This window comes from Tursiops truncatus, chromosome 6 (assembly GCF_011762595.2).
Source record: "Tursiops truncatus isolate mTurTru1 chromosome 6, mTurTru1.mat.Y, whole genome shotgun sequence".
Taxonomy (NCBI): Eukaryota; Metazoa; Chordata; class Mammalia; order Artiodactyla; family Delphinidae; genus Tursiops; species Tursiops truncatus.
The window spans coordinates 108,836,022-108,896,969 of record NC_047039.1 but is presented as its reverse complement, the minus strand read 5'-3'; the positions used below and the strand labels follow the sequence as shown (position 1 = coordinate 108,896,969).

At 53.6% G+C, this 60,948-nt stretch overlaps 4 long non-coding RNA genes across 18 annotated transcripts; 3 read left to right on the top strand and 1 right to left on the bottom strand.

Annotated features, from left to right (window-relative positions):
* The first annotated feature begins 7,493 nt into the window (after nucleotides 1-7,493).
* Nucleotides 7,494-30,910, top strand: LOC109552439 (uncharacterized). 14 transcript variants are annotated; one of them, XR_012332708.1, is made up of 12 exons: nucleotides 7,592-8,569; nucleotides 10,152-10,299; nucleotides 11,772-11,936; nucleotides 12,201-12,479; nucleotides 15,647-15,783; nucleotides 20,109-20,168; nucleotides 20,459-23,399; nucleotides 25,035-25,140; nucleotides 26,229-26,379; nucleotides 27,138-27,532; nucleotides 28,449-28,841; nucleotides 29,582-30,910. It is a non-coding gene; the product is annotated as an uncharacterized lncRNA (long non-coding RNA). The 14 variants fall into 14 exon arrangements; XR_012332716.1 differs by lacking the exon at nucleotides 7,592-8,569 and adding an exon at nucleotides 7,494-7,560 and having other exon boundaries at nucleotides 28,449-30,910; XR_012332713.1 differs by having other exon boundaries at nucleotides 7,591-8,569; nucleotides 12,140-12,479; nucleotides 28,449-30,910.
* Nucleotides 30,911-31,243: 333 nt separating this feature from the next.
* LOC109552443 (uncharacterized) lies at nucleotides 31,244-36,965 on the top strand. Its single transcript, XR_004527126.2, has 4 exons — nucleotides 31,244-32,163; nucleotides 32,749-32,918; nucleotides 34,888-35,060; nucleotides 36,195-36,965. It is a non-coding gene; the product is annotated as an uncharacterized lncRNA (long non-coding RNA).
* A 5,885-nt stretch (nucleotides 36,966-42,850) lies between these two features.
* LOC117312687 (uncharacterized) lies at nucleotides 42,851-46,781 on the top strand. 2 transcript variants are annotated; one of them, XR_012332704.1, is made up of 4 exons: nucleotides 42,851-43,254; nucleotides 45,563-45,707; nucleotides 45,797-45,953; nucleotides 46,558-46,781. It is a non-coding gene; the product is annotated as an uncharacterized lncRNA (long non-coding RNA). The 2 variants fall into 2 exon arrangements; XR_004527125.2 differs by having other exon boundaries at nucleotides 45,563-45,953.
* An 8-nt stretch (nucleotides 46,782-46,789) lies between these two features.
* Nucleotides 46,790-54,092, bottom strand: LOC141279013 (uncharacterized). Its single transcript, XR_012332705.1, has 2 exons — nucleotides 49,120-54,092; nucleotides 46,790-48,165 (listed from the first exon to the last, which is right to left on the bottom strand). It is a non-coding gene; the product is annotated as an uncharacterized lncRNA (long non-coding RNA).
* Nucleotides 54,093-60,948: the final 6,856 nt, after the last annotated feature.

The following is a 60,948-nucleotide window of genomic DNA, read 5'->3' as shown; positions in this document are numbered from 1 at the left end:
CTGCGTGATGTTTTCAAAGACCATAAACTAGATGCTGGAGGGTAATGTGGAGAAGGGCGGGGGTCAGACCTGAGCCAAGCTGAGCCCCCTGGAGCTTATTCTGCAGATGAGGCGATAAAGAGCTGAGAGCCAAACAGGACTACGCCTCAAATTTGTGGGACCCAAGGCCAAATGGAGGTCCATGTATCAGCTGTCTAGACATTTACAAGTTAGTAACCTGGCTAGAAAACTGCTCTGTGCAAACCTGTTCTAACCGCCTTCCTTGAAGACACACCTTCACAGTACTCCAGAAGGCCAGGTTCACATTTGTATCCTTGTGGCCTCAGGGTTTTGAGCCAGAACGTGAGAGTTTGAGTAGAGCCACACCCTGGGCTCCTGTCTCCAGCCCTAAAGGGGGGCTTGTGAAATGCAGGTTCCTGGGCCCTGCTCCAGACCCAGGAAGTCATACTCTTGGGGGATGGGTCCCAATACCTCTACATTTTAACAGGATCACCAGGTGATAATTGTGAATAAAAAGATGGAGAGGCCCCCGTTGAAGGGAGTGGGAGTCTGGGGGTGGGGAGAGGGGGGAGGGGGAACACCATCTGATTTGCTTTCTAGAAAGACATCCCCAGCATTGATCAAGAGTGGGCGAGACAGGAGAGGTGGCAGGAGCAGGTGGGAGAGGTCGGAGGCCAGGGACAGTGGCAGGTTGCCAGCAGGAGCTGTGTTTGAGATGCAGGGCCTGGACTGGACAAGGCCGGGCGCTGATGAGGTTTGGAGGTGAGCAAGGATCCAGGGTGCCTCCTTCAGGATCATGAAATCTAATTAGGCTGCAGGAGGTCTGGGCTCTGGGCAGACTTCATTAGGCAAGAGGCTGCTCCCCTCTGCCTGACCCCAGCCTCCCTGGGGCCCCTTCAGTGTCACTCCGAGGGTCAACTCCAGGCTATGAAGGGGGAAAAGAATTAAAAGCTGGTCCCTCTCCCCGCCCCCACCCTGCCCCTAGGAGCCTGCAGCCCTGGCTGGAGGGAGCTGCGTGGCGCCCGCAGGGTGTCGTGGGCTTGTTCCAGGCCGGGGTTCGGGGGTGGGGGTGAGAGGAGGGAAGCTTTCCTGCTGCAGTAGGACTTTGCTTCCCTCCGAGAGCAGCGGACCCTCTCACCGTCCATACCTGGCTACACCGCTCTAGGAGGCATCCTGGAATAAAAATAACAGCCCCCAAAGCAACAGCAGCAACTCTTCCCATCGATGGAGCGTTTATGGCATGCCAGACACTGAGTCACACAGCAAGGAGGTGGCAGAGATGGGTCTGATGGACCCTGAGTCATGCGCTGGGAGCCAGTCTCCTCTGCGCCCAGCAGAGGGGATTAAGACTCAGGCCCCAGGGAGTTCCCCGGTGGCCTAGTGGTTAGGATTCCGGGCTTTCACTGCCGTGTGACCTGGGTTCAATCCCTGGTTGGGGAACTGAGATCCCACAAGCTGCGTGGCACAGCCAAAAAAAAAAAAAAACTCAGTCCCTGCCCTCACAATCTATTTGGGGCTGAGGCTGCTCCCCCCAGATGCACCTCTAGGTGCATCTAGAAGGCTCTAGAGAGGCCCATGCATCTCTAGAAAGCTATGTTGCCAAATGCCAGCTTTTCAGACCATATGGGACTAGACTGTATTTATCAGCAGCATGAAGAGGGAGAGCTCGGAGGAGCTGCTGGGAAGGCACCGCTTGAGCTGAATGCTGAAACAGCAGTCATGTTTAAACAAGTGAGAAGACGTGGAGAGGGCCCCCTAAGTAGGGGGTTACAGGCTGGCCAAGGGGTGGGGGTGGGGATGCACTAGGAACGAGGGAAAGGCCGAGGGGCTGGAATGACCAGTCACAGGAGGCAGGGAGCCCCAGCGCAGGCGAGAAGATCCTATCAGCCCAGGACTGGCATATGCCGTCATGCGCATGCGCTGCCTGGAGGCATCCGCCATCGTCAGGCCTGCAACGGGTTCCGTCTGTTGGGAATGGGTTTGGTGAGTGCCTCGAACAAGAGCCATCCAGGAGGAGGCATCAGCACGAAGGGGACTCAGCTAAGGCTCTCTGGAGAATGGGGGCCTCTAATCTCCCCAGAATCCTGGGAGAAAAGCATACCTGCCCCACCCCCCCGCACCCACCCCAACCAAGGCCCCATAACCACGTGATAGATCAACAGTGCAGCTCTACATCAGCTTGTCCCAACTGTGCCCTGCCTGCCTCCAGCAGAGGTGAACACCCTGGGGTAAAACCTCGCTCTCCCATTTACTTTGTGACTTTAGGCAAGTTTCTTAACCTCTCTGAGCTCAATTTCCTTATTCATAGAGTGGGCACAAAAACACCAACCTCTAAAAGTTTATTGATTTGTTTTAGGATTCAATGAGAGGATGCAAAGAAAGCATTCAGTGGAACACTTGGTGCAGGGTTCACGTTTGATAAATGTTGGTTCTCTCAAACCCTGGACAGGTCAGGGGTGGCCATAGAAGGTTCTCACTTGACTTACCCTATATGCTCGTATAATTCTCACCAGTCTTATGTCATCTGACAGCGGAGCTGGGCTGGGAATCTCCTACGACATAGATGGGTTTGCTGGAGTCCTTTACCTTTTACATTTAAATCTATGATCCACTGAGAGTCATTTTTTTGTATAAGATACGAGGTTTAGGTTGAGGTTCATTTTTTTTTAAAAAAATGAATGTCCAATGGTTTTAACATCATTTGCTGAAAAAAACAATCCTTTATCCATTGACTAGTACACAATCTTGATCTCCCCCATTTTGCTAGCCTTGCTACCTGATCCTTTGTGCCTTTCATTCATTAATTTAATAAATACTGTGGGACACATGCAAAAAAAAAAAAGGAATCTTGACCCTTACCTCACCCCATATTAAAAAAGAAAGAAAAAATCAACTCACAATGGATCATAGACCTAAATCTCTAACATAAAACTTTCAGAAAACATAGGAGAAAAATCTCTGAGACTTGGGATTAGGCAGAGCTCTCAGACATAACAATAAAGTACAACCCACAAAAGAAAAAAAATGGATAAATCATCAAAATTTAACACTTGTTCTGTAAAAGAAACTGTTAAGGGAATGAAAAGACAAGCCACAGATTGTGAGAAAATATTTGCAAATCACATATTTGACAAAGGACTTGTATCCAGAATATATAAAGAACCATCAAAACTCAATAGTTTCATAACAGTCCAATTGAAAAATAGGCAAAAGACTTGTATAGACACTTCATCAGAGATCTATCAGATGACAAATAAATGCATGAAAAAATACTCAATACTGTTAACCATCAGGGACACGTGAAAATTAAAAGTGTGATGTGGTACTGCTTCACACCCACTGGGATGGCTAAAATTTAAAAACTGACAATATCAAGTGCTGACGAGTCCAGAGCAACTGGAACTCTCATACATTATAGATACGGATGCACAACGGTATGGTCACTCTGGAAAACAGTCTGGCAGTTTCTTAAAAAGTTAATCATATTCTTGTCCTATGATGCAGCTGTACTACTCCTGGACATTTATCCCAGAGAAATGAAAACTTAGGTCCACGCAGAGACAGGCATGTTCATAGTCACAGAGGCATGGATGTTCAGAGCAGCTTTATTTGTAAAAGCCCCAAAGTGGAAACAACCCAAATTCCTTCGGTGGGTGAATGGATAAAATGGTACGTCCCGAACATGGACTATGATTCAGCAATGAAAAGGAACAAACTATTGACACACGCATCACCTTGCATGGATCTCAAGGCCACTATGCTGAGCGCAAAAGGCCAGTCTCAAAATATCACATACTGCACGATTCCATTTTCTAAGAGACCAATGACGGAGAACGGATCTGGGGCTGCCAGGGATTAGGAGCAAGGGGAGGACGTGACTACGAAAGGATAGCACAAGGGACTTTTTTGGGCTGAGAGACCTGTTTTGTATCCTACTTGTGGTGGTGGTTATACAAAGTTATACACATGATAAAATTCATAGAACTGTACTCTAAAAAGATGTCCCTAAAAATGCAATTTAAAAAAAAGGCTACATAAGGCTTCGAGTTCTCAGATAGCTTCTTTCTGCAGCCCACGCAGGCCACAGCTCTCCCCTAAGGCTCCTTTGAACGGATTAGAAAAGGGCACCACCTCCTGTGTGGAATGCAGCCTGAGCCAGGTCCCACAGCCTGGGAAGCGGAGGGCTGGCTGAACTGCAGCTCCACTTGCCCCCTGAGCAGCACCTTTGTGCAGTGAACAACCTACACAAATGTCCACGTGGGCCCTAGAAGCCCCATGTTTTCTTCTCAGCCTCTGTTCTCCCCTCCAAGGATGGAGCTTTAACAGGCAGCCCCCAGGGAGCGGGGGCAAGGGGTGGGCTGAGGATTCGCCCTGACTGGCCAGGCTGGGGCCTCCTGCTAATGGCTGCGAATACACTTAATGCTGAGGCTGCAGGCCAGTGCTTTTGGGGCCTGGTGCTTCATAGCTCACCTGCCAGGGAGAGACACGTAGCCGGTCAGCCAGACACACAGCGAGGCTCCGATGGATGGAGGGAGTGGGGCAACCCCTCCCAGCCCAGAAACCTCCCTAAGACTGGCGTGGGCGGGTGTGAGCAGGTGCAGCAAGGGCCTTGCTGGAGAGACCGGCTCCCCACGAGCTTGGGCCCAGGCTGGGCCTGTCCCACCACTCACCTTCTTTGCTCATTGAGGGTGGCGGTGTCACTCTGCTGGGCAAGTGGGCTTCGGGTGGGCCCAGCCACATCTGCTGTGCCCCAGGGAGCTGGCGATAATGATCAGGGTCCCAGCTATTATTTCCCGGGCACCTGCTGGGTACCTGGCACTGTGCTAAGGAGTTTCTATCAAAGTGGCCGTAATAACAAAGGCACCAATAACAACAATATGAATAGCAAGTCATGTTTCCCGAGTGCACATGAGGGATGGGCCCTAACCCTCCTAATAACCCCGAAGGCTGGTCTGTTGCTGCCTTCATTTCACAGGGAGTGAGCAAGCTGAGGTTCAGGGAGATGAGGCCGGCTTGCCTGAGGCCACACAACCCGAGGCTCCGGCCCAGATCTGTCTGCAAAATGGGAGCTTGACCTGTTGACTCGCTTCATGCGGTCCCGCTGGACCACTTCAGCCTCTTCAGTCCCACGACTTAACTTTTCTGGGCCTCGAGTTTCAACAGAGGTGAAAGGGCACTTTGCTTTCTCATACATGAAAGGGGCCCCAACTCTCCTGACAGGTGGCTCTTCAACATGAGTTCAGGCCCCACCTCCTCCAGGAAGTCTTCTTTGACCCCCTCCAGGCTGGGTCAGAACACCTCTGAGAAACAGGATTCCTCATTCTTACTTGGGAACCAAGAATGAGCTGGTCTTGCCTCCTCTGATGGTGCAGTGTGAGTATAACATCTGGGACCCCAGCAGCTACTGCTACCACCCTAACTGGACCCGCTGACGCCATGAGGAGGGCAGAGGGAAAAGAACTGCAGAGAAGTCAAGCCGGAGCGTCAATAACATCATGAACCTCTGGATCAAACCATGCCTGAAACCCACAGCCGCCTCTGCATTATTCTATTACATGAGCCCATAATTCCTATTTTGATTGGATTTTCTGCCTGTTATAACTCAGAGAGTCTAAACAGATACCAGAATTCACCAAATGTGGCCAGTAGCTATTTTGGGAGGGCAAATAACGAGGGAACTTCCATTCTTCAATGTACGTGTTTTATATCATTTGCAGTTTTACAATGAATATGCAGCAAAGTCAATGCTGGTGTTTCTGTCTGGAGCAAACAAGCTGGCCATGGGCGTGTGGCTTGAAGAATCGGTGGCAACTCCCAGCATGTGATGATCTCAGTAATAAAGGAGGAGGGAACTGGGGGGGAAAGATGGCAGCTTTAACCCGGGGCACGGGAGGCTTCTAGGGAGCCCACATGGGGACTTTCAGGGGCTGGCACTTAGGAGGAAGAAACTGAGGCAAAGGAGAGTCAAGGTGGGGGCCAAGTGGCAGGGCTGAGGAAGGCCACGGACCATAGCCCATGGCCAAGGCCTTACTCATCAGCGAAGCACATGATGCTTCTCCCCGCAGTATACTCCCTTCAGGGGCTGTTACAGTGCCTCGGGCACCCCCATTGTTGGAACTGATGACTAAGGCCAGCTGTGAGTGGCAGAACCCATCAATCTGTACATTTCTTGGAAGTGGCCTTCCAGCCACCTTCCATTAGCACAGGTGGCAGGGACCCCTCAGATCCAGCTGACAAGTTGATTCCTCAAGCCCGAGCTGATGCTCTGAGGATGGGTGTAAATTACAGCAGCAACATGCTTCTATCTGAGGCTTTTCACTTCTTGGAATGACATCCCACCCACAGGCTGCTTTGTCTGCCAAGGGTCCTGAGATGTAGGCCAGACAGCCTTCTGCCTCAGTTTCACACAGAAAGAAATTTAGGCACAGAGACGCCAAGCAACTCGCTAAGAATCACACAGTGAGGCAGAATTTGCTAGAATTTGAACCCAGTTCTCCTGCCTTCTGACCTGGTCCCCTTTCTATTGCCTCCTGCTGGTCCTCACAGCAGGGGTTGGGGCAGGGAATTGTTTTGGGTGAAGATCAGCTGATGAGGCCTTGAGAAGGCCTGGCAGGGACTGGGGAGATGGGTGGTAACGAGGTTCCCTGAAAGAGTGAGGGGAGGTAACCCAGCCAAGGGGTTGGGCTTCTGCCCGATCCCCACATCTGCCCTGGGCCAACCAAATATCCTTCCCTGTGCCCTAACTGCTCAGTCCCTGGGCATCACTTTGAACCTTCAAACATCCTATTATGAGCCCATTTTACAGGCAAGGAAATGAAGCTTCATAGAGGTTAGGTCATTTGCCTAAAGTCACACAGCTAGTGAGGAATGGAGGTCTCTGGCCCGTTGGAGCCCAGAGCCTGTGCAAAGGCCCTGAGGTGGGACCCCTGCACAAGATGCACTAAAAGAACAGTAAGGAGACCAGCAGGCTGGGCCCGGAAAGGAAGCCGAAGAGGCCCTTTTCAGCCCCATCCAAATCCTACTTTCTCAAGCAAAAGGCTCTGGCCTCCACGGGATGTGGCTTCCTGCTCAGCGAAGCAAGGTTCCATCCATCCTGGCCTTGATTTCCTGTTTGGAGTGGAGAGGCCCAGAGAGATGCTTCTGGAGTCAGGAGAAGTAGCAGCGGCTTCAGGGGCGAATTGTTACTTTTTTTTAAAGACCCAGAAAGTGAGAGAAGTCGGTGAGGGCGGAGGGGGGACGCAGCGATGAGGCCAGGCCTTTTCTCCGGCCTGCTCCACCTGGGACCCCCATCTTCCAGGGCAACGCAGGGTGGTCAGGGCTTTGGGGGCTGTTGGAACCGGTTCTCACGCTCCCGTAGGGGGCTAGGCGGCTGGGCCACGTCGCGCCTGACGCCAGGCGGCGGGCACCCGGCGATCCCCGAGCGCCCTGCCCGCGGGCGGGGTAAGCGTCCGCCGGGAGCGCGCGGACAGGCGCGCGCACCCCCCCCCCCCCCCCACACACACACAACGCACACGCGCTCACGGAGCTGGCGGAGGAGCGGAAAGGAAGCAAGAAGTGAAAGTGAGCAACCTCTAGTGAAAGAAAAAGACATGCACAGACGTCTCGGGAATTGATGCCGGTGGCGGCGAGCTGGGCGCACGCACGCGGCGCGTTCCCGGCAGCTGGGCGCGTGCTTGGCGGCCCCGCGGAGGAATCGCCACTCTGGGCCAGGCGGTCGCTGGGGTCGCTCGCGTCCCCGAGGCCCAGCGGCGGCCAGGCTCCCTCCCCTTTCCCTGGTTCGGGCCGCCTCCGCCTCTTCTCGCCCCGGCCGGCACTGTGCTGGGCAGGCACCCAGCGGTGCTCGGATGTGTGCCCGCCGAGCCCCGCGGCCCCGGGCGCTGGCCAAGTCCTGCTGCTAGGCCCGGGGTTTAGCCCAGAGCCCGAAGGACCCTTACTTAGCGTTTGAGCCCTTTCGCCCTCTCCCCTTCCCCACCGTCTGCACTGACTGCCCTTCCCCGTGGCTCCCTGGAACGCCAAAGACCCTGCAGTGGTCGTTGCTCAGGTGGCCTTGGATGAGAGCCAGTCCCCCGTCTCCCAGAGAGAGAACCTCCAAGTGACGGCGTCCTGGGAGGCCAAGGGCCACTTGACTGGTGAGAACAGCTCCCAGACAGCGGCCCTGGGGCCTCGGAAGCCCCCCTCCCCCAGCCTTCCCTTCCAGAACCAGCTTTTCCAGCTCGGCAGCCGAGTCAGGTTTCTGGCGAGTGTGGATTTGTTTTCCACCCCTGGGGCTTGGGTGGGAAGAGCGAAAACAGGGAAGCTGGTTGCCCACGTAGTGTTCTGCCCTTGCCGCACCCCTCCTGCAGAGGCGCCCCAGGGACCCTCACAGCTGAAACAAACTCAGAAACCAGGCCCCGTCTCAACAAAAAAGGCACAGATGCTGGGGTGCTCGTCGAGTCGGGCCTTTTGGACAGACATCAGGTAGAAGCTGTGAATAGCATTGCAAGGGCTGCAAAGTCTGGAGCTCTTGGTGGGCAGTAAATAGCACCAGTGTTTCTGAAGACACAGAGAAGGGCGTGGCTTCTTTCCAGGGGTGAGCAAATTGGTGGCAGAGTTGGATGACCCATCCCAGACCTTGTCTCCGCTGGGTAAGGTTCCGGGGTCCTGCAGGGTGTCCCCTTCTGAGCTAGGATGCTGAAAGAAAACACTTGTCCCAGGCCTCCCAGAGCTCATAGCCTAATGGATGCCAGAGAAGTAAACGATCAAAATACGGTGTGCTGGGCTTCCCTGGTGGCGCAGTGGTTGAGAGTCCGCCTGCCGATGCAGGGGACGCGGGTTAGTGCCCCGGTCCGGGAGGATCCCACATGCCGCGGAGCGGCTGGGCCCGTGAGCCATGGCCGCTGAACCTGTGCGTCCGGACCCTGTGCTCTGCAACGGGAGAGGCCACAGCAGTGAGAGGCCCACGTACCGCAAAAAAAAAAAAAAAAATATGGTGTGCTGAGGGCTCCGAAGAGGCCTGAGGCAGGGAGGCATCCCAGAGGAGGTGAAGTCGGACTGAAAAGTTGCGGGAGAGCAGGGCAGGCTCAGGAGGCTGCGGACCCCAGAGGCCTCACATTCCCAGGCTCTGCAGACTGCCAGGTTGCAGAGAGCTGGAGACACCGTGAAAATGGAGATGAGGATCCCTCCAGAGACTTGGGGCTGCCTTTCACTCTAAAGATGGAGAAACTGAGGCCTGAGAGGTAGGGCAGGCTGCCCCGGGTCACCCAGCTGGCTAGACTTTGGGCTACACCCTGGCGCATAGTAAGTGCTAAATAAATGGAACTATGAGGTTTGGATCCCAGGAGCCAGGCCCCGCCCTCTCTCCCTTCCTACAAGTCCTTGTTGAGTACCTTCCAGGTGGTGATTAAGACACAATAGCCTGATAAATGCACGTTTTAAGATAATGTTAGCTGTTGATAAGTGGTGTGATGGTGCGTGACTGGGGGTACTGAGGAGGGGGCCTCTGAGCTGAAGGATGAGCGGGGGGTGGGGTGGGGGGGTGGGGGGGGGTGGGGGACCAGCCCTAAGACCATGCGGTACACCAGATAGCGGGAATGGCAAATGCAAAGGCCCTGAGGCAGGAACACGTGTAAGAAGAGCAGAAAGACAGTTGTGTGGCTGGAGCACAGGGAAGGAGGGGTATGCAGGCCACGAAGAGGAGCTGGGGTTTGATTTCAAGTACATACCTCACGTGTGATTGGCGTGGAGCCAGCCGGAAGAGCCGCTGTGGGAGAACCCATGCGCCCTGACCGCAGCGGGCCAGGGAAGCAGCTCTGGGATGAGGACTTGGGCTGCATGTCTGCTCTTCATTCCCCTGACTCCTTCCACCGCAGCATTTTCTGGGAGCCCGTGGCCAGGAGGGTGGGATGTAGTCATCCGCCCCAGGCAGGGCGCTGCTTTGCCTTACCTCCCCCGCGTCCTCTGGGTCACCCTGGTTTGCAGCCACCAGGGGAAGGTCGTCACCACCATCACCGTCAGAAGCATCGTGGTGGGAAACATTTGTCGAACGCTCACTATAGACCAGGTCCTGGGCCGCGCCTTTTATGCGTGTCTGTGAGCTTGGTGTCCACTTTACAGATGAGAAGGCGGAAGAGGCAAAAGCCTCCAGCCGAGATTACACGTTTGTTGTGTTCCAGGGACCGTCTGGGCCGTGAGTGGTGGAATGGGCTGGAATGTTAGCGCTGAAGCCCCGCTGGAGCTAGAGTCTTTGCTGGGACTGGGATTGGAGGCTGCAGAAAGCGAAAAGCGGCAAGGTCGGCTGCAGGTCATGGAGAGAGAACAAATGTGAGAGAAGGATGATGACGTTCCTCCAACCCTGAGCAAGAAGCAGCATAAACAGACACAGGTGTAAACACACACCTGCACACACTGGCACATAGAAACGCGTGGACCCCAGTACATGCACACACATGCGTGACACACACACGCAAGCACTGGGTGCCTGTGCACACGTGCACGCACCCGTGCCCGCGCACATACTTGTGCACGTGTCCGTGAACGCACCGTACCCACACGTGAGCACACCTCAGCGCACGTGCACGCGGACACAAACCCAGTCCATGCTCACAGAACTCCATCATAGACCATCTGCATACTTCTTTTCTTAGCAATTATCATGGTTCATTCATTCATGCAACAAGCATATGTTGAGCCATTTTAGGTGCCTGGTCAGGGGGTGGGCACAGCACAGCCAGCCAAGAGGACCCACAGTTTCAGCCTGACTTTCTCTGAGCTCACAGTCTAGGCTGGGAGAAGACAGACGGGAAACAGTGGACTGAAATCTTCAAGGATGTTTGTCACCGGGGCCCTGGAGAAGCACAGGGAGCTGTGGGGCTGGGGGTTGGTCCATGGGGACTTCCGAGAGGAGGTGTGTTTGCATGAGTGAGGGGACCAGGCTCTGGTCAAGTGACAAGTCAGGAGACGGTTTGACCGGAAGGAAGAGGCTAGCGTGGTGGGTAGGAGAAGCTCGGACAGGCCTGAGGAGCGTGGGGGAGGTGTCTGCTGACCCATGCTGGCCATCTCTGGCCCAAGAGTGCCCATAGACCGACTCCCTCCCCTCACTGGGAGCCCCGAAGGGCGGGGCCAAGGCGGGTGTCTCCTGTCTGTGCCCCCACTCCCAGCGCCCGGCACAGGTGAGTGCTGGTGCCTTACACAGGAGTCTGGTTCACAGTCTGGGAGCTGCCACAAGTGATACGCTCTCTCTCCCCTCCCCCTCCCCTCCCTGTCTCTCCTTTTCTCACCACACACAGCCCTCAGTTTCTCTACCTGGGCAGTGGGTGGCTACCAGCACCTTCCTCACTGAGCCGTGAGGGTGAGTTGATGGGAGCCTGCCAGAGGGGGCTTGGGCTGCTCCCCATTTCTCTAGGCAACGATCAGCGCTGGCAGCTGGCAGGGGGCAAAACCACCCCCCACCCTATCCCAGACCCTACTGTACCCCCATCTCATACACACACACACACACACACACACACACACACACACACACACACCTGCGCCGCATACAGCCCCACACCCCATTACACATCTCACACATCCCCCCGCCACCACGCCTACACTACACGCGCGCGCGCACACGGCGCGCTCACGGGGCCACTGGGGAAGCCCAGCCAGGCTCACTCTCCCCCCACCAGCCAACCTCCCCCTTGAGTCCCGGGCAGGGCAGTGACAGACAGCCCGCAGACCACCGCGACACACCACCTGACCGGGGCTGCAGGACTCTACTCATTGATCCAGAGATGCTCTTTCCTTTTCCTCAGGCGCTTCTCTGAAGGATGGAAAAATCGATGCCCACGGAAGAGCGGGTGCAGGGAAGGTGTGGACAGCAGCGGAGGGGAGAAGACCAAGGGCGGGGGGGAGTCAGGCGCCTGGGGTCCCTCCGCTGCGGCACTGGCTGTTCCCCATCTCCCAGAGCAAAGTCAGAGGTCAGTGTGGTCAGCACAGGCCCGGTGGTGTGGTTTTGGTTTTCATTATTTTGTTCTGATTACCAAAGCTGTGCGTGTTCGTGTAGAAAATCAAAATCACCAAATCCATCCCCCGAGGTAACCTCCCCGTTAACGTGCATAGTAAATCCTTCCAGCCTTTTTTCTCTGCAAGTTGAATGCACTTTTTATTTTTGCAAAAGTAGGACGTGCTCAACTGCTGTTTTCCATCCGACACTCTGCTGTTTTCCATTCGACACTCTGCAGGATCCCTCTGTGCCGTTACCTGGTGATCTGCTGGCTGCACCATGAGTCATCTTGTTGCGTGGTGGACATGTGCACAGTACAGGGCTTGGGGTCAGGAATTGGCCCCTTGCTTACGTCACGTCGGGCAGGTGGCCTCCACCCTCTGACCTTGCCATCCTCCTCTGTGTGGTGGGGCTACTGCTGACTGCCTTACAGCCTTGTGGTGAGAATTACATGAGGCAAGAGACAGAAAGTACTCATTCCTTGCGGAGCACATCAAAAATATTCCATCCACTTCAGGTATTATTATTTTTTATCCTTATGGTTACATGGCAAAACCATCATTTACTTAGCCAACCCTCTGTCATCGAACATTTAGGCTGTTTATTCAAATTCCCTTAACGAAGAAGCCTTTAGTGAATATCCTTGCCGAGAATTCTTTAACAAATGCTCAATTATTAATTTTGAGTGATTTCTAGGAGAAAAGTTTTCCATGTTAGGAAAGGTATGCACGTTTTAGGACCAGTCTGTCTGCATACTCCCACATTGCCCTCCTGAAAATGTTCTGATGACACGGTGTGAGTGTCCTAGGACCGCCGTGACAAATTATCACAAATTTGGTGGCTTAAAATAAAGGAATTTATTCCCTCACAGTTCGGGAGGCTAGAAGTCCAAAATCAGGGTGTCAGGTTTGGTTTGGTTTTGTCTTTTTTGGTTTTTTTTGGGGGGGGTGCCCACACCGCGTGGCTTGTGGGATCTTAGTTCCCCAACTAGGGATCGAAGCCACACCCTTGGCAGTGAAAGTGTGGAGTCCTAACCACTGGACCGCCAGGGGATTTCCTCTCTTAGCTTCTTTCAGTTGACTCGTAGCCCCCTCACCCCAGTCTCTGCCTCTGTGGTCATATCACCTCTTCCTCTGTCTATTTTTTCCCCATATGCCTCTTACAAGGACATTGTCCTATAATCCAGGATGATCTCTTCATCTCAAGATCCTTAATTATATCAGCGAAGACCCTTTTTTTCAAATGAGGTAACATTCATGGGTTGTGGGGTTAGGACATGCTCATGGCTTCAGGGGGCTACCACTGAACCCACACACACTCCTACCAAGGAAAGAGCGTTGTGTAAAATTCCTTTTTCCCCTCACCACACAGGATATTCTAATCTTTTTGAAATGTTTGGCCAAGTTGATAAGGTAAAAAGGATCTCTTGCTTCAAAGTGCGTTCTGTTCTGTTCTTTTCTTTTACTATCAGTGAAGAGAAACATATTTTCATCTGCTCGCTGGTCATTTGTTTTTCTTATTTTGCAATTCTTATTTCACATGCTTGTTGGCCATTTTTCTTATTGTTTTACTGATTCATGTCCTTTGCTCAATTCCTTATTAGGTATTAATTGTCTTCTTCTGCTTGTGTGAGAGCTCTTTGTAGATTAAGGATATTGAACCTTTATTATATCTTGTAAATATCTTCCTAATTGGTCACTTGCTTTGGGGGTTTTCTCATAGTTCTTCAATGTACATAACTTTTAAATTTTTTTGTAGTCAAAGCTTCGAGAGCATTTTACCATCAGGCTTTTCCCACTGACATTATTTTCATCTAGCCCTTTTACAGTTTCACTTTTATATTTAATTTTTTGTTATCTCTGCAATTTATTTTAGTGATGGTGTATGTTAAGGTGTATTGCTTTCCCCCCCATTATTGAACAGTTGTCTTAATACCACTTAATAAATTGTTCATATTTTCCCTATTGATTTTAAATGATACCTTTATAATATATTCAATTTGACTTCTGGTTCCAGTGACCTAGCAGACTGAGCTAATGGTGACACTCCCCTCACTCCTTATGCTAAGGAACATCAACAAAACTTAGCACAGCAACAGAAATAATTAATCTTGAAAAAAAGAATGGGAAACTCCTAGGTCCTGGAAGTTGGGAGGGGAAAACCAGAGCCAGGAACTATTCCGTAACATACAACCCCCAAAAGGGGCAAGATCCTCAGTGAAGAGGTGCTGACAGATAAAAAATAGAAACAACAGGAGGAAATGATCTACCACAAGGGAGAATTAGCACAGTGTGAAAGTGAGATCATAGCACAGTCTGAAAGAGACTATAAACCAAGTGTGCGTTAAATTATTAAAAGAAAAAAGGCACCGTAAGCAAATAAAAAGATACCTTAAAAAAGAGGCAGATTTGAAGGAAAACAAAGATCTAAGAATGAAAAACAGCCACTGAAACTAAATTTTCAATGGGTGTGTTAAATAGCAGATTAGACACAGCTGAACAAATGTTCATGAACTTAAAGATAGAACTGAGAAAATTACTCAGAATGCAGCCTACAAAGATAAAAAGATAGAAAGACCAAAAATAGAAGCAAACAGGATAGAGTGAGGAGGTCTGACATATGTCTTAGAGGAGACCTAGAAGAAGGGAGATTATGAGGAGAATGGAGGAGAGATGTATTCAACATGATAATGTCTGAGAATATTCCAATAGTGATGAAAGACACAACTCCTCAGATTTAAGAGGTGTATTAATTCCAAGAAGGATAAAAAACAGTTAATCTACACCTAGATATAGATACTAAATATGTAATACTAAAGACAAAGAAAATTACTTAAAGCAACCAGAAGGAAAAACTGTGCTCTCAGCACTTTGCACACTAGCTCTTTAAGTCTTCAAAATAACACTCTTAAACCTTTTAAGAATGGAAAATTGAGGCACAGAAAGTTTAGCTAATCTTTATTACTTCATGTTACTTTAGTAATTCTTGTTACAATAATGGCCCCTGAAGAATCACACTTCCCCTTGACAGTACCCTTTTGTGATGTGACTTTGCTGCTCCTGCCTTCAAGAGGACACACTTGTCACAAGGGAGAATCTTAGTCTATTTCCCCACCCTTGAGCCTGGTCTGGCCTTGAGACTTGCTTTGACTGATAGAATGCAGCCAAGATGATGTTGTGTGATTTCCAAAACCAGACCTTAAGGAGCCTTGTAGCTTCTAGTTTTGCTGTCTTAGATCACTTCTGCCCTCTTGTCAAGAAACCCAGTGTAGAATACTGGTGGAAGAGAATTGAGATGACCTACCTGACAGCCAGCACCAACTGTCAGGCTTTTGACTGAGGCCATCTGAACCCTTTACCCCATTCAAACCCCAGATGAGAACAGCCACATGAGTGACTCTAGGGGAGATTAGCAGAAGAACTTCCCAACTGATCCCAGCCCAAATAGCAGAATTGTGAGCAGTAGATACTTGGGCACAAAATTACACAATTATTAATGGCAGGGCCAGGATGCGGACCTAGGCAGCCAAGAACTCCAGGTCATACGCTTTGACCACAATCCCACACAGCCTGCAAAGAAACAACAAAAAACATCAACAACAATAAAATAAAACAAAAGAAAATATAGTAATAATATATCCAAGATGATGAAAGAAAATATTTGTCGACTGAAAATGTCTTTCAGCTAAACTACCTTTAAAGAGTGAAAGCAAAATAAAGACATTTTGGACAAAGACTGAGAAACTTTACCACTCACAGAGCTTTGCTGAAAGAACAAATAAAGGATTATCTACGGAGGAAGGAGATCAAACCCTGTATCAGGTATGTGATGAGCAATGAGCAAATATATTAAAATGTAGGTAAAATCTAAATAAGAGTTGGCTGTAAAAATTAATAATAATAACAACAAATGTAGGCTCAAAACAAGATGGAACCAAAATACTAGGAAATCATACATGGTGACTGGAAGCTATAATTGGAGTTAAATCACTATAAGACTTTGTCTATCTAGGAGGAGGGTGGAGAATTTTGATTTAGATTATACTAAGTCAATCATGCCTGATAAAAATGTAAAGATAACGTCTAAAATGCAGAAATGGAATGTATAACTTTTATACTGACAGAGTGAAAAGGGAAGTGAAGAAAATGCAGTCAGTCCAATAGAGAGCAAAAAAGAGGAGGCAGGGAAGAAAGCTACTGATTTTTTGTATGTTTATTTTATAACTGACTACTTGCATAGAACTCTTCTAATATCTAATACTTTTTCACTTGCTTCCTTTGTGCTTTCAAGTAGACAATTATCCACAAATAATAATTTTGTCTTCTTTTTAGTGGTTGTCCTTTTGTATATGTTTCTTGTCTTATTGCATTGTCTAGAACTTTCAGAGCCATGTAAAATTATAGAGGCATTATTAAGCATCCTTGCCTTATTCTGGACATGGCTCAGAATGCTTCCAGTATTTTACCATTAAATATGATATTGGCTTTTGGCTTGAGATAGATATTCTTTGTCATTGAATTAGTCAGGATAAGTAGATTACGCTGCAGTAACAAATAATGTCAAAATATCATGGCTTCCGAGAAGTTTATTTCTTGTTCATATTAAGTTAGCTGTGGGTTCAGACAGTTCTCTAGGACAGCTGTGACTGGTTCAGCTTTGCACCTCCACATCACCAAATGCTCCTGTGCTTACTGAAGCAAGGGATATGGAATAGGAGAGTCTTGTACCAGCAATTAAGTGCTTCTACCCAGAAGTGGCACACAGTAGCTCACATGGCCCTGCTTAACCCCAGTGGAAAGTGCAATCCCAGCCTAGAAGGAGGACTGGAAAGATTGGCAAACATTGCAGATGTCACCAGAACCATGTTAAGGAAGCATCCTTTCATTGCTAAGTTTAGACTTGGGACCCTGAAAGACCCTAATAGTCAACTTGAAAAGTCAATTGGCACTGGCCGTCTGATCAGTAGCAGAGGATGCTAGTGTAAAGAAAAAGGTGAAATCATACATTCATAGGCCCTGATGGCTACTGTCTCCAATGGAGCTCAGCTATACATGTCTCCCTCTTTAATTCCATGAGGGCTCTGAATCTTTATAAGGAATCTTCCCCTTTTCTGAGCTCATTTGAGCAGATTTCTGTTTCTTCTGCCACAAAGAGTCCCAACCAGGATAATTTGCTGGTGCTTTATTTAGGATTTTTGTCATATTCTTAAGCAGGACTGGTCTATAGTTTTGTGCTATCTGCCAACTCTTCGTTTTAAGGTTCTGCTACTTTTTTTTTTTTTTTTTTGTGGTACGCGGGCCTCTCGCTGTTGTGGCCTCTCCCGTTGCGGAGCACAGGCTCCGACGCGCAGGCCCAGTGGCCATGGCTCACGGGCCTAGCCGCTCCGTGGCATGTGGGATCTTCCCGGACTGGAGCACGAACCCGTGTCCCCTGCATAGGCAGGCAGACTCCCAACCACTGTGCCACCAGGGAAGCCCCTATGCTACATTTTTAAGATAGCTGGGGAAGTTCTCTATCTTTCCTGTATCCTGAAACAGAATGTTTGAAATATTTGAATATTTGCCAGTAAAAGTGTCAGCACCAACACTTCTCTAGGAAGTAGCTCTCTACCTACCTTTTCAATTTACTCTGTAGTAATAGATTTTTTTTGGTTTTCTTCTACTTGTTGGATTGGTTTTAGTAATATGTATTTTCCTACAAAAATATCTGCTTATTCATATTTGCAAATTTATTATCATAAGGTTTTACTTAATATAATTAATTTAAAAAATATTTGTTCCTATTGTGCATTCATTTCTCTCTGCTTACTATCATTGGATCTGCTAGAAGTTTTCCTAATTTATTAGACTGCCCAAAAAAACAAGTCATCGGGGCTTCCCTGGTGGTGCAGTGGTTGAGGGTCTGCCTGCAGATGCAGGGGACGCGGGTTCATGCCCGGGTCCAGGAAGATCCCACATGCCACGGAGTGGCTGGGCCCATGAGCCATGGCCGCTGAGCCTGCGCGTCCGGAGCCTGTGCTCCGCAACGGGAGAGGCCACAACAGTGAGAGGCCCGTGTACCACCAAAAAAAACCAAAAAAAAACAACAACAAGTCATTGATTTATCTTTTATTTCTATTTTTCTCTTCTCTAATTTCTTAAATTCTGCTTTTTATCTTTTTTGCCTTCCACCCTTTCTTATTTAAAAAATTCACATCAGTGAGCTATGAATTTTCCTCCCTGTTACATTTTAACCACCTTCCCATGTGTTCAGATATGTGGTATTTGCAGCATTATTACTTTAAAATAACTTGTCATGTAGGTTTTATTTAGAGTTATTTACAAAAATGGTTATTAGTTTTCAAAAGGTTGGCTTTTTAATTTAAATTTTTGTTAATAATTCCTAGCTTAATTGCATTGTGGTCAAAGAATGAGGCTTTCGGGGACTTCCCTGGTGGCGCAGTGCTTAAGAATCTGCCTGCCAGTGCAGGGGACACGGGTGGGTTCAAGCCCTGGTCCGAGAAGATCCCACATGCTGCGGAGCAACTAAGTCTATGCGCCACAGCTACTGAGCCTGCGCTCTAGAGCCCGCGAGCCACAACTACTGAGCCCATGTGCCGCAACTGCTGAAGCCCGCGCACCTAGAGCCCGTGCTCCGCAACAAGAGAAGCCACCGCAATGAGAAGCACGCGCACCGGCAACGAAGAGTAGCCCCTGCTCACCGCAACCAGAGAAAGCCCGTGCGCAGCACCGAAGACCCAACGCAGCCAAAAATAAATAAACAAAATAAATTAATTAATTAATTAAAAAAAAAGAATGGGGCTTTCATTATATGTGTTTTGAGGATTATATTGAATTTTTCTTTATGGCCTAATATATGATCAATTTTCATAAATGTTTGATGGGTTCTGGCAAAGAAATGAGTATCTTTTATTTGTCGGGTACAAAGTTCAATTATTAAATCAACCTTAATAATTATATTTTTCCAGTCCTATACAAACATGGGAGGGGGAGAACATTATGTAAATATGTCAAAGACAGAAGTATGTTAAGTCTCCTCCAGTGTTTTTTGTTGTTGTTGTTGTTACCTTTCTATGTATCTAAGTTATCACTTCCTCTGGTCAGGTCTAATGCAATGTAGGACATAAAAGATTGTGACAATCAGATCTTTACTGTGACTTGTACTCTTCATCAATTCAGAGGACCTCTGTCCTATCTCCTGCTTTTTGCCTGTGATTCTTGGTCTGATATGAATATTACTACCCTTGCTTTCCTTTGACTTGAACCTGTCTCATGTAGCTTTGCGCAATCTTTTATTTTTAACTGTTTCATGTCCTTTGGTTTTAAGTGTATTTCTTACAAGCACCGTATAGTTAGATTTCCATCTTAGTTTTTGTTTTATCCAATCTGAGAGTCTTTGGTATTTTACTAGGAAAACATCATGCATTTACATTCATTGTTAACATTGACCCTGCACATCTCACTTCTATGGAAAAGCTGGTCTCCGCCTTTTTCTCTTCATCCTCTCAGCTACTTCCTTTTGTTCCTGCATTTTGTTTTATGGACTTTGACTTTTTGCTTTAGTCTTTTGCAGACTTTGGTTAGTAGCTATTTCATTTCTAATTGTACTCGAAGTTATCTTACATTGATAAAAGTCTTTCATTTGTAGCTGCCTGATCATTCAAGGAGAAACAGTGCATCCTGAATCCCTCTTATTTAAGAGGTCTCTCAGGTCCCTTTTGATCCACATTGATGTGACTTAAAGCTCTAGATTCAGATGGTCAGATTATTATTTTTCCATTCTATGATTTGTCATTTAAGAACAATTTTTGACACTTGTCTTTAGTCTGGAAGTGATACTGACAATAAATCTTTAGACTTGCTGCTTTTTAGCTGGTTTCAGACTTCTTAAGACACAGGGGTTATCATTCTTAGACTCCCAGCTGATGGGAGCATATCTTTCGGTAACAAGTGCTCAGTATTTCCCCCAAACCTCATAAACATGGCTCCCTCATCACTTAGCATGTCACAATCTAAACCAGCCTGGGTTTGTTCTTTTATAAGTAACTCACTCTCCTTCCTGCAGGCATATACAAGTTGTCATTATTTGTATAAATCACATTGTTTTCCAGAATGTCTCAGTAGAGGCCTCTATTTTTTTCCCCCAGAATGCAGTGAACCTTTGCAATCTGCATATTCAGATCTTTTTGTTTGGTTTTAAGGCACAGGTGAGTTTTCCTCATTATATTCTAAGTTATCTCTTATTCTAGCCTTTTTTTTCCAAGAATTCCAGTTATGCGTTTGCTGTCTGCTAATCCTCACGACTTTCTCATGCTTTGTTTTCATCTCTCGATTTCTGCCACACTTTTTAGAAAATGTCTCAAGGTTGGCCTCTCCCCATCACTGATTGCATTTTCTGCATTTCAATTTCCGCTTTTCACTGTCTCTAGTATGGACTTGAACTCTGCTACTATGTTTTTTCTCTCCTTGCGATCTTTCCTAACCCCATCTGTCTTAGTTTCCTAGGGCAGCTATATGAAACGACGGCAACTGGGTGGTTTTAACACAACAGAAGTGTGTTCTCTCACAGTTCTGGAGGCCAGAAGTCTGAAATCCAGGTGTTAGCAGGGTTGGTTCCTTCTGGAGGCTCTGAGGGTGAGTCTGTTCCATGCCCCTCTCCTGGCTTATGGCATTTCTTGGCTTGTAGCTATATCACTCCAATCTCTGCTGCTACCTTCACACGGCCTCCTCCTGTTTCTCTCCTGTCTGTGTTTCTTTTTTAATATGGACACTTATCATTGGATTTAGGGCCCACCCAGTTCATCCAGGATGATCTCATCTTGAGATTCTTAATTATATCTGCAAAGACCCTTTTCCCAAGTAAGGTTACATTCGCAATTACCAAGGGGTAGGACTTGGACAGGTCTTTTTGGAGACCACAGTTCAAGGCACTACACAGTCCACGTCCACGTCCCTTTTTTTAGAGCCTCATGCTGCCTTTTCCCATCTGTCGGGGCTGCCCTGTGCTTTCCCGCTCCTGTTTTGCAGAGCACGTCTTTCCGTTAAGGTTGCCACACCGTTTCCTGACGTCTTCTGGTTCCTTTAGGAAACTGCTATCAGCCGCCTGCTCTCAAGTGTTGCAGAATGCTGATCCCTTTCCATGCTCAGCAGTGTTCTTTCACAGTCCTTTGTGGTTGATGCTTTTGCCTCCGTATTGTCCCTCAGACACAGAAACATTAACCCACACTCCAGGATTTTAAGTAGACAGGATGTGTGGATTGCCTCTGGTCCTGTCCTCTTATTACTTGTTTGGTGGTTCCATCCCATTCTCAGGGTTGGGTCTGGGCAATAGGATCAAGTGGGCTTTGCTCAATCCATGTCCCAGTTTCCAGCAGGTTCTGCCAACTGCAGCCCTGCTGAACGAAGGTGGCATCCGCTCTGGATTTTCTGAACAGATAAAATAAGCAAAAGTCCCAGCATGCACTGCTACTGGGGAGTTTCCTAGTGTTCTCCCCCCGCACTCCCCCTACAATGATCATCTTTGCTTCCCAGAATCCCATGCACCATGAAAGCCCCCTGCTTGCCCACTTTCTCTCAATGACTAGGGGACATTACTCCAATAGCATCTGTGGGAGAGGGACAGCTATCCAGTTTTCAGATTGGCACGGATTCCGGGTCTCTGACTGGGGGCAAATGATGGAGGAGGTTCTGAGCCCCTTCCTGCCTTTGTCCCCGGTCTCTCTCCAACACCGGCCCCCCACCCCCACTATTGTCATCAGCATGGGCTCCTCCCAGATCCTGGCATGGGGCTGGCAGCTGTTCCCCACAATGCGTAAGGTTTCATATTTCTCACTACGTTCATGGGTATTTAGTGGAAAACTAAGAATGGCTCTATCAGGGTTTCTAGTTACATGTCATCTTATATAGAAGTCCACAGGTTTTTAGTGCTTTTTTTTTTTTTAAAGCTCAGACTCACTCATTCATGCACATTTATTTATTCAAAAAAAGTAGTGTGTTCACGGCTTGGCATCCTAGTGGATGTCAGGATAAATCAGCTAATAATACAGGAGAGTTCTGCAAAGATGGAGGAATAGGGAAAAGGCCCAGGCCCCCGCCTCTTCCTTCCTCCGCTCTGCAAACCTGACTTCTCCAGAGATCTCTGCATCTTGAAGACCTTGTTCTTGTGCTCCCAAATTAGCAGTCTGTGAAATCAGACACATTTATTGAGAACTTTCTTTTGCTCCAGGCAAAAGTAAGGGGAAAGGAAGTAGTCTAGGGGAGAGGAAGATAAAATCGTTAGGATTCCTGCCCTCGTGGTACACAGCTTCCACTTCCCTGCTGTAGAGCACGGGGCCTGTTTTCATCATGGTTTGTGATGATTATTTGAATAATCACCTCACTAGACTCCTGTCAGACTGGCAGCCCCGTGAGTGCAGGAACAGTGTCTGTATCCTTATTTGTTAGCACAGCTGGGACTGGGTAGGGCCGCCTGAAGGACAGGCCATCTGAGCTGGGCTCTGAAGGGTGGATAGGAGTTCTGTGTAGATAAGGAGGGTGGGAGCAAGAGAGAGGGGCGAAGTCTCTCTCTCTGGGGTCTCCTCAGCCCAAACTTGACCCTCCTTCTTGGCCTAGTTCTCACTGTGGTTTCTGCTGCAACAGGGAGAAAGTTCCCCTCTGGATCTCCTTAGAGGCTGAACAGCCCCATGTCTGGGCAGTGCTCAGAGAAGGATGAGGTCTGCAGGAATTGATGGCCAGGTTAACTAGGCCTCAGAGCTCAGCTGGGGAGAATGGACAGAGGCCCATGTTTGCCCCTTCTGGGCTCCCTTCATTTATCTTTGCAAAGCAGATATAAGTGGTGCCCGTCCCGCCGTGGCAGCCGCGGGTTGTCGTTACTTTCCAACAGGCACGTTCATGGCTGGGTCTCCTGGATGGGACCCAAAAGCCATTTGCCCGGGAGGCAGAATCTGAGTCAGGTCCAGCTGGGTCTTCCCATCTTTTATTTGCCCAATCCTATTAATAATTAACGGTACAGTAATGAGAATTGCTTTTAATAGAATCCGCTGCCATCATGGCATTCTGTTCCCCGCCAAGGGTTTCCCCCAAAAGGATTCACGGTCACATGGCTGTGCCTCCTGCCACCTCACTGGAAGGTCCCCTGCCGTCGTCCTTCCCTCCTCTCTTCTGGGCCTGAGCCCCCTCCCTGCTGACCTGGAAGCCCCACTTTCTCCTCCGCCATTTCCTGTCCCCTCCCTGAAGCCCCGCCCACCAGCCCCTCCAGGTTCCCGCTGTGGCGTGAGGTGGCCCCATCCACACAGGCAAGCCTCGTCTGTCACCAGGGCAAACTGGTCCCACTGGGCAGGGACACGGACGCCCCCGGAAGCAGCTGTGTGCCCAGCCTGGCGTGAGACCACACGTGCATACAGAGGCTGACACTGGACCCAAACTCACTTCCAGCAAAGGTCAGTAGGATGGGTGTGGAGGAAAGGAAACCCGGCCAGGACGGCTTAAGTGGGACCGTGGCGAGTGTTGTCACCCCTGCCTCCAGCCTCAGTTTATTCACCTGCAGAATGGGGATGAAGATGGTCCCCACCCCACCAGAATGTTCTGGGGAGAAGGGGAACGAAACAGGTTTCAGGGGAAGCTCCTTAATACTCACTCCCAGAAAATACCCACGGCGTGCCCAGGGTTTAGCTATCGTGATGCTATTCTCTGTGGCCTTATTTATGATATCACAACTTGGAAACCACCTCCGTGTTCAATAATAGGGGATTGGCTCAAATAAGTGTGAGCGTACCAACACGGTGGGCACTCAGCTGCTGTTAGAAAGGGGGCTTCGGGCCTGCTTCTGTGCCTAAGAGTCTCCTGGGACTCCTGGCGCCATGCAGTTCTGGGGGCCCGGGGCTGAGATCCTGCACTTCTTGTTTGTTTGTTTGTTTGCCCTGCAGCGCAGCTTGCAGGATCTCAGTTACCTGACCAGGGGTTGCACCTGGGCAGTGAAAGCCTGGAATCCCAACCACGAGGCCACCAAGGAACTACCCCCTCCCCTGCCCCCAAGATCCTGCACTTCTAACAGCTGCTGCTTGGGGAGCACTCTTTGGGTACCAGCGGGTAGAGGCCTTGGGTGGCGGAGAAGTTTGAGTTCTGCTGGTGAAAGGAAGAACCAGGTTGCCAACCAGAATGTTCTGTGATCCCCTTGCTGGGCTCAAAGCAGAGCTCATGCTGCATACCCAGTACAAAGTCTGGAGGCTAGAGGCTCAGGCACTCAAAGTGCTACGGATGGGTGATGAATTATAGATCATTTCAGTTTTTCTCTTTGGTTTATCTTAATTTCAAAATTATCCACAGTTAACGTGTATTACTTTCGTAAATGGAGAAAAATGTAATTTTCTTTAGAAAAAGAACAAATGTCCTCTGCCTTTCCCTACAACACAAGTCAGGGTGATAGTCAGCGTGGAAAGATGGGAACGCTGCGGAGACGAGGATCAGTGTGGATTCCGGCCTCGCTCCAGAGCCTGTGTGCCGGGCTGTGGGCTGGCCTGAGCCAGCCACGAGGCTCTGGTGCTCAGCACGTCCCTATGCCAGGCTAAGCCCTCTGCACGCAGCGTCCCCGTCTCCTATACCCCCAGGAGGGGACCAGCACAAGGCACTGGTACTGGCTCCACTTCGCAGCTGAGGGAGCCAGCTGGGAAGTGAAGGGCCCATCCAGGGTCCCCCAGCTCCCTGGGGGGTGGGGTGGGGAGGGGCCTGCCAGGAGGAAGCCCCTTCCTCCTGGAAGGTCTTCTTTTGGCCACTAGTCAGGGCAGCCTCACCGGAAAAACAGGTGATGAAGAGCTTTTAAAATTAGCTGGACTTTTTATGTCCTGGGGGAGGCAATGGGGAGCCATTGAGTGTTCTAAGTGAAGACGAAACGATTCAAGTTGTGAGCAGCTTGGAGCAGAGAGCTGTGGTGACAGGAGACCCAGACCCAGGCCAGGAGGTGATTACAACAGGCTGGGCTGGATAATACAGAACAAGGACAATATTAGTTAACATTTACTCAACTCCTATGATGTCCAAGGACACGATAAACACTCTTCACTTAATCTTTCCAACAGCCTTAGGAAGGTGCTGTGGTTCTCCCCATTCTGCAGATGAAGAACTGAAGCTCAGTGCCTCGAGGAGGTGCAGGTGGGATGAGGACCCAGGTCGTGTGACTTCAAAGTGGGTACCCTTAGCACAATGCTACCCCACAGAGAGAACAGAGGGAAAGGAAGATGGGTCCCAGGGAAGGAGTGGGGTGTGAGGATGGAGCTGGAGTGGGATGGGGTGGGATGGAGCCATCCTTTGACCATCACTAGTGACCCCATCTCCCAGGCAGGCCTTGAGCCAAGCTAGAGGATTAGAGAGAAACAAGACACAGCCCCTCTGGACAGTCTAGTGGAGGTGAGAGACGAGTAGACAGACGGTGGCACAGGAGGGCCAGGGGCACCTCCCCGGAGGAGAGAAAGCCCCGGCTGAGTCCCAAAGAATGAACAGCTGATCCGATGACACAAGAGAGAATTCCAGTCCTCCGAACCGCATGTGCAAGGGCACAGAGGCCAGAAGATAGCTGGTCTGGCTGGAGCAGAGGTGGGGGGCGGGGAGGCTGCAGGTCCCCAGAGCCTTCAAAGCCAAGGGAAGGAGCCGATTGGGGGCATTTGCGTTACTGGGTCATCGTGGGCTGGGGTGACACTTCACCAGAACTGCAGGGCCCTTTGTGGAGTGTGGATCATTGGGGGCCGTCCTGGAGGGGGTCCTGGAAGAGGCTGGGGTGGTGTTCCAGGTGGGAGACGGAGGAGCAGTAGAGGGGGCCACGGTGGCTGGGAGGGGGCGCAGATGTGCAATGCCCTAGGGAGGCAGAGTGGCTGCACACTGTGGGAGGCGTGAGGAGGAGAGGAAGCAGGATGGCTGGGTGCCACCCGTGGGCAGTGGTTCCCAGAGAGGGGGCGATGAAGTTTGGGGGACTCACTCGCTCTGTGGGCAGCAGAGAGGGGCAGGTGTAGAGGACTGCTCTCCAGGGTGCCCTGGATGTCCCACACCCTAGCTGTGGTCCTCCCATGGGGCTGCTGGGAAATGCTGGCCCCTGTTGCTGTGGCCGCGGGCCTCCACTACAGGGCTCTGGCTGGAATCTCTGATGGGGTAGAAGGCACCAGCGCAAATGATGCTGGAGCTGCCTTGAGCTGAGGTAGGGGCGGCATCTCATCAAATCCTCCCTCCAGCCTCTCTCAGCAGGAACATACTTGGGTACTATTACCATCCCCATTTTACAGACGAGGACACTGAGGCCCAGAGAGAATGACATGAGCTGGAGCCTGAAACTTGCAAGGTGCAGGGCCTGCCTTCCCAGTACACACCAGTGAAGCCCAGCTCCTTGAGTGGAGTCCTCACGCACAGCTGGTGAGGGGGCCTTCATCACCCCACGTGAGTAGCTGGAAACTGAGGCTCAGCCTGGGTGGAGGCTGGGGCAAGGTCACACAGTCAGGCTGCAAGACCCCTTCCCCTGCCCCATGCCACCCATCGGCCTCCCTGCCGACCCCCACAGAGGGGAGTGCCAGGAGGTCCACGGGAGGAAGCCCCTTTCTCAGGGCCAGAAGGGAAGAAGAAGAGACAGGGGCAGGTGATCCAAGGTTCTGATCACCTGAGCTGCTGAGACCTGGCTCCGCTTGCCCAGGGAGGTGGCCCTGGCCAGCAGACCCGGGCAGCTCGCCACACACCCAGATGCCCCAGGATGCCCCAGGAGAGTAGGAGTAGTCAGAGACAGAGCCAGCTTCATCTCATCACATCCATGCATGGTACTGTGGAAGCCAGACCTGGAGGTTCTAGAGCAATGTTCTGGGAGCTCAGAGGAGCCTCAGTCCCCCAGCCTCCCAGGCCAGGTACCCCCGCCCCAAGATGGGATCCCCCTGGCAGGCAAACCAAAATCATTTGGGAAATTCTACAAGCTCTGTCCCTGTGTTGGAAACAAACCGTCCACGTCAGCCCATGAAGGCACTGAGAAGTCCCGCAAGAAAGAACCCTACTCAGTTGTGCTCAATCCAGCCTTGCCCACAGTTTACTGAGCCACGAACTCCACTCTTTCCATGAAATATGTATTAGCATCTGTGGCACATTAAACATGGCCACAGATTCTTTGGCACTCCCGTCATCGAGAGGCGGGGTCTATTCTCCCTTCCCTTCAGCCTGGGTGGGCCACGCGACCGCTTTGACCAGTGAGGACGGCAGAAGCGACACTGGAACAGTTCCAGAACTGGCCTGGCAGCTTCACCTCTTGCCTCTTGGAGCCTTGAGTCTTGACACAAGAGATCCAGTCTAGGTTGCTGGAAAGGGCATAGGATGCAGCAGCAAGATGAGGCCATCCTGGGCACCCAGCCCAGCGGAGCCTTCAGATGACCCCGGCCTCAGCTGCTATCTGCCTACAACTGCATGAGAGACTCCAAGCAAGAACCTGCCCAGCTAAGCCCCATCAACTCCGGCATCACCAGAAAGACTAATAAACTAAAGCTTGAAACCACTGCACTGGGGGTTTATCACACCGCAGTGGACAACTGGAACAGCGCCCTACAGACCCCCTCAGGTGATGACAGGCCTTCACCCCATCCTCCTTGTCCATCACACCATGCCAGACCCCTCAGTCCTTGCACCACGCCTTTGTTCAGGGCACGCCCTCTGCCTCCTTTTCTATTTGGGAAGATCTTTCTAGACGGAGCTCTTAGGAAGCCTCCACTTGGAAGACTTTTCTAACAACCATCAAGGCAGCTGCAGCAACCCAAGGCTGGGATCTGCCTGGGCTCGCACTTGCCAGCCGTATGAACTGGGACAGGTTTGGGCCTCAGTTTCTTCAACTGTAAAATGGGGATAATAATGGTAATTACTGCATGAGGCTGTTGTATAGATTTAACAAGGCAGCAGGGGTAAAGCCTGTGGTAGGTGCTGTATAAATGTGGCCACTACTAGCTGCTCAGTTCCTCCGTTGGCATATGGCCCAACACTGGGAGAGGGGCATTTGCACTCTGGCTCCCCGGGACCAGGCATTCACTCTCCGCAGGGCAGGTCCGTAGCTCACCCAAGCACGGCCTCGTGAAGCTGCTGGTGCTCAAGGGAGGTTTGGTGGAGGATGAAAGGCTCAGAGACTCCTCAACCTGTCCTCCTGGGAGGATCCTTGGAGATTAGGGAGCACAGCTCCCTTATTTTTGCTGAGGCCCAGAGAGATAGTGGGCCTGACCCAAGGTCACACAGCTGGTTCTGGAACTGGACCCCAGGCCTCAGCATGCCATCCCATGCCTTGTCTGACACGGTGGTCCCCAAGTCTCAGGCACTGGCCTCTTTGACTCCTCTAGTCCCTCTTGTGTCCTCCCTGCCCCTGGAGCCTCCTGAGGTGCAAGTTATCCCACAGCCTGATTGCTGGCTCCATGGTGAGACCCACTGGCTGCGGAGGGCACAGCCTGACCGAGGGTCCTCCTCACTCTCCCTCTTCTCTGTTCTCTCCATAGATGCGATCAGCCAGGGAATGTGAACTGGGCACCCATAACGTGCCAGGCAGAGATGCAAGCTGTCCTGCCAACCACAGACGGCATGGGGAAACCCCAAACCTGCATTCGCAGAAAGATGTGGGGATGCTCTCAACCACCCCGGCCTGCAAGTGCAGCAGCGTGTGAGAGCCTGACAGGTGGCCCAAATCCCAGCCGCTCCTCTCACGAGCTGGGGGATCTTGGGTGTGTTACTGCTCCGAGCCTCACCTTCCCCATCTGTAAACTGGGGGAATAAGAACGCTTCCACCAGTGGAGAGCGAGCTGCCATGTTGGGCATCTAGACCAACGCCCCTCCTTCAAGATCTGACAGCCCCTCCCACCACCTCTCCGCCCTTTCTTCCTGTCAGTTCCTAGGTGGGTTCCGGTTCTAAACCCACTTGGGGTGTCCTGGGGCTCAAGGAGGATAGAGTCTAGAACCTTTGGGGAGGATCATAGGGTCCTAGAGAAATCCTTCCTGCAGAGGAAAGGTGGCTGGCATGGGCAGGGCAGGCCTCGGGCTAGGATCCCACAGGCCTCAGACACCAATGCCAGTCCGTGTAGGAGCCATGGGATTCTCTCTCCCAGGGTTTGTGGGGATGAGTTTGTGTGTTTGTTTCACAGAGAGGGGTGTGTGTGTGTGTGTGTGTGTGTGTGTGTGCGCGCGCGCGCACGTGTGTGGTGTCTGCCCGGTGCGGGGAGCTGGGGACAGGGAGGGGGTGGTCCTGCAGCTGCCTTCAGTCCCAGGAGAGCTCCACAAGCCAGGCCTGTCCCTGCCTCTGGGGCAACCCCAGGACCCTGATTTGAGAGCATTGCTATTGCCCATTGCTGCAGCCGGATTAGAGCTGAGAGCTTCAAACAGAGCCCTCCTGACAACAGGCCTGGAGGCCGGGCTTAAAGGGGCCGCGGAAATTATAGCCACCTTCCCAATGACTCCCCAGTCCTTTCGGGGGTGGGGGGAATGTTCCACCAGCCCCTTCACCATCTTCCAGTCCAGCCGCCAGCCAGCTTCAGGGAGGGCGGGTGGGGCAAGGAGGAGCTGGCGCCTGTCAGAAGGGTTGTGCTCAAAAAAACAAACAAACAAGAGTTCCTATAGTAAAGGACACACTGGTTTGAAGTTGCAGGGAGCAGGGAGCGTCTGCCAAGAGACCCAGCTGGTGACCCGGAGGATGCTGCCCGAGGATTCCTCCGTTATTAAGGAATATGCTCCCTCTCCCCAGCTCTTTTGCGCTTCTGTGTCAGGCTCAGAAATCGCTTAAGGGGAGGGGCTGGCATTCAACTCCGGGGTCTAGGCAACCATGCCATCCATCTGGCCTCGCTGGAATACAGTTTCCCCACTCCTGGAGGAGAAGAGACAGGCAGGGAGGAGAGACAGAGGGAGCAGGCAGTGCAAACCGAGGACCCCTTCTGGGTCAGGCACCGAGGCAAGTGCTGTGAAGGGTCGGATCACCTCTGAGCCTAGGTCCCAGCTCACAAAAAGCGAGTCCGCGGAAGTCAATTTTGTTGAGCTAGTTAAATGGCTGGTAACCCCGCCCCCAGGTCCCTTTCCATGCCCACCAGGCACTTCACCTCTCAGGGCCTCCCTTTTCCATCTGTGAATTAAAGGATAGACAAGGGCAACGATGACCGGCATTGGAGCGTCTGCCCTGCTGGCAGGGGCTGCTGTGGCCCCGTTGCACAGGTGGGAGACCGAGGCCGGCCAGGTGTGCAGGGACTTACAGCCCTCGGGACCACACTGCCAGGACAAAGCCCAGGAGGGATTAGAACTCAACTCCGTCTCATTCCACACCCGAGCTCTTTAAACTCTCCCTTTGTGCGCGCCTGTAACTGATTGCCCCACCAACCGATTAACTGATTGATTAACTGATTGATTACCTGCCACGGCCCCTCCTCCTGACCCCCCTCCGACCCCCACTGCCCAGCTCACGTTCCTCCGACCACGCACCCCAGGTGCGCCCCCAACAAGCAGTGTGGAAGGGGGCGGGGCCTGGGCGGGGCTCCCGCGGCTTCCCGCCCCCGCCCGCCAGCAGCCGGCTTCTTAATCTGCAGCCCTTGTGGCTCTGCCTGTCGCCCGCCGGTTGTCAGGGAAACGACCTCTCCCCTCTGAACCTTCAAAGGGCTCCTCCCACTCCTGCGGGCGGGAGCTGGGGTCCTTGGATGAGAGACTGGGGAGACAGAGACGGGGGAGGGATACCCGAGATGGAGGGACAGCGCAGCGAGAGGGAGAGACAGGGAGACAGAGACAGAGACGCACCCTGGCAGGGAGAGACACAGGCCGCAGAGAGAATGGAGGTGGAGAAAAAAGAGACAGTGACAAGAAAACGCACCCCCGCCCCTGCCACAGCAACAGAGGCAGAGAGATGGAGAGAGACAGTCACAGCCGTGTACAGAGACAGGGAGAGAGATCTTGGGAGAGGCAGGGTCAGCATAGAGATGGGGGGTGGGGGGCGGTGGACGGGGCCCCCCAAAGAGAAAAGACTAGGGCCAGCCAGGGGGAGAGAGTCGGGAGGGGGCAAACTTGTGAAAATAAATATTTATAAAATGAGAGTTTCTAAATTCTTTTTGCATTTCCGTAGTAAATTATTCATCTGTGTATCTCCCTCTCTCCTAACTGCTTAGGGAGCTGTCAAGGGGGGTGTGGCTTTCTGTGTTCCCCCCCCCCGCCCCGCCCCGTCTTCCTCCCCCACCCTCTTCCTCCCCCCTCCCCCACCTCTCTCCGTCTATCCCCTTCCCCCCTCCCTAATCCTCTCCTTCCTGCCCCTTCCTTCCCTCCTCCTCCCTCTTCTCCCCACTCCGTTTCCTATCCCCTCTAACCCCTCTCCCGTCTCCCGCCTCCCCTCCTCCCCACTTCCCTCCTCCCGCTTCCCGTCTCCCCCTCCCCTTCCTGCTCCGGTCGGAGCTGAGCACCGGAGGCTGGCGGGGAGGGGCCGCCGCCCGGAGGTGACCGGCTGCCACGCTCTCGCGTTTCCTCCCCGCCTTAAATAAGAATAATCGTCTAAGTCAGCGGGGCTGGGATTAAAAAAACACTCGTCGCTGGCAGTCTGGCACCCCCAACCGGGACCACGGAAATCTTCCTCCAGAGGACTGGGGACGCTGGAGTTGGGGGGAAGGTGGAAGCTGGGCCAGGAGGGGGCTGCCGTCCCAGGAGGGCCCCGGCTGGAGCCAGAGGCCACACTGCTTCCAGGGGACCTTGCTGAGCCTCAGTTTTCTGCTCTGTGGGATGGGCCAAAGACTAACTTCCTGTTCTCTAGGGCCACACCAGCTCTCAAATCCGTTTGTGAGTCTAGAAGTTTTCAAGGCCCCTCTGATCAATCCCCACAGCTGATCAGGCAGAAAGGAGGAACAGGGGAATGAGTCTTCAGGGTATGATGTGAGTTCCTAAAGCCAGGCAAGGAGTGGGGAAAAGCCCGCCCAGCACCCGGTCACAGTGGGCCACACCACTCTCAGTCTGTGGCCTGGAGCACAGGCTCCGTTTCCTCACCTGCAAACTGAGCCGTGATGCCTCCCTCCCCTTGACAGAGGACAAGGGCCCTCCCCCTGCGAACTGCTGCACACGTCAGCGGCTAAGTGGCAGTTGTCCTGTGCCCAGCCATCCCCCTCCCCGCCCAGCCTCCAGGTCACCTGCACTAAACAGCAACAGGAAAGAGGGCCGGAACCTCTTCGCTCCCAGCAAGGAGCAGTCAGCACCAGAGAAACCAAGGTAGGTGGCAGATCAGAGCCTTCCCTGCTACCGACACCAGCCTAGAAGTCAGGAGCAAACCTTTGGGGATTCTTCAGAGATCTGCATCCTTTTCCTCCGTGTGATGCTGCAGGTGGAAGGCGGCCTTCCCTTTCTGGGCCAGGAGGCCCGGGTGTCAGGTCCTGAGTTTGATTCGTGACCCTGCTGTTTGACCTTAGCCTTTGACCTTTCCCTCTGGGGCAAAGAGTTCCAAGGTTCCTTCCAGCCCCTGCCTGTTTAGGATTCTGTTTTCTTTTTTTTGCTGTACGCGGGCCTCTCACTGTTGTGGCCTCTCCCGTTGCGGAGCACAGGCTCCGGACGCGCAGGCTCAGCGGCCATGGCTCACGGGCCCAGCCGCTCCGCGGCATGTGGGATCTTCCCATACCGGGGCACGAACCCGTGTCCCCTGCATCGGCAGGCGGACTCTCAACCACTGCGCCACCAGGGAAGCCCTGTTTACTGCTGTTGACAGTGATGAGCGCCACTGGTCCATGACTCACTAGGTGCCAGGAGCAGTGCTCGGAGCCTCACAGCTCCTTTCAGCCTCCCCCCACCCTTCTCATCTAGGGCGCAGTGACTACTGCCCCATTTTACAGATGAGAACGCTGAAGCTCAGAGCGGGGACTTGCCTCAGATCAAGAGGCTGGACAGCGGCTGACGGGTGCTCTCGCTTTGGCGACACAGAAGGGTGTCCTCACCCAGCTCCCTGTGCTGCCCACGGGGACATCTTACGTCAGGTCAGTGCTGCCCAGAGGGAAGGTGGCCCTTGGGATCAGAGTTGTCCAGCCTGCCCCAGCCTAGTGACCTCAGGCCCGACAGGACCTTCAGAAACACCGGTCTCTGATCTGAAGACTTCTCTTCGTCTTTTCCATAAGCACAGTGAGAAATGCATTGGGAAAATGACCCCCCTCTGGATAATTATCCCACATCCTGTGACCGGTGACACATTCGCTGGCCTAAAACAGTGGCTTTCAAGCCTCTGATAGACCCTAAGGGGCATTGGGAAAAGGGGGCAAAGAGAGCCAGGGTGGGCTCCTGCTTCACTCAGTATGAATCACTTGGGCAGGATCTGTCTTGAGAAGGAACAGGGCCCAAGGTTGAGGTGGGCAGGTGCATGTGAAGAACCAGTTTGAAACCCACTGTTGTAAATAGTGAGAAGCCGTTTGGGATGGAGAATTGCGGCTTCCTGAAGCCCCCACTTACGTAACTTGGCTCTCCCGCGGCTGCCACCCCAAGGGTGAGCAGACAAACAAAACTGCAGCTAAAGAGGCTTCTCCCAGGACTCTCTGGCCCAGAATCCTTTATGAGGTCACTGCATTCAGTCACTCAGACAGGCCCACCCAGTGGGTGCCGTCATACCCGCAGTGTGAACGCGCAAACTGGGGCTCAGAGACCTTCAGTAATTTGCCCAAGGTCACACAGCCAGTACGAGGCTCAACTAGGACACTCGGGCTTCTGACACTGACTGCCCTGCCCTGAAGAAGCAGCACGGTCACCCAGCGCGTGTCATTGGCTCCTGCCCCCGTCCTGCTCCAGTCAGTGTCAAGCCATCCCCAGGGGTTTCTTTGGGCCCCGGGAGGAATCACAGATTCTCAGGAACAGATCTGAGGAGCTGTTCAAATATATTCAGGAAAGAAAACAGCCACGGCCCCGGACAGAGCTGGTCCTGCTGTGGGCACTGCCATGTCCTCCACGTACCCACCCCTCAGCCAGGGCGCCTCTATCCCCGCTGCAGGTGACAGCCATGTTTGCCACTCCCCGATGGAGTTGTCCCTAAAGTTCCAGAGCCCTTGTGCCTCCCAGAGGCCCCAAAGCAGGGCTGCGAGTCTTCCAGGAGCCTGTTTTCCATACATCCCTCACGTCTGTATTGGACCAGGTTCTGGGGCTGCCACCACGCTGCCCCCAATCAGGCCAGGCCCTGGTTAGTCCTGAGCGGCATTCCCTTCTTCCCTAGAGATGGAGGTCCCCTCGGGAGGGAGGTGAGACAGAAACAGCCTGGGGTTGGCCTACCTTCCACCTTGTCAGAGAGACCCCAACAGGTAGAACCCCCCGGGCCCAAGGTGGGGCTTGCTCTGAGCTTAGGAAGAGTCAGTGTTGTCGATGGTGGGTGGGGGATGGGAGACAGAACAACAGAGCAGAGGGTCAAACTCACTTTTCCACCAGCTGAAGGCACAACTGGGCAAATTGGGGCGGGTCTCAGCCTCTGGGTGTCTGGGAAGCGAAGGAATGAAATCCTGGCTCCCGTGTGGAGTGAATGGAACTCTCCTTGCAGGTGGGGAAGTCGTCAGCCCCTGCCCAGTTGGTTCCAAACCCTGTGGGATCTGCTCCCTGGAGCTGGACCCACCGCTTCCAAACTGGAAGCAGAGGGGGGAGGGGAGGCCCAGGCATGGCTGTGGATGAAGGATGGGGGAACTGGGAGGGGAGGGGAAACTAATACCGACTTTCAGTCCCACTCCAGTGACTCATACACCCCACCTTTACCGAGAAAGTTAGAGATTTTCATCATTATCATTAAAGGGGGTGGTTAGAAACGCTTAGAATCTATGAAAGAGGGAGATCGTTCATGCACGCACGTTAACCATAGTTAGTCATCTCTGGATCTCTGGGTGAGGGGTATTGATGACTTTTCCCTTCTTGTTTGTCGCTTTCGGTGTTGCTTGAATTTATTTATATATTTTACAAGAAGGGTGTTTTGTTTTTTTCCAGAAACAACAGTGATGTTACCCCAAAAGAGAAAAAAAAATTTTAAAGTCAACAAGACTAAACTCTGTAAATACCAAGACACTCTTCCAAAAAGATGCAGCAGATATGAAAACAACGAAGGGAAAACGTCAGAGGCTCATTGCTCCGCAACCCGAGGAACCAAAGAACCAGACCTGGTGAGTCCCGAAGAAGAGAAGACGAGTTTCAGAAACTCGCGGAAAGAAAGCTCTTGGGGGAACACGAGTGCCTTTGAGAGGAGCCAGTAAGGAGCGGATCCATGAGGTCTCCAGCAAAGAGCTGGAACCCAAGAGGACTCGGCTCAGGCTGGGACTGTGACTCAGAGGCCGCTCTCTGGGCACCACGGGCAGTGTTTGCTCTCTGTAAGATGGGCATGGCAAGAGCGCCAGTATTAGGACTGGCGTCGCAGAGCCGAGATGGGAAGGGCATCCCCTCTTCCTGCCTCCCTCCCCATCCCCCACCCACCATCGGCAACACTGACTCTTCCTAAGCTCAGAGCAGGCCCCACCTTGGGGCCGGTGGTGGTGGGGGGTTCTACCTGTCGGGGCCTCTCTGGCAAGATGGAAGGTAGGCCAACCCCAGGTGGCCGTCCTCTTTGGAAACGCCCTGGGATGGAAAACTCAGCTCCGTTAGCAACTGTTCTTAAAAGCCCCTCCTGACCCTGGAGGCAGCACCTGCCACCAAAGAGCTGTCAGATGGTCCCATGCACCTGCCCTTTGACCAACAGATTCCATTTTTAGGAATTTAGACCACAGAAAGCCTCACACGGGAGACAAAGGGAAAATGCACAGGAAATTCACTGCATCACTGTTTATAACAGGAGAACTTTGGAAAGCGCCTAGACACCCATCCAGGGGGACTGATTACATAATGGGAAGGCACTGCCCAGTGGAGAGCAAAGAGCTGTAACAAACACCTGCCTGCTCCTTCAAGGAGTGAAAAGAGCAATAGGCCTTCGTCGGTATTTCAGGAAGGACACCTGGTTCACACCTTGCTTGTCAACGTAGCTGTGGTTGCCCTGGGAAGGGAGCTGGGGGCTTGGGTAGGAGGGAGAATAATTCTACCCTTAAACCCTTTTCTCTGATTCATTTCACCGTGAGCACGTACTCCCTAGGAAAGCCATCCGCTGGCCTTCCTCCCACTAGAATGCTGAGTAGAAACTTTTGGTGCTCACCCACCCTCAGTTCTCCTCTCCTTCTCAGGACCCATCACCCTTGCCGCGGGGCCATGAGACCACTGCTGGCCAGCGGATTGTGGGAAGAAGTGATGTGTTGTTCTTTTCCCTGTCTCAGTGACCCAGAGACGGAGGTGACACAGGACGGAGGCAGCGTGGACCCCTGAGCTTTCACACGGAGAACAGTTGCCCTGGAGAATCACCTGGACTCACAGCAGACTTTTGTTGTGTTGAGACGGTTCAATGTGGGGCTTATTTGTTACTGCAGAACAACCTAGCCTTGCTAACTGATACACATGTGGAAAACCACGTTCTTGTTCAAGGGGTACCAGAGAGCTTGGACAGGTCCCTTGACTCCACCAGGCCTCAGTTTCCTCAAGTGTGTGGTGAGGCGAGGGGGCTTTTCTCCTCTTACTAGGGCCTGTGCTGCTAATGTACCCAAACCCTAAAGGCCTGAGGAGTATCTGCCAATACTAAGGGCTGCTGGTGTGGAGTGCTTGCTGGACACTGGCCGCTGGCTGGGCCACCTTGGGGATATCACGGAATCCTCACAGTGGCCCCAGGAGGGAGGCACTATCATTATCCCCATTTCCCCAGCAGGAAACTGAGGCTCAAGAAGGTAAGGTCACTGGCCCGGAAGCCCCAGCGTGTGTGATTCTTAACTGCTCTAACGACAACTGCCACCTGGTATTTTACTTTCTCTCTTATAAACACAACTTAAAAGAAAGCCCACTGTTGACAACTTGGGAGAGCTTAGAATAAGGATTTTTTTTTTTAAATTTCACGACCTTAACCATTTTTTTTTTTTAACATCTTTATTGGGGTATAATTGCTTTACAATGGTGTGTTCGTTTCTGCTGTATAACAAAGTGAATCAGTTATACATATACATATGTTCCCATATCTCTTCCCTCTTGCGTCACCTTAACCATTTTTAAGTGTACGGTTCAGTGGCATTAAGTCCATTCACATTCTTGTGCAACCCCCACCACCATCCATCTCCAGAACTCTTTCTTTTTGGCCACACCTTGCAGCATGCAGGATCTTACTTCCCCCACCAGGGATCGAACCCTGTCCCCTGAAGTGGAAGCGTGGAGTCTTAACCACTGGACCACCCAGAAGACCCAGAAGGGAAGACCCAGAAGACCCAGAAGGGAAGACCCAGAACCCTTTTTATCCTGCGAAACTTTGTACCTATTAAACACGAACTCCTTATTTACCCCTCCCCCCAGGCCTTGGCACCCACCGTTCTCTATGAATTTACCCATTCTAGATACCTAATATACGTGCAATCATACAATATTTGTCCTTTAGTGTCTGGCTTATTTCAGTTAGCATAATGTCCTCCAGGTTCATCCAAATTGAAGCATGTGTCAGAATGTCCTTCCTTTTTAAGGCTGAATGACATTCCATTATATGTATGTACCACATTTTGTTTATCCATTCGTCTGTTGATGGACACTTGGGTTGTTCCCGCCTTTTGGCTACTGTGGATAACGCTGCAGGGAACGTGGGTGTACATGTATCTGTTGGAGACCCTGCTTCCAATTCTTTGAGGTATATATCCCAAAGTGGAATTGCTAGATCATATGGTAATTCTATTTTTAATTTTTTGAGGACCCACCATACTGTTTTCCACGGCGGCTGGACCATTTTACATTCCCACCAAGAGTGTACAAGCTTCCAATTTCTCTACATCCTCACCAACACTTATTTTCTGAGTTTTGGTAGTAGCCATCCTCACAGGTCTTAGGTGGTATCTTATTGTGGTTTTGATTTGCACTTCCTGATGGTCACTGAGGGAATGGGATTTTTTTTAATGCCACTGGTGCGGTCCCCTGGACCTGCTTCCAGAGGAGGAAGCAGGGGGCCGGGGTGCTGCTCCAGTCCTGGGGACATCGTAGCCACATCTCAAAGTCCTCGAACCCCAAACAGGTGCGTGGTGCCGTGCTCCTGGGGCACAGTGTGACTGTGTGCCCTGATGACCTGTGCCCACCCCAGCTGGGGTCCCAACTTCTCCAGAACCTCAGCCTCTGACGTTGCAACCCCCTACTTCCCCTACTGGGCCTGAGCAGGAACTGAGCTCGGCCTTTCCAGCCCCACCTGATCCTGTGACCTAGAGTCCCCACCCAGGCCGGGGACACAGAGCACAGAGGAGGCAGCATTACAGGGAGGTGAGGGGGGGAGAGGGGGTGGTCATCTGCATGTCCCTTGTCCTTCCACGTCTAGTCTAGTGCAGCTTTGTGTGTGGGACAAGGTCAGGGACTTTGGAGCCAGACAGACTCAGTCTGAGTTCCATCTCTGCCCTGTGCCAGCCGTGTGACCTTGGATAAGCCGCTTCCCTTCCCAGCCCTCACTTTTCTCATCTGTAAAATGGCTGAAACGGTGCTTGGCACAGAGTAAGCACTGACTAACCACTTCCCTTAATGACCAGCATTATCATCATCCTCACTGTCATCCACATCCAGAGGTACGATCGGGTCCCACCTGTGTCAAACAGTCCATGGCTCCCTATTGCCGGCAGGAGAAAATCCACCATGCCCTCACGGACTGGTGGGCACTGCCTGGACTGGTCCCTGCTGACATCTCTAAACTCCTCTTCCCCTCACTCATCACAATGCAGTCACCTGGGCTGCCTCCTGTCCCTCAAACACCCAGCACTCCTTTCTGCCACTGGCCCTTTGCACATGCTTTTCCTCCTGCCTGAAATGTGCTTTCTTCACTCCACTCCACGCCCATCCCTCCCACGGTTAACTCCTAAAGGCTCTGTCTCACTTCAAACATTACCTCTTCCAAGAAGCCTTCCTGGACATCCCCACCCCTTGTCCACATGGGAACCCTTGGCCTTCACAGCTCTGTACCCACCCCCCACCCCTGCATAGTGCTTCACAGTACTGAAATGTGAAATTATTTGAGGAATGTCAGCCTCCCCAAGTGAGCTCTGTGAGGCCAGAATCGCTCCCCATTATCGTGCAAGCACCAAGGACAGGGTTGACCCAGGGGCCCCCCAAATGTTCACCAAATCGAATTATTAATTTCCAGAATCTCCTTGACTTGGGAAACTCAGATTCTTTTCAGCAAAGACAATCCATTACCTACATAACGAAATAGGCTTTAACGTTCATACCTTTGTAAGACTTTTCCACTCATTACACGAACAAATCTGGGAAAACCCTCAGCTTCATCCTGTGCCCTAATTTTTCAGCTCGTGGTCACTGAACTCAGAGCAGCTGCCCACAGTTCCTGCTGTGCCTCCTCGCAGCCCAGCCTCCGGCCACCTCTTCCTCAGAACACGCAGGAGGCTGCGGGCTGCTCCAAGTGTCACCCCTTGCCTGGGGATAAATGCCAACCATGAGTAATGGCGGGTTGCTGAGGGAGATGCAGACGCACATTCAGCCCAGTCAGCAACATCAGCGAAAGCCAATGTGGCCCCTTGCCCGGGGTTAGGGCCTGACTCAGCCGGTCCACACACAGCAGCCCCCCAACCAGTTGGGGAGTGAAGGTGCGGACCCCCAGGGGAACGCGGGGCAGGACGCCCGCTAAGACATGTTGCCAAAGCCCGTGCATTCGCTGGTTCCTGCATCTTCTCCCTTGTCTATTTCAACAGCCCAGCGACTACTGTCTACTCCAACTGGTTTGGGGGAGGCCCTAGTGAGGCCCAGGGCTCACCCTTTCCCCAGGCCATGGGATGCTCTACAGGATGCTTCAGAGGGCCCCAGGGGAGGTGGTATTCAGAGAGGGGCAGCGCTGAGGTCCATTCAAATGGTTCTCCATGAAAGAACTTTCTTGATGCGGTGATGCAAATAGGCTACAGGCAACAATCACCGTTAGTACCACTGGTGCTGTGATTGTGGTTGGGGCAGCTCAGGGAAGATGACACCTTGAGGCCTGGAAGAAGGGCGGACTGTCCCAAAATATAGACGAGTTGGGGGAGGACTTGGGATGTGGGGTCAGCGTCTGGTTGGGATCCACAGACACGCAGGGTGAGCCTCAGGGTGAATGAGACCGGTTGAGAGGGAGGGTCTGAGCCTGGAAAAAGGAGCCTGGCCTGCGTGGGGGTCCTAGGTTCCCCCAGGGCTCACGTTCCTGTGGGATAGATGATATAGACAAAATGAAACAAGCAAGCAACTAGATGGGATGTGGGAGGTGGCAAGGGCAAGGGGCGGAAGTGGGTGGTTAGGGAGGACTCCTGGGGGGGAGAGGGTGGGCCCTGGGGATATCTGGGGGGAAACTCCAGGAGAGAGGGCCCAAGAGACTCCAGGGTACCCTGAACCTGAGAAGAGTGGGGGTGGGTGGGGGAAGGAGAGGGAAGTAGGGGAGGGGTGGGAGAGGGAGAAGCGGTGGGGGGGGCGTCACACTCACCCACATACACACAGACAGCTGTTCGTGCCCCTTGTTTCCTTCCCAGAATTCCCAGGCTAACCCATCAGGCAACAGGCTACACCCCATCCCCCAATAATCAAAGACTTCCTCATCTATGCAGAGCGTTAGGGGGGCTCAGCCTTTGTGGATCCTCACAGCTGCCTGTGGGGTGTCCTAACCCCCATTCTGCAGCTGAAACAGCCGAGGCTTTCGCTGGAAAGGGGAGCAGATCTGGGACGGGGCTCGGGGAGGCAAGAGGCCTGGAAACCCTCAGGGAAATTCACACTCCAGCTGCTTGCCAGCCCAAGGACAAGCGTTCTCAGCGTGTCACATCAACACACACACATGCACACTGACACGCACGTGTGTACCCGGACACACTCACAATCCCACCCTCACACTGTCATGCGCACACACTGGCAAACAGATAAACACTCACAATGACACACAAGCATAGCCCAACACACCACCACACAGCACACACACACACACACACACACACACACACACACACACACGACTGCGTCTCTAGTTGGTCTGAGCTCTCTGCTCCAGAATGGCTCTCTCTTTAGGCTGGAGCCTCCTCGGGGAAATGTTTCCATCTTCATATGATCCTCCAGACTGTCCCCCAGCTGCCGGGTCGCCTAAAATCCTGAGAAATAAGGAAAGATTCCTTTAAAACGCACACTTCAAATTTTAGGCTGAAACAGTTGGAAGTTTGGAGCCCAATCTTCAGGCTCAGTCGGACGTGGGCTTGTGTTACCAGGCAGGTGGGGACAGGTAGGATGCTGAGGGCCCTTGAGGGGGGCTAGGGTTGCAGAGCAGGGAGTGTTGGGGGGTGGTTGGTCTGGGCAGATTCCATACCTGCCCCATCCCCCATGGCTGGGAGCAAACTCCACAGAGCAAGAGCTGGCCGAGGGCTGAGGGGGGGGGGCGGGTCAAGGATACCGCTCTGGGAGTCCCACCCCACCTCCCACTCACTCCCACTCACTCTGGGAGTCCCACCCCACCTCCCACTCACTCCCCAAAGGACTTGGCTCCCGTGAGCCTCAGTTTCCCCATCTGTACAATGGGTGCGATCCACCTCTTAGGGCTAGTGTGAGAGTTAAATGACATCCATCATACTTACAAAGTTATAAGCCCTGGAAGCCCAAGAAAAGAAAGTGGGGCGGGGGATGGGAAAAACTCGAGGCAGTGGCCTCTCGGGCGTAACCGGGCTGAAAATAACCAGCATTTTCCTTTTCTCTGCGGCTGAAGCAGCGCTTCCCATAGGACCGCGCCTGCTTATCAGGAGCAAAGCCGCTCTCTCTGCCAGAAGGTGACTGTGGGGGCTTGGCTCCCCACTCCAGCCTCCAGCCCGACTCCCACGGAGGAGAACACTGAGCTCCCCCCTCCCAGTTCAGGTTTCTACCCCCCCCCAACCCCCCCAAGCAATATTGCATATATTTAAATCTCTGCTGTTTCCAGGTTTGAGCCGCGTCCCCCGCCCCCGCCCCGGAAAAACGGAGAAAGAAATTACAAAAGCCCGTCATTTGTCTCCGTCCCCGCACCCCATCTATCAGGGCCGCCGAGCCCGTCGCCTCGAATGATGCGCGCGCCCGGACGGCGCTTTAATGGGGCGCCGCATGTGACTGTGCAGCCGCGGCGCAGCCGGCCGGCATTTGCATACATATTAAACGTAGCAGTAAAAAATGCAGACATGCAAACCATTTGGATGGGCTCCTCGTGCGAGCCTGCCAGGAAATCAATCTTCTGGTTTCTTAAAGGAAACCTGCTCGGGAGGAGGTGGCGAAGCCTCGCAGCCCACTGGCCCTGGGAGGGGGGCGGCCGGCATCTGTCCGCGGAACCCAGTCGGCTCTGGGGGTCCTTCCCGGCCATGGCCTCGGAGGACTCGCGGACAGAGAGCCAGGGGACCAGGGGACTGGAAGGCATCATCAGTCCCTCTGGGAGTGGGTCCTGGCTGGACGGGCTGTGTGCCCTGGAGTAAGAGGCTTGGCCCCTCTGAGCTCTGCTCACCCAGTGGTAGTGATAACTTAGCACAGCGCCTCCCCCATCCCCAGTGGGTGCTGGAGCTTCTTCTCTCACTTGGTGGCTCTGGGGCTTAATGACTGACCCAAGGTGGCCCATCTCTGTGAAGAGCCCGGATCCCAAGCCAGGTGTGGAAGAGATCAGCTAAGAGCACAGGTTCTGGAGGGCAGAGGCCTGAGTGCCAAGTCAGGCTCCGCTCCTTACAAGCTGTGTGACCTTGAGCAAGTGCATCAACCTCTCTGTTTCCTGAAAAAAAGGGGGATCAATATTCTTCCTTCTTAGGCGTGTCGCTGGAATAAAGCAGGTGTCATTGTCTGGCTCACTGTAAGGACTTAGCTGCAGAGCAGCGTGTAAGAGGGTTCTTGGTATTACTGGTGTTTTCTGGGGGGTTAAAATTCCTCGCTATGGCTTGGCACGCCACTCCTCCTGCAAGCCTCTTTACCTCTAAACCCTATAAACGTGGTGTCTGATTCTCACAGGAATTTCTAGCTCACGTGGATCACCTACCCCGCCCTCTGGAGATGTGGGTCCCAGGAGATCCACTGCCGATGCTAGCCAGATGTGGCCAAGGTGGCACCTCTGAGGGCTCTGACACCACCATCCCCGGGCAGCTTAGGCAAAGCCCGGGGCCCTGCTGGGGCACACCTGAGCCAGCCCCAAACAGACTGAACATCTGTGGGACCAGGAAAGGCAAGTGGCCCAGAGTCTCCACAGAACCAGCATGGTTCTGCTGCTCCGCCCACCCTCTCTCTGAATTCCACTTTACAGATGAGGAAACTGAGACTCAGGTACGCAGCCACAAAGCTTGAAGGTGGTGGAAGCGGGGTACGAATTGGGCCTGAATGACTGCAGAGGCCACTTGTAAATACTGTCCACAGAAGAAGCTCATTCTGCAGTGTCAGGGAATGCTGCTTGCCCCCAAAGAAGCTGTGTGCTTGTGAAGAAAGAAATCAGTTTTGTGCCTGGACTCAACACGCTATTCAGAATTCACGAAGGTTCTTCCTTGAAAGGAACTAGAAGGAAGGAGGAGGGGGGCTTTTGAGAACCAGCTTGGCTTTCATCCACTTCCTCCACACTCCCGGAGGGAAGGAATGGAGGTGACCGGTGTCCCCAGGACAGGCTGGGCAGTGCATGCTGCTGGGGAGGTGATGCGGGGCGGGGTGTGGGTGCACCCAGCCCAGAGAGAGCCACCATCCTCTCTGAGACCCTAGCCCTGAGTGAAGAGCCAGGCCAGGGCCGGGGGGTCTTTGCCTTCGGCTGGGAGGGTGTCCCTGGGATTCAGAGCTGCCCATCTGAGTGGCAAAGTGCCCTCCATGCTGTGTCAAGGTGCAGCCGGTGTCATGGGAACCAGAATGTCTGAATCCAGGGTGTGGCCCAGTTCGGTGGTGGCGTCTCCCTGGGACCTTGGGCAAAAGCCCTACGCTCTCTGGGCCAAGGTGGCTGAGCTGACTGCACTCCTTCTCTCTCTCCTTGGAAGCCCCTCCCTTTCACCCCGGCCTCCAGGCTCTCTGGGCCTCTGTCCCTCCACCTCTCACTGCAGGCCCTAGAGTACAGGCCGTGGCCCCTGCCTGGCAGGCAGCGGGAAGAGGTAGCTGGCAGGGCGGGAAGAGGGAGGAGAGGCAGGAGTTACAGGAACCGGCTGGGCCTGGGCGATTGCTCAACTGGGGAGCCTGGCCGGCTGGCCTCCCCAGGCCCCCACTTCCACCAGCCGCCCTCCCTCCTAGCTCTGCATTGCAAACATTCCTCACCAACCTCGGTTGCTGCAGCCCCGGAAGGGGGAACTGCCACAGACCCAGCACGGGGCCGCCAGAAACACTTAACCCCTTCCTTCCTTCCAGGCAGAGCCTGCAGGCCAGAGGATGGGGCTGGGCCTGGGTTCCCAGACTGTGTGACCCGGTCAGGCGCATTGATGGCAGCCCTGGCTGGCCCCAGGTTAGCAACCTGGATCAACAGACTGCATGTCGGCTCGTACAGTTGCCAATCAAGGATTCACTCAGCAGTCATTTCCAGAGCTCTCCCTGGGTGCCCAGCACTGGGCCTGGCACAGGCAGGGAAATCCAAAAGGGGGGCGCTCAGAGAGCCCACATTCTAGTGGGTGGGGGAGGGGTGCGGATCAGATAAACAGGCGTTTTTTTTAGCTCACTACAATGAGGAGTGCTACAAAGGAGAAAGACGGGGTGAGCCTGAGTGTGAACTAAAGTCGCTCAATTAGGCAGGGAGGGCTTCCTGGAGGAAGTGACATTTAGCAAGCAACAAGAAGAGGAGAGGCAGAGTGTGTCAGGCAGAGGATGTGAGGCTCTAGAGAGGAGAGAGACATTTCACGGTCCAGTCTGTGTGTCTGGAGGAGGGGGGGAGGGTAGAGAGCCCCCAGGTGGGAGAGCTTGGCCTCTTGAGCTTGGACTGTCTTGAGGGCAGTGAGAAGCCATGGAAGGGTTTTACCTGGGGAAAGACATGGTCAGGTTCAGCCTCAGGCACTAAGATTCCCATAACGAAGAAAGGGAGCTAGCTAACTAAGGTTTCAGGTACAAATCAAATACGCACAAAAACCAGGAGACCTGAAACTCACCGAAGTGCTACCAACAGGAGACATTTCAAATGACAGCCTGGCAGCTGGGCCTGGCACCTGGTCCTCCTGGGGCCCAGGGTGCACTCTGAGCCCTGCCATCCCCAGGCCGGCCAGAGGCAGCAGGTTCAGGGGCTGCTCCTCCCGGGATGGGATCCACCCCTCCCCCCGCCCAGACACCCGTCTGCAGACAGCTGGAGCTCGATAAATGAAGCAATTGGAGTGTTGAAGTTGGAAGGGGCCGAGAGACCCTTCAGGCCCACAGTCTCCTCACTTCAGATGAAGAAACTGAGACCCAGGGGCAGCAAGGGCTGGCCCCCCGCTTCCACGGAGGGCAGATGTGCACCTGGGCTGGCTACCGTGGAGATGCTCGGGCACGGGGGGGGGGGGGGGGGGGGGGCGGGCGAGGGGCAGGCATCTGAGGTGCCCACAGTACACGTCCAGAGAGGAGGCCAGCCTGCTTGTGACCTTGGCACCCCAAGACCTCTGTGAACCCCCCAATCAAAGCCCCTTCCTCTCCCCACCTTTCACAGGACCTCAAAGAGGCCGAACGGAAACAGAGATTCCAATCCAGAAAACCAGGAACCATTTGGAAATGGGCAGTCACTAAACCCAGCTGGCGGAGGCCGTCTATTCCTCTGTTCCCTTAGAGCTTGAAGGAACGAGCCAGGGGATGAAGTAAGTTGGTGGGAAACTTCTTGAATGCATTGTTTTCGCTGTAGACATGTTTCCTTTTGTTTTTTTCTTTTTCTTCTTTTTAAATGAAGTGCTGCTTAGAACACCAACATACCAAAGAGATGAAAATAGAGCTCCCCTGATTGGAGAAGAAGGGGGCGGACTGGGACCCGCCCCATGCACACCCACGTGGGCTCTGTGTCCCCTTGGGCAACCCCAGGCTCCTCGGAACCCACTGAGGGCCAGCAGGTAAGCCCAACCCGAGATTTAGGGCCAGGGAGGTGGAGACACTTGTCCAGAGTCACACAGCCCTGAAGGTCAGGCCAGCCTGACCCCCAAACCCTCCGTCAAGCCAGGCCCAGGCTGTGGGATCAGGAACTAGCGCCTACATTGTGTTTTCTGAGAGTCTCTGTGCCTGGTCTGTTTGTCGGGACAGCAAATTTAGCCAGACCTCCCCAAATCCTGCTCAGCGAGTTGAGACTTCTGCGGGGAAAACATGCCCAGGACGCTGCCTCTGTTGAAATCATGCTGGGACAGGACAGGAAAGGGCTGGGCTGGCTCCAGGCCCACACATGCCCCCAGCAGAAGCAGGAGCTGAGCTCCTTCCAGCCCCCTGGGGTGGCCCATACCGGGGGCCCCTGCAGCAGCGACTGTCTGTTTTGGGGCTCGGGGTCCACTCTCGGTCACAGAGCAAAGATCTTTCCAGGCAATGGCACTGCTACAAAGGTTCTTTGAACCTGGGGTGCCACCACCTTGGTGACCCGCCATCAGCTTTGCCAGGATAGAGCATTCCAGCACCTTCTGAAGCCTCATCACAACCAGAAGAGTTGGCCATTATTACTCCATTTTACAGGAAACAGGACCATGAAGTCACTTGCTTGGGTCACAGAGCTAATAACGGACATGGCAGGCCTGGGATGCAAGTGTCTTGAGCACCTAGGTGTCTACTGCTTACCACTAGGCCACCACCGGAGATGTGACCCCTTCTCCTAGCATGAGGCTGGGGCGAAACCAAAGAATTCCTGGCTCACCCTGACTCTTCACACACTGTTAATGCACACGAAATAAATATTTTATCTCACCTATTTATTATGTATTTATTTATTCATTTTTGGGGCCGCACCACGTGGCATGTGGGATCTTAGCTCCCCGATCAGGGATCGAACCCACGCCCCCTACAGTGGGGGTGTGGAGTCTTAAGCACTGGACCGCCAGGGAAGTCCCTATGATTTCTGGCATTTCTCCATCCTGAGTTTACACCCCACTCCAGTCTTCTCCACGTGGGTTCACACAGGTCTTGGATTTTGTCTCTGCATTTTCAGGGGGCAAAGCTGCTTGTGTCCCTGTAGCCATCATTGCCCCCCAAAAATCTCATTTTATACATTTCATAAAAATGAGTGGCATAACTTGGAGATATCGTGGAACTTGCTGCTTGGGGACAAGGACTGCGTGTCTCCACGATGCCGTTGAGGCACTGGGCGTAGGGTAAGGGCTCAACGAACGGGCCTGGATGATTATTATTGCTGCTGTTCATGGGGTGCTGGCGTGGCTGATAAAGTCCTGGTCTCCTCCTCCTAGCAGGGTCACTTCTCAAAATTACTCATTGGCACTAAATGGTAAGAAACCAGCTGTGAGAATGAGGCAAGTTATCTGTCCTTGTGCTGCAGAGATGTTTACCATGGCAGTTGGCCTGCAAGATGGTCTCCAAATGATTTCGACCTCCTTCAGTCCTTCCCACAATGAATAGGACTGCCCTGTGGGACCAATAGGACGGTGTGGAAAGGATCACATGTGCATCCCAAGGCCAGGTCATGAGAGGCTTCGGTCTTGCTCTCTTGCATTCATCTGGGGGAAGCCAGCTGCCATATTGTGAGGAAGCTCCAGCATCTCTGTGGAGGAGTCTGTGTGGCAAGGAACCAAGGCCTCCTGCCAACAGCCAGCACCGCACTGCCAGCCAGTGAGTGCGCCACCACGGTGGTGACCCTCCGGCCCCAGTCAAGCTGTCAGGTGATGGTGGCCCCAGTTGACACCTGGACTGCAACTTCAGGGAAGACCACAAGCCAGTTATGCCAGTTCTGAATCCCTGACCCACAGACACTTGGAGAAAATAAATGCCTATTGTTTTCACCCACTAGGTTCGGGGTGATTTGTTATGCAGCAGTAGATAACTAATACAGAAACAGAGAGACCTTTTAGTTACGAGGGCCCTTCACTGACTGGGTTCCCGAAGCGTGTTCCTTGTAATGCTGACCCCAGGCTATACTCTGAAAACCACAGTCTGCCCGGTATTGGCAGATTGTGGACTTTCGTCTCTTATTCGAGATGCCCAGTGCACCTCGGCATATTCAAGCAGACCCCTCTGGGCGAGGAAGCTGTTTCTCGGGAGTCTTTGTGGCACTCTGGCATCACAGTTTCAGAGCTCCTTTGGGAAGCACAGCCAGACTGCCATGGCATCAGGCTCCTATGGCACGTGAGACAATTGTGTCCAACATAAGAACAAAAGCACTCTCAGCCTGATATTCAGAGGGTGGCTGACAGTGTTATATACAAAGACAAGAGGGCCAAGTCTCTCTGAGCTCTTCTTTCAGCTGAAGGGCTGGTTTGCCCTGGGTCCCCTCTGGTCCCACCAGGGATACAATCAGTGGTATTTATTGGTCAGGGTTCTGAGCCAGTTTGGCCGTGGACCTCAGTGCATTTGGGGACCACTGGGGATTCAGATTTTGGTTCCTGACCTCTGTAGCTCCAGCTCTCATCAGCTCCAAAGCCCACTGACACTCAGGCCACGCTGTGGCCTTGAACTCCCCGCCCCTCGTGTTTGCCACGGCTTCAACAACAAGGCCTCAGAGCTGGATACTTCTCAGTGGGAATGCAACCGTGGTCTTAAAACACGCACCACTGGAAAACAGCATTTGATACAGAAAAAAATCATTTTACAGGCAACTTTTTAAGAGCGAATCCACCCCCTTCAGCGAAGGAAGGCTGTGCTCAGAAAACCACAGTCTTTCAAACCCCTGGGGCTGCATGGGGGGTGGGAACGCTAGCAGGCAGAGGCCTTTTCTTCTGTTGAAAACATAATTTTACCCTCATGTTGCTTCATCTTTCCCTGCATGGACATCCTGGGGGCTCTCAGGCCTTTCTGGAACCATCGCTTCCAGACACCAAGTGGCCTTCCCTCCTCCCTGGGCCGGAGGCCCCAGTGGGGGCACCTTGTTCCTCAAGAGTGTGGCCCTGGCTGCCTCAACACCTGCCTCCCCTGGGAGCCCTGCCCAGGCCTGCTCCATCAGAGTCTGCACTGGAACAAGATTCCCAGGTGATTCCAGGCACATTAAAGATGGGGCGTGCTCGACTGCTCCCCAGAGCTGCCGCCCCCAAGTGCCTGCAGCCTGCCTGCTAACGGGCCATATTCCTCACCCACCTTCCAGGCTCCCAGCACAGACAGCTTCTCCGAAGCTGCATTTCCCGAGCCCCATTTCCACGTGCACTCCGCCCACCCCTGCATCCCTCTTGCATCACGGAAATCCAGCGAGAGGATCACACACGACGGGGTGGGAAGTCAGGACACCTGAACAAGAGGTAATGGCGACAATAAAGACACCCAGCCCTTACAGAGGGAAGCAAGAGGACCCAGGGTTTCAGACAGCTGGTAAATGGCAGAGTCAGGATGACCTCACAGCCACCAAGCTCTCCCCGGACACCCCGCGGCAGGAGGACTTCCTGGACGGGGAAATGGGAGAGGCTGCAGGGATCGTCAGGGAGTCGCACCCTCATCCCAACGGGCTTAGCCCAGTGGTTCCCAATCTGGGGTGCCCTGGGGGAGCCCTCCAAGGAGTTCTGGCCACGGGGGGTGGTGGAGGGAGAGACTCCATGCCACTTACAGCCTCCTGAAATCCCTGATGGTCACTGCACCTTGACGGAGGGCCCGGCCACCACAGGCTCCAAACGACATCACCCTTCTTTGCTTTGGGTGGGATTACGTCAACCCGCGGTGCTCCTTCAGACTCTCCGATGGGAGCTGCACGGCATCGTGGGTGCCCTTGATAGACCCACACTGAGAAAGCTGCTATTACTTACACAGAGGCAGTTTTCTTGTTGGGCCAACGTGGGCCTGGGGGCAAATGAGAGCAGGAGGAAGTTTTCTGGCGGGGATGGAGAGAGGAATCAGCTTCCGTTTTCTTTCAAGTGGATCGAGCGCTGGAGGCAGCCCCAGCGGGCAGGGCTGGGCCACCTGGTCTCACAGGTCTTCACGAGATGCTCTCGTGCCACGCTCTCCACGGAAGCAGACCATGACGTGTGGGCTCCTGTTCGCAGGAAGCCAGCCGCTGACAACCTTGAATTTCTTGTAGAGACCGGCAACAAGACCTCCCGGCGGGCCTCGCGTGCGGCTTCCGCTCCGCTCTGCGCCTTTCTTCCCATCTCGGCTTGTCCGAGCGCACGTCTGGGGCTGGGATGGTGTTTCCCTCGCTCCTTCGAGGCAGACCCTTCCCCTCCATCCCTCCCACCTCCACCCCACACCCACAGGAGGTGTTAGGCTTTGGAGGTTCTGGTCGGGAACATTCAGAGGTTAACCGCTGGGGCTCTGAGGTCCAGTGGATACAGGGGGCTTGCGATCAATGGACAACTTCAGCTCACGCCCCTGCCACGCGCTTCCTCCGTCTGGAGACACCTTGTCAGCGTGGGGACCCCAGGTTCTTGACCACTGGGAGGTGTCCTTCCACGAGGGACTTGAAGTCACCTTTGGACTCGGGATTCGGGGGGAGGGGCACAGCCACTTCTTAAAAAAGAAGTGTGTCTGAGTGGCAGGAGCCGGAGACCCCAGTCCAGAGGCCCCGCGGCCGTGGACTAGAACAGCACAGTGAAGGGTAAGCCAGCTGGCTTTCAAATACAGCTCGAGCGGAGCCCGTTTTGAGGTATAAAAAAAAAACATGTACCATCCATCTGTACAGCGAAGGGCCTAGAACTCTGATGTCAATGCACCAGCCAGCCTCAGGTGCCCCCCGTTACACCACGTTTCACTGGTTTTTCAATGTGTCCCCCGCTCCTAGGAGAGGTAGCTCCCCCAGGGCACGGGCGCCCCTGGCTCGTCTTTGTGCCCTGAAAGCTCACTTAGGGCCCTGCAGTCAGGGCTCACAGGCCTGTTCATCGGTAGAACAGAGCGTCCAGGTCCAATGCCAGACTCATCCGCTTCTCAGCGTGGAACGTAAAGCCAGTCACGTCTCCTCTCTGTGCCTGTTTCCTCCCCTGGGAAATGGCGATCCCGGTCCCTCGAACCTTGTGGGGTTGCTGTGAGGACGGCCTGAGCAGGTGAACACACACATCACAGGCCACACCCACGAGTGGGGTACCTCTATCCAGCCCCAACTCCGATGCAAGGCTGGGCACATGGCAGGTGCCCAGGTACTGTCTGGTGTTCAGATTTTTTTTTAAATTAACATTTCTTAAAGTACAGGGATAAAAATTGTCTATTATTTGTGGAAAGTGTGATTTTTTTTAAAAAGAAAACTTGATCTCTTTCTTCCCACCTGCAGCCAGCATTCAAGACAGATACTCCCCATGCATGGCCCCCTTTTACGAATACGTCAAGGCTCAGAGAGGTCAAATGAGGTTCCCAAGGTCACTCAGTGACAGAGTCAAGTTCTTAACCATGAGCGTCTTGGGTTTATTACCCCTGGCTTCCATGAGACCCTTGGTTAGACTCCCCCAGAACCAAGGGCCCCATCCCAGAGAGAAGCAGCAATGATCAAGTGCACATATGAATTAACCGGGCCAGTAACCACATAATAAGGTCATCTCTGCTTCAAAGATTTCTCCGAGTGGGAACCAGTGTGACGGGGAAGGAAATTTTGAATGAGGTCACACCAAAAACACCAGGCAACTCTGGAAGAGTACAACTTCCCCAAGCCTGAGCTAACTCTGGCCAACTTCCATCTGATCCCCTGGTAAGCAGGCAGGAGGTGGGGAGGGGGCAGATTCAGATTAGAAGTCTCTTGGGCTTTAGGACCAGGCCTGAGAACGGTGGGCAGGGGGTAAGGGTGGGGGGATTCATGCTCTCTGGCTGTCTTGAGGCAGGTCTCCGAGAGGGCCTTTCAAGCTTCTGTATGAGTTGGTGATTAGAAACTGGTCTCTCGAGCCACAGAAACCTGGGATTCCCTCTTAGCAAGCTGTGTGACCTCTCTGACCCTCAGTCTCTTCATCTGAAATGTGTCCGGCAAAGCTTTATTGTCCAGCTGCTCCTTGAGGAGCTGATGCTGGGTGCCGGGAACTCAGCGATGAATGGGAGAGACAAGATTGGGGCCTTCACCAAGCTCCCCTGCCTAGCAGGGGAGACTGAGCGTGGAGACAAACACGTTTAGATATCAGCTATAAGGAAATAACCCGAGGATGAGAATAATCTCTATCTCAAGCTGGTGGTGAGGATGCAGAGTGTGTATCCAAGCCACGGCTGAGCCCAGCGTTCAGCACGTGGTGAGCGCTCAGCCCGTGAAAACTGCTCTAGTTGCTGCTGTGGTGATGATTATTACCGTAACCTGAATAAAACTGGGCTGCCTTGGGGCCCAGTCTCATCACCATGTCACGTTCAAAAGCAGTACCAGTCTGACACCCCCAAATCATCGAAAAGCAGTTTAAATCTTCCCGATCTCTCAGAGACACCAAAGGGGATTTCCTTTGCACACCACACACAAAAGCATTCTCAAGACTCTCTGTGACAATTTGCCCAGAAGGTCTCAGGGCAGCTGCTCCAGAAACATCGCCCCTCCCTGCACCTCCCTTTCATCCTTCCCAGAGAGGCAGGGGCTGCTGGGCCTGGCCTTGGGAGAAGGCGACTGGGTGCATCCAGGCTCTGCTCTCACTAGCCGTGTTGCTCAACTACTCAGTTTCCTCATCTGCAAAACGTGAGTAACAATAGCAGTGCCTCCAATGAGTTATTGGGGGGAGGCGATGGGATAATGGCTGGAAGGTGTCTAAGATGGGCAGGCACAGCTGGGCTACCCCAGTGTGAACTCATGGTTTCCTTCTACTGCCTCCCCCACCTGCCCTTTGCCTCTCACCCCAGTTAGGAGCTCTGGGCAGGGTCTCCTGTAGTCAGTCTGGGCTCTCTAGGTCCTAGCACCCAGTGGCGGCTCCACCGGCCGCCCTGCTGAGTACAGGGAAAGGGCCAGTGCCACGCAGGTACCTGGGACCTGCTGATCACTGAGGAAAGATGGTTCCCCACCAACAGAGGCCACTGCTTGCCCGAAGCCTGGGCAGTGTGGCCCAAGACCTCCTCCTGCATCAGAGGTCTGGTGTCTCTCTTCCCAAGGGGCTCTGGACCAGGCCCTCGTCAGGCATGTGGTTCCTGCCCCCAGAGGGCTCACAGACCTGTGTGGGAGGCAGATAATCGGGGCCTGAGCTTGAGGTGAGACACCCAGGGCAGCAAGAGGAGAGGACCTGCTGGGGCAATCAGGGAGGGCTTCCCAGAGGAGGAGACACTGAAGGGAAGGCCACACCTATAGGCAAAAGCCTGGAAGGGAGAAAGTGGTGGTTCTAGAAGATACAAGAAGTTCCTTCCCACCTGCCCCGACAGGTACAGTTTGCTGAGCTCCGTCACCTACGCCATCTCACTTGGCACCTCCCTACTCCACCCCAGAGGACACAGGGCAGGAGCTCTTACTCCCAATTTACAGATGGGGAGACCAGTGCCAAGAAAGAAAGAGACAATTCCTGGCTAAGACTAGAGCCCGTATCTCCTGACTCCTGGCTCGGGTGAGAGAATCAAGACGCAAGACGGGGCCCAAAGCACCCCTGGCATCTGCCTATTATCATCACCCCTATTTTACAGATGAAGAAACTGAGGCTTAGTGAGACCACAACATCCCTCCAGTCCTGCTGTTTCTGTCTATCTCTGGGGACCTAGGACAAGCCTGAGGTACCCAGATGCCCTCCCCAGGTGGGGCAGGAAACAGCCGGGAGCACGGGTGACTCGCCGGGGTGGAGGAAGGAGGGGAGCCGGGGTGGGTTTCACAAATGAACACTAGGCTGGGAAAAGCGGAAGAATGTAGGTGGGGATAGGGGTGGACCTCAGCAGGAGGCCAGTCTGGGCGGGGCCCAGAGCCCTAGGCAGCCCCCTCACTCACGCCACGGTGAGACCCTGACTTCCCGTAAGACACCCCCCCCCCCCCCCCCCCCCGCTGGGCGGGGAGAAGGACCAATGCCTCCTGGCCGCCCAATCAAACGCACTCCCGGTCTGATGGGGGAGGTGGCCAGGGAGAAGGGCTCCCAGGGCCTTCCAGGATGAGCCCCCCGGGACCTGCCCAGGACTCAGCCGCCCACCGCCCACCCCCACCCTCATTAGCACCGACGCCCGGCGTCCTCCCCTCGGCTTTCGGGTGGCTCCAGAATTTAAAGGTTAAATCCTAACCTCGTCTCAGCAGTTTCTCCCGGCTTTGCCTACCCAGCGCCAGTTGCTGGTAATTATATGCATCTCCGAGCAGCCAATCAGCTGTCAGACTGACAGATACTGATCTTTTCGTTTTATTTTTAGCTCTGTGCTTCCCCCTCTAGTTGCAAAAAAAAAATTCTGTTTGTTCTGTGTGCTGCTTGGCTCCCAGCTCTGCGACCGGCTCTCATCTCCGCCAGCCAGGTCTCGGAGCAGGAAGCCGGAGGGGCTGGAGCCTCCTGCCCCTCCAGAAAGGGTGGGGGACACAGTGCACCCGCTGCCCCCCAGCTGCAGACCCTGAGCTGCGATGGCGAAGGGAGGAGGCTGGTGCCGCCCAGAGGCGCCTTGGGAGGCCAAGGGGGCAGGAGAGGAGCTGTACTTGGCACGGGAGGGGAGCAAGTCCTCACCTGTGGGCTGGAGGCTGGGAGAGAGACAGAGACAGAGAGACAGCCGAGAAACAGAGACACGCAGAGGCTGAGATAAAGCTAGACTGCGAACAAGAAAGAGAAGGGAGTGGAAGGGAAAAGACAAGCTCTCGCCCCCTGGAAATATTCTCCCCCCAGAACTGAAGGGGGCCAGCGAGCGCTGGAGTGGCAGTCAGGAGGGGGCTTCCCAGCCAGGCCTGCGGGGCTCAGGCCTGGGACATGGCGGCCCCTCCCAGGCCTGTGTGCCTCCCCTACCCTGTGAAGGGCAAGTGAAGGGCTCTTCGGAATCCTTTCCTGGGGAACGTTCTGGAAGGTTCTGGGACCTCCCTGGAGGCACCAGGAGGCAGGCAGGTGTGGGGCCTGGCTGGCAGGAGGCCCCTGTTCACACAAGGTCTTTGGAAGGAGAGGCGGAATCTGAGGACCAGGCCAGCTTCTAGGTCCCAGAGAGTCTCCCAGTCAAGGACCCTGGTCCAGGAGAGGGGTCAGCAAATGATGGTGATGCTTCCTTCCATCATCACGGCTCTCTACAGTTTGCAGAGCCTCTCCCCTCGCCCCTGAGGGCCTCCGTTTCTTCCCCAGAGCCTCAGGAGCAGGGATCACCTCTATTCTGACTGGCCCTGGGGGAGAGGGCTGCAGTGTCGCTTAATGGTCTGGAATTGGGGGCACAGTGGACTGGAATTCAAGCCCCTGCCCTGCTGTTCAAGCTCTGTGAGGCCTAGTGGAACACCCCAAGCTCTCTGGGTCCCAGGGTCCCCATCTGGAAGGTGGGCTCCATGCCACCCCCTCCTCAGAAAGCTGTCCGGGGAACGGAGTCACCCTGCATGGACGCTCCTATCGCCCCGGCATCCACGGGGCCCCGCCCACTTGTAAGCGGTTATTATTAGCGTCACTGTTTTGCGGCTGGGGAAACTGAGGTTCATGTGACTTGTACTTGGCAGAACTGGGACCAGAACCTCCCTCTTCTTGGCTTCCTTCTCTCTGACACCACAGATGGCGCGCTGAGAAAAAAGAGAGAGGAGAGCAGGGAGAAGGGAATTAGGAGACAGAGCAAGGTGGAGAGAGGCAGCGGCACAGTGATCAATTACTTGGGCTGTAAATTTCTGCTGTTTTGCAAAGTGAGCACACAACCTTGGAGAGGCGTCGCTCCCCAGTCTGCTGGGGAGAAACCAGACAGCCAAGCCCACAGCAGACACTCGGATGGTGGGAGCCAGAGAAGGAGAAGGGAGAGCTCTAGAGTGGGGTCAGAGTGGCTGGCGGCGTGGGCGGAGGGCAAGGACCCCTGGAAAGGAACGGAGCAGGGCGAGCTTGGGAGCTGCGCGGAGCCCCCTTGGGAGGGGACTTGCCTTCCTCTTCTCTTCCCAGCAGCTTCCTCTCCCACTGTTGGGAGTGGGAAAGGCAGTCCTGGGGAGCCCTATCTGCCACAACACCCCTGCCTGGCCAGACCCTGTCTGGTGCCTCCACAGCTGCTCCTGGGGGCTGCTGGGACGGGGACCCAACTTCCTCACCTGTAAAATGGGAATAATGACAGCGTTCATCCCCAGGAGTTGATCTGATGGGTCAGAAAAATCTAGGATATAAATGGTCTAGCTTGGAGACTGGCACATACACAGCAAGTAGAGTTAATGTTGTTGTTGTTGTTATTATTATTATTATGAAGGTAAGCAATGGCTAAAGGGTTTGTAAAGGGCTAAAGGTAGTTTGGAGACCAATTGAATTATTTTAAAAGTAAGGGTCAGGGGACTTCCCTGGTGGCGCAGTGGAGAAGAATCCGCCTGCCAATGCAGGGGACACGGGTTTGAGCCCTGGTCTGGGAAGATCCCACATGCCGCGGAGCGACTAAACCTGTGCATCACAACTACTGAGCCCGCGAGCCACAACTAGTGAGCCCGCGCCTAGAGCCCGTGCTCCGCGACAAGAGAAAGCAACACAAGGAAAAGCCCACACACTGCAGCGAAGTGTAACCCCCCCGCTCCCCCCAAACTAGAGAAAGCCTGCACGCAGCAATGAAGACCCAAAGCAGCCAAAAAAAAAAAAAAGTAGGGGCCAGGCCTCCCTCTGAGGCACAGTGGTGGAAAGGGTGACCCGCAGTGGGGAATATCATGACCTTGACCTGTCTCCTCCCAGCACGTAGGCGCGGGGGCCAGGGGCCAGGGTGCAATATGTGCTTAGGAAATGGGGCCAGAAGGAGGCAGCCCAGGTCCAGACTCCTGGCCTCCACCTTCCCGGAACCTCGCTACAGCCCATTTAGGGAATGAGCCATAGGCAGAGTCCAGCGTCTCCCTCTGGTATCCAGGTGCTCCAGGAAAATGGGATTCCAGCGACAACCCTCTCGGGGCTTTCCACACGGTGCAATTGCAAAGACCACAGCATTTCAGAAGCACCCTCTCTGCGTGCTCATGTTCTCTTAGGCACGAGGAAATTCAGCAGGGAACCATCCCCAGGCCCTGCCCTCAAGGAGCTGTGTGGGAGAGAAACAAATAGATACAGCTGACCCTGGTCTTTGGAGCCCAGACAACAGCCAAAGTAATGAGAGGCCACGGGATGTGACAGGAAGATCGCAGACTATAGATATCGCGAAATGAGGAAAGCCAGGTAGAGGAGCCTGAGGGCAAGGGGTGAGGCCAAGATTGGTGGTAAACATGGGTCCTGGAGAAAGTACCTTGAGTTCAGGAGGGTGCCAGGCACAGGGCCCACCGTGCACCCTCTGCAGCCTTGGGGATCCCAGGCTGAAGGTAATGGAGAAGCTTTGCTACTTGAAAGGAAACCTAAGATGGATTCCTCTAAAACGAAGAGCAGCTCCCCTGGATGGAGAAAATACAAATGTTGTATTAGTCAGGATGGGCTAAGGGATGTAACAAACCACCCCCAAATAAAAGTTTCTTATTCACATCACAATCTACTGCGGGCTGGTAGAGGGGAGAGGTGGAGGCCTTCCTTCATATGCAGTAACTCAGGGGCCCAGGCTCCCTCATCTTGTGGTTCATCAGCTTCTAGGGACTTTTGCTCCTCTACAATCATCTTGTGGAAGGGTAGAGAAAGAGTGGAGGATGGCATAGAAGGAATTTTATGGACCAGGCTAAAAGGGGTGGTGGGGCACATCACTTCAGCTCACATTCCATTGGCCAGCACTCAGTCACGTGGCCACACCTAACCTCAAGGGAGGCTGGGAAATGTAGTCTTGCTACATGCCCAAGAGGAAAATAATGAAGCAGGGTTTGGTGAAAACATAGCAGTCTCTACCACAAATGCTGCTCGCTTTAAGGGGTGAGCTGACGCTCACAAGGCACCCGGTGTCGGGCCCGGCCACTGACTTGTGGGCTGAAGCTGGTTATTTGTCTTAGAAACCCAGAGGCTGCTCGCCTGAGGGTTAGGACGGGCATCTGACGCCTGTGCCTAGTTCTCCTGAAATGGTACGTTAAAGTGTGTGTGTGTGTGTGTGTGTGTGTGTGTGTGTGTGTGTGTGTGCCGCGTGCATGTGAGAGAGAGAGGGAGGGAGGGAGAGAGAGATGGATGGAGAGAGATTTTTTGGTCTAAGGGGAGCGTCCAAAGCTTTCACCAGATTCTCAAAAAAATGAGCATAATGGGGCTTCCCTGGTGGCGCAGTGGTTGAGAGTCCGCCTGCCGATGCAGGGGACGCGGGTTCGTGCCCCGGTCCGGGAGGATCCCGCGTGCCGCGGAGCGGCTGGGCCCGTGAGCCATGGTCGCTGAGCCTGCGCGTCCGGAGCCTGTGCTCCTCAACGGGAGAGGCCACAACAGTGAGAGGCCCGCGTACCACAAAAAAAAAAAAAAAAAAAAATGAGCATAATGGCTTAAAGAGAGGTGGACCGCTCTCCTATTAAAGCGACAGCTGAGCTGTGCAACGCTGACCTATTTTGGGGACTTAGCAAGGCCTTGGTACCGAGTACATTGATCCTTATGGCCCCACAGTAGGAGGTAGAACCGAGGATTCCGCAGCTACCGTCTCCCCTCCCCCACTAAACACGCCCCGGAGATCCCAGGGTCAAGGTAGAGAAGCCCTCAGCTGATCCATGACAGTGGACATGTCAGTTCCAGTCGGCTGCAATGGCCGAAGCAGCCACGGGGGTCATAGATGTCAGCATGGGAGGCCAGCTGAGATGCACATGTGGAGAAACTGAGGCCAGAAAGGGGCCATCCTGCCCAGGGTCACACAGAGATTCAGGCAGAGCCAGGATTAACGTTCAGATTCAGTCAGATTTCTGTGGTTGTAAGCAACAGAAATGGGCTCTGTTTGCCTTGATCAGTAAGAGGCTTTATCACCAGACTGAGGGGGAGTTCAGAATGGAAGGAGCACAAGAGAAGCAGACAGGCCCCAGTGAGGATGCAACCGGAGCATCTTGGAGAGCAAGGGAGGCTCAGTGACACCCTTGGGGCTGGCCATCATGACAAGGAATGAGTGCCCCATCCTCGGGGAAGGAGGGCTGTTGACCCAGCCGGGGCTACAGGCCCATCCCTTGGCACGGAAGGACGGAGCATCTGGCCTGGCAGCCCCCTCCCCAGGCTGCACACATGGGGGGAATTCCCCGTGAGGCAACTGGGGGACTTTTGCCAGAAAGAGGCGGGCCGTGGATGCTGGGCGGCCAAAACAGCAGATGTCCGCTCTGGCCTCTTGCTCCGGGGTTGTGCAATCAAAACAAAACAACCACGGGGCTGGTTTCCTGCAGCCCAGAGCTGCAGCCTCATCAGAGAATCCAGCCCAGAGCGTGACCTGGGGGCCCGGAAAACTGAGGCGCTTGGCAGACTGCTGTTCTGGGCTCTGACGGCTCCCCCAAACGAGCGGCAGCTCCTTGCGGGTGGCTCCGCACCAGGCTGGGCTCCCACAGGGGTTGCCCAGGCTGGTTGAGGGAGATTTCACAAGCAAGGGACGCGTGGCTGGAGGAGGAGCCAGGCTGAGCGCTGAGGGTCCAGGTGAATTCATGGCAGCAGGGCTGGGAGCCCTGCCGACCTCACCCTGCCACTGGTGGGGACCACCTGAGAGTGGGTGCTCAAGCTGGAAGGAGCTAGAAACCATTGACAGAGGAGGAATGACGCGATTCTTGGTGTCAACTTGGTGAATCCCCAGTTCTTCAATCAAACACTAATCTTAGTGTCACTCTGAAGGTACCCCGTGGATGTCATTACGGTCCATAATTGGTTGACTTGAAGTCAGAGAGATTGTCCCAGATATCCTGGGTGGGCCTGATTCCATCGCTTGAAAGGCCTTAAGAACAGAGCTGAGGCTTCCCTGATGGGGAGGAAATTCCACCCACAGACAGCAGTATCAGGCCAGGCCCAGAGGTCCAGCCTGCCCTCCAGACTTCAGGCTTGTCTAGCCAGCTCCACAATTGCATAACCAATTCCTTGCAATAAATTTCTTCACATAGATCTCCTGCTGGTTGTGTTTCTCTGGTTGAAGCCTGAGTGGGGCAGATGGGGAGGGGAGGCGGCAGCGGTGCGCTAGGAGGCTGCCAGCTCTCTCGGAAGGGGCACCCAACATCCCTACAGCGGAGTGCTAACTGGGTCGTGTCCCTTAATGCAGCTGGAGAACAAGGACAGTGGTGCCTGGAGGGGCTGCATGGCCCCTGGGTATCAGTGTTCAGAAAGGTGGCTCAGAGCCCTGGGGCTGGCCTGGCATCCTGTCTCCCGTCCCTTGCGCCCTGCCCCACCTGCCGCCCCCTTGTGTAGCAGACACATCACTGAGCTGAGTTTTCCCGGACTTTCGGAGCCGCGGGGGCAGGGAGGTTTCCTTAGCCTCTTGGACAAATGAGGAGACTGGGGCCCGGATGCACTCACCTGTCTGGGGGTTCAGATGGTCCTGCACCCCCTCCTCTCTCAATGCAGCCCCTCCCAGCCCACCACACGGGTGCCGTGGGTGTGGACAGAGACTGAGGTGACTAGGGGACTGGCAGGCCCCTCACAGTGGTGCCAGGAGGTCTGAGCTGTCCTGGTGGAAGGAGCGCCGTAGAGGGGCTTCCAGACCCGTGTGGGCAGAAACCCGCCTGAGGCTGGCTGATGGTACTTGGGGGAGAGCAGGGCCCTGGTGGGGAAGAGGCCCCGTCACTGTCAGCCCCTCTCCCCCAAACCAGGGGTCTCTGGAGGCTTCAGGCCCCTTAAAGGCTCTCCCCAGCCTGTTAGGAGGAGCCCACAGGCAGAGGCTAACAAAGGCCCCGTGCCGCCTTTTGAGGGACCTCAGCCATCACCAGACCAGGGGCAGCTTTTCATCCCCCACCCCCTCAGCAAGGAGGGGGCAAGAGGGAGGATAGAGAAAAGGGGAGACTCCCTGACTTGAACTGCCGGCCTGCTCCAACAAGCAGCTGCGCCTGCAGGCATTCTGGGGCAGGCCTGGTGGCGGGTGGGGCTTTCACTCTGATTTATCCATAAAACAGGAATACAGAGCCCACCCTGCCAG